Source organism: Pezoporus occidentalis, unplaced genomic scaffold (genome assembly GCF_034315485.1).
Source record: "Pezoporus occidentalis ecotype Australia unplaced genomic scaffold, CSIRO_AGI_Poc_V1 ctg102, whole genome shotgun sequence".
Lineage (NCBI taxonomy): Eukaryota > Metazoa > Chordata > Aves > Psittaciformes > Psittacidae > Pezoporus > Pezoporus occidentalis.
Window position 1 is genome coordinate 881,884 of NW_026912801.1, and position 52,407 is coordinate 934,290.

At 55.2% G+C, this 52,407-nt stretch overlaps 1 protein-coding gene across 5 annotated transcripts; it reads left to right on the forward strand.

The window, feature by feature from the left end:
- The first annotated feature begins 10,130 nt into the window (after positions 1–10,130).
- RPH3A (rabphilin 3A) lies at positions 10,131–39,470 on the forward strand. 5 transcript variants are annotated; one of them, XM_062615054.1, is made up of 21 exons: positions 10,131–10,146; positions 18,387–18,469; positions 19,002–19,016; positions 19,760–19,903; positions 27,531–27,660; positions 27,896–27,982; positions 28,447–28,612; positions 29,021–29,062; positions 31,266–31,418; positions 32,686–32,778; positions 32,933–32,992; positions 33,065–33,340; positions 33,962–34,041; positions 34,236–34,310; positions 35,461–35,570; positions 35,996–36,122; positions 36,613–36,669; positions 36,818–36,969; positions 38,195–38,276; positions 38,707–38,803; positions 39,145–39,470. In XM_062615054.1, the coding sequence occupies exons 2-21, from the start codon at positions 18,393–18,395 to the stop codon at positions 39,273–39,275; spliced, it is 2,154 nt and encodes a 717-aa protein (XP_062471038.1). In that variant the 5' UTR covers positions 10,131–10,146; positions 18,387–18,392; the 3' UTR covers positions 39,276–39,470. The 5 variants fall into 5 exon arrangements, with proteins under 5 accessions (XP_062471038.1, XP_062471056.1, XP_062471028.1 ...); XM_062615072.1 differs by lacking the exon at positions 19,002–19,016; XM_062615044.1 differs by lacking the exon at positions 10,131–10,146 and having other exon boundaries at positions 18,357–18,469.
- Positions 39,471–52,407: the final 12,937 nt, after the last annotated feature.

A 52,407-nucleotide genomic window follows, 5' to 3' on the forward strand; every position in this document is an offset into this window, starting at 1 on the left:
CTGGTGCCAAGATCCCCCCTGGTTCATTTGTGCTTCTCGGTCCTCCTTTGGTGCCGGATGCGCTCGGGGGCTCAGGGTGCGAAGCAGGAGTCATCACCAGGAATGATGCTGATGTCTGGCAGGAGCGATGGCTCCGATCCCATCCCTGCTTTCTGCTGAGTTCAGGAGTGGAGCAGAGTGTCCCTGTCATGGGGAAAGCCCTTGGGAGCAGCTCTAGTACTTCCCAGTACTGCCTGCCCTGCTGCCATCACGCTTTTGGCTCTACGCTTGCTAAGAGGCCCGGAGGAGCATCCTTCGGAGCTGCCCCCAGGGGAGATGTCCCAGCAGGGCCCTGCCACCCTCTCCATGGGAATGCCAGGGATGGGGAACCACGTGTGCCAGCACCTTCCACACAAGTCTTGCTGCACCCAGAGCCTGCTGTGTCATGGGCTGCATCCCACTGCAGATCTGGATGTGAGGAAGCCACCAAGGCACATGAGCAGCATCAGCCAGGGAGAGCCCTCTGGGAATGAGCAGAGAGAACAAATCCCAGGGAGAAAACCTGGGAGGAGGGGAGATGCTCTAAATCACTGGTGTTCACCCTGAGGCTGACAGAGCATTAGAGAGGAGCGGGCTGCACACAGGGAGGAGATGGGAGCTTCTATCTTCTCCATGTAATCTTCCTCCTTCACTCTCAAAGGGGGTGCCCAGTCTGGTGAGGGCAGGACTGGGTCTTGACATCGGGATGAAGCTGAGGAGCCCAGAAAAAAACCCTTTTTGGTTGAAATCTACAGCTTATTGGCATTGGGCAGATGGTCACCGTGCATCACCCTTGTCTGCTCCTCGGTGCGCAGGTTGGGAATGCTGCTGGGGAATGATGGCCAAAACATGTTGGCAATGGGCTGTGTCCCAGGGAGAGAGCTGGGTTGTGGTGGCATTGAAAAGCAGGGCTGGGAGTCCGTGGGATGCTCCTGGGATAGTGGGATGTGGGTGAGCCAGCACTGCTTGCCATGGATGTAGTCTCCAGCTCCACTCCCGCAAGCCAAACCGAGCCAGGATGAGCTGATACCTGGAAGCAGAAAGCGTGTCCCTTAGGGATTCCCTGTGGTCTGGCAGGGTTGGGGTTGGTTAACTTGAGCCATCAATGTCTGCAGCCCTGGTGTGGCATCACTATGGGAATAGCCCCTGGGATGCTTATCCCTAGTGAGCGTCAGCCCTGGGCACCTGCAGAGCATCTTCCCTGGGCCTGCTCTCAGGGCTGCTGTGACAGCCCCGCTGCCTTGGCCCCATCCTCCAGCATGGTGCAAACTACTGGGCCACTTGATAGAGCATCAAAGGTTTCAAAGGTGATTAAGCTCCTACAGGCTACAGATGAAGTTCCTTCCTTGCTTAAACAGCAAGAGATATCTGCTGGAGAGGGGTCAGGGTAGGTGCTCAGCCTTTATTAGGCACTAGAGAATCTACTCGGGACCCCCACAGTGGTCTCCCAGGGGAACCCCGAGTTTAGGAGGGCTGGGGGGGGGGCTCTGGCCTGTGTGGGAAGGAGGGACGTGAAGCAAAATGTGTATTTAATGCATTACAGCCAAGGGATGCTGAAAGGAGGAATGAATCCAGGCAGGAGGAGCGGGATGGGGATGGGAAAGGGCTGCTCTGCCCCTCGGGGTTAGAAATGTGCTGTTTCCAAAACCATCCCAAACTGTTGTGTTTGTTAATCTAGGACCGAGTCCGCAGCAGATAAATCCAGGGCAGGTTTGTTGGTGCTGCATTGCTGGCAGCCAACACACAAACACAACCTGAGCGGCTGCCAAACAGGGAGCAACAGGGAGAACAGCTCCATGTCAGGATTTACAGCCTGGAAAAGGCTTCGGCAGCCGGCTCCATCCCAGGGCAGAGTGGGAAGGGAGGAAGAGAAGCTGTTTTCAGGCTGCCTGCAGCACAGGGGGCTCCTGGAAAGGGATGTGGGCATCTTGGGGTCTCTGCGATGCTGCTGCTCAGTGAAAGCCAAGCATAGGAAGGTGAATGGGTCCTAAACGTGGTGGCTCCCGTCCCATCACTGCTGCTTCTGCCCGACTAAAACACATCCAGAGCCAGGGCTTCTTGTGCCTGGGAGCTGTTCTAAGGTCTCCCCTTAAGGAGCCTTCTCTTCTCCAGGCCTGACCTGCACCTCGGGAGCAGCCAGGGCACAGGACCAGGCGCTGGGGATGCTGTCGCCAAAGCCCCGAGGCTCTGTGAGCTGTGACTGTCCCCAAGTGGGTCACCTACTGCCCGCGGCCAGGGATGCTCCAGAGCCAGCGAGGGATGCGGAGGGGAATTTAGGCCACTCATCAGGATGCACCATCGGTGTCGGAGGTGTCCCTGAGCTGTCATTGGGACGCCGGGGCCACGGGTTTACAGCAGCTCTGTTTGGCTGAAGGCAGATGGTGGAGGATGTGTAACTCCCTTTGTGTCCTAAGCAGGGAAGAGGCCGCTCAGCTCTTGCTCCAGTGCTTGCAGGTAAGAGGTGGCTGCATCCAGCCCTCACCAGGAATCCCATTCTTCCTTCCAGGCTGCCTGTGGGGACAAGCAGAGGGGAGGAAGGGGCTGTAGGGCAGGGGGATGTGGCTCTGCAGACCCCAGCCACGTGGATGGGAGCCCAGGAAACAGTGACTAGAGCCTGTTCAATGGATGCAGGTGCATTTGGGCTGTCTTGGGAATGAGGTCACTTCAACTGCTCCTGGTTGAGGTCACTTCAACTTATCCCCAGTGGTGCTGAGGTTTGCAGCTGTGAGGGCACGTGGAGCAGGCAGAGGCAGCTCCTGGCTGGTGCCTGAGCGAGCTGCAGGTGTCAAAGGGCCATGGTTTGGGTGGGCTTTACAAAGGATGGGGCAGGTGATGGAGAGCTTTGCAACGTGCTCGTTTGCCTCTGCCAACGCGAGGAGAGACCAGTCCTGACTGCAGCTTCTCCAGCGCCAACATGGGAAGGAACCTTGGAAATCCTTCCTAGCTGTAGCAATGGCATCTTTTAGTGGTGCCAGCCTTTGGTGGCACTGAGGGTCTCAGTGGAAGTGCTGTGTGCTCAACCCCATCCTGCTCCTCAGGGCAGCAACTGCTCCTCCTTAGTTACCTCCTGATCCCACTGGAATGCGGTTATTATATCTTATGTTTCCCCAATGCAATGGGGAGTGGGATCGAGCGGGATCTGTCAAACCAAGCACTGAACTCATGCTGTTTGTGTCCCGCATTCACTCCCTGGCCCGTGTTAGCAGTGTTAGAACAGAAGCAGCCGCTCAGCTGAGAAGATGCTGCCCAGAGCCAGGGCAAAGCCTGGAAACCCCACACAAAGAGGTGGCTCTTGGGCAGCAACACAAAAGTGAATCGCTTGCTGTTGTGTCCGGAGGGGACATTGACTGAATGTGTCTGTCTGACCAGCGAGCACCCACCAATGCATTTTAATATGTGGCTTCTACACTGTACCCCTTTCCTGGGTCCTGAGTCCAGTAACAGCCTTTTCTGTTCAGCATGGAACCTCAGAGCCACAGATCTCAACCAACCGGCTGCAGCTCGCCCAGCGATGGGTAACTTGTATTGATGGGTCTGATCTGGGTGACTTGCTCTGACCTTCTGCACGTCTCTCCTGCAAGAGGAAGGGTACCAGCACCCTCCTGGGAGGATGCCCAGGTTGAACCTGGGGCGTTTCAGTAGGGCCTTCCTTATGCAGGTTAAGAGAACAGTGCGAATACACGTTAACTGCTAGGAAACACTTCTCAGCCTGCTGTTTGCTCTGAGTGTTTGTGTGTTCAGGAACATCAAAGCTCTCGGAGGTTGTTTTTCCTTTAAGCAGCAGCAATAACTCTCCACAGCACTCAGGATCAAAGCAGTAGTACTGACATATCTCAGGAACTCTTTTCTCCCTTCCCTGTGGATGAGATGCAGGTGTTGGTAAGAATATTCGTGCAGCGATGCTCTGGGTTTAACCCTTCCCAGGTGAGGGGGGATTTGCTAAGGAGCTGCTCATCCTCACCGGGTGAGTGGAGCATCTCAGCAGGCTCTTAGCATGGTTTTCTGCCTGTCTTATGCATGGATGAGGGATGTCTCCCCAAAGCAGGACCTGTGGGAGGTGCGGGCAGCTCCAGATGCACCATCCACACGTCCTGGGAGCTCCAAGCAGCCCGTTTTGAGCTCCCCAGTTAAAGCCTTGTGCTATGGGCTGAGCAACCTCCCTGCCTGCAGCCCCTTCTCTGCGCCATGTAAGCAGCTCAGCTGCTGCTGCTGCTTTAGTCATTCCCTGAAGGAGCAGCCTGAGCCGCGATCGATATCCTGCAGCTTTGCTGGGAAATGAACCGCGCTGGAAACCAGCCCCTCGTGCAAGGCGAAGGCCTTCGGTGGCTTCGGTCCCATGGGTGCGAGGGGATGCGGAGCTGCTGCTCCCCCACATCACAGCCCCTGGACCCTCTGCCTCCCCTGGGGCTCCTCATCTGGGCTGGGATTTGCCCCTGGGATCATTGCTCTGTGCAGTCATTGCTCGCGTTGGCGGTTGGGTAGGACTTGACGATGGTATCGATCTCTGAGCTTGTTAAACGAGCTCGCTGCTGGAAAAGGTCCCCTCGTGCTCAGTCCCATGGGAGCAGAGCCTGTGCTGAGTTAACCCCTCAAGCAGAACAGAGGGCTGGGGGTGTTCGGGCTTGTTAAGGCTTTTGAGTGGATTCACGTGGGGAAAGGAGCGTGGACAGCATGGAGATGGGCCCCACAAACCTGCTGTCCCACTGGGTGCCAGTGCTCGTAAGGGACAATCAAAGAGAAGAGAAACAGTAACAAATGAACCCAAAAGAAGCGTGCCCTGCCAGGGAGTCCTTGGATGGGATAATGACCAGTGGCCATGGTCACCACTACTTGAAAAGACCGAGAACTGATTTATTGCATTGATCCGGCTCGGGGATGGACGTGGTGTCTCGGTGAGCAGCGCCATCCCCATCGCCCCGGCAGCCCTTCTGCATCCCTCCTGCATGCGATTCTCCACCTGAAGAGGGATGTGGGGGCCGGCAGCTGGGATCTGCTGGTGTGTTTTGGCAGAATGGGAGGATATTCTTGGAATAGGGCCGGGAATCAGGCAGCCACCGGTGAGCCGCCTCTTGCTGCTGGGCTGGGCTTTCCTTTCCCAGTGTAAGACTTCCATTTGGAAGCTGCTGGGGAGCGAGATAAGAGCAGGGTGATGGTTCTCTGCTTCAAAGTGGAGCAGCCCACCTCTCCACGGGAGAGTGTTTCCAGGTTTCTGTGCATGGCTGGGAATGTGGCCACCTGCCTGGGCATTGCTATTTCCTGGAATTATTAAGGATAGAACAGAAATCACTGCTGGAGGCTGAGCTGGGGACTGGTATCCGTTATCTCCACATAAAGCCCAGCATGGCGTGGTTATCCTAGTCATCAGCTGGGCACAGAGGTGAGACCCTGAGCCACGGGGATGAGGGCAGCATCACCTCCAAGAGCGGGCCTGGGTACCACATCCCTCTGGTTCCTTTTCAGGCTCCCCTGCTTTGACGATGTCCCCATGGACGGGCACATCATGCTACACCCACCCCAAATGCCCTCGGAGCTGCTTATTCTGCAGGTGCAGCGTTGCCTCCCCGGTGTGGAGGAGTGAGAACGGGGCACACACAGACCCTGGGTTTGCAGCCACCCTCTCGCACCCCTTCCCCTTTGGCTGGCGGCTGTGACAGCCCCAGCATCCCAGCCTACGGCCGTGGGAAATGGGAAGTGGAGAGGCTCTATTTTAATGCACCGCTGTGGGTTGGTGACCTAGAAAAGCAGCTCGGAGAGCAAGAGTGTGAAGTCCAACCTCCCCCGCCGCAAGCGAGGCTGCTGAGCACAGGGTGACCTATATAAAGCAATGGAAGAGGTGCTGGGGGGGTGCCGGTCCCCCAGCCCCTGGGGATGGGGCTCAGGATCCTTCCATGGACACCCTGAGCATCATTGCCCTGGGCTTCAGGACAGTGAGAGATGGATGAATGAATAAACCCCGTTGTTTGGAGGGGATGCTGGCACACAGGGATGCAGCGGTGGGATGCAGGCAGCTCCTTCCTGAATGGAGCGGGTCCTTCCCGGTGCTGGAGGGTGCCACCAGCAGTGACAACTGGTGTGATTGAATACATATTAGTTAGGGTGTAGTACAGCCAATGCTCCTCATTCAGGGGTGGAAGGGGAAACAAAACCCCTTCCTCCCCTCTTTTTAATGCGCCCCATTGGGAATAATTTCAATCATTTCAAGCTTACAGGTGCATGCTCTTTGCAGCCTCTCAAGCGAAAGGAAGCCTGGTTGTTCTCAGCCCAAACCCGTGGGTTTCTGAAGCCCTGTATTCAGCTGAGGGGAAGACATGCCAATTAATTAGATCAGTAAATAAGTGACACTAATCCCATTAACAAAAGAGGAGCTGGAGATTGAATCTTTTTATGGCACTCACTGAAAAATTAATGCAGGCAGTCTTTTAGGAGATATATTCTTCCCCTCACCTCGCCAAGGATAATAGTGCAGTTATATAGGACAGAATGTTATCAGAAACGAGAAATGAATGTAAAACTAGCACATATCTTATTAAAAGAGTGTAATGAGCTGCCTACATGATTGAGCTGGGCCTGCTGAGCTTGGGGCTGTGCAGCACTGCTGGGACCAAGGGCCGAACCCTGGGGCTGGGCTGGGGAGCCTGGTCCTGTCTGTGCCACCATGGGGGATGTGGGGAGGGGAGATGGGGGTGCTGGGGAGGGATTTGGGGTCGCTGGGGGTGCCTCAGGATGTGATGGGGAGGGGGTGAGGTGGGAAGTGGGGTGGGGAGGGGGTGGGATGCTGAAGTCCCCTCTGACAGGGATGGGACCAGGATGGGGCTGGCGAGGACTGACACTATGGAAAGGGCTCTCCTTTTTAATGGCTTTATTGAGTCATTATTATTCCAGCATTTAATGGAGGGGATTAATCGAGGAATTCTTCTCCAGCTTGTGCCTTGCTTGGCATTTCCTGAGCCGGACAGAGGGTGGGCTGGGGGGGGACAAGGTGTTCATTAAATAGTGTGAATCCAACTGCATCCCACCCAGGTCCCAAGGCTGGGGGGGGTGGTGGTGGTGGTTTTCTCCCATCCTGGTGTTTCCTCCTCTTGCAAAAGGAGGTGCAGACTCTGTGGTGCCCAAAGCTCTGAGCACACCCCCCCTGGTTTCAGCTACCAGGGCTTGTCCTGCTGCTCAGGGAGCTCAGCTTGGTGCCCATCACCCCCTTCTCCATCCTCCTGTCCCTCTTTTCACTTCCACCTCTTTCCCCAAAGCTGATTTTACCAGTGAGGAGCTGGTTATGGGCAGTGGGAGCTTTCCCATCTCTCCCACGTCGCCAACACTAAGTCATCCCTAAAGCACTTGGGTTGAGCGATGAATGGAGAGCACATGAGGGTGAGCAGGCAGGAGTTGTGCTGGTGCATGTTTCCTTCTGTCACATCCCTGGAGCTCCTTGGAGCATCCTTTGGGATCTGTGGCCAGTTGGGCTTGGGAGGGGGGGAAGCAGCTTTTAGTGATTTATAGAAGCAAAAAATGCTCTTTTTGGGGCCTGAGCTGCCATCAACCATTTTAATTCAACTCATACAACTGCTTGGAGCTGTGGCTGCGAGGGGAGGGCTTGGTGTGCTCCTGGTTTACCTTCCCCTGTATCAGGGCCGCTGGCAGCTCTGTTATCCAGAGCTTTGGTGTGCTCAGGCTCCAGGAGTTTATAGATTTCCACTGGAACACTCCTAATTAAAGACATTGAAGGCAAAGCATTTTATAAAGCTCAGGTTCCATTGGACTGCCCCCGCTTTGCAGGCATCAGAGGAACAACCCCGGCCCGGCGCTGGCTCATTGCTCCCAATCTCCTGTCCAGCACTTCAATTAGATGCGACTAATTGAGCTATAAAACAGAGGGAGAAGTTTCCTCCGGGAGCATCGGAGCAAGGGTGGCAAGAGCTGAGTCAGCAGCACGGCACGTGCCGTGGTTTTGATGCTTTCAGCTGCCGTTTCCAGCACCCTGCTCCATCCCTATCTCCATCCCCAGCCCTGACTGATGCCAGGGATGGGAGATGCCTGCAGATGAAGCAGAACCTGCCTCTGCTGCCTCCAGGTCTGGTTGTGGTGCTGATTTAATGCCTGGGGCTGTCTGCAGTGACAAACTTGGGTTTATTCCTCATTTGTTCCTACAGAAATCAATGGGAATGGGCCAGGCTCTGTCCGAGCCTCCGGGCAGGATGGCTTTGGGGTTGAACTGAGCATTTTGCTGCGTGCCGAGCCTGATCGCAAGGGGAAATGTAAGAAATCCTTGAGAATTAGAGGGCTGGTGAATGTAAAAATAAACCTGGGAGGAAATAAATAACTGAGCCTCCCTTGCTTTGATCTGCTGCAGGAGATGCCAGACTGCCAACGTGTGTTTGTAATTCCACAAGAATCAAACCAGCTCTTTTCTCTCAGATGATGGGTTAAAAGAGGGCAGAGGGGAAGGGCCGGGTACCCAGCACAGGGAACTGCAGGGGTTGCTTTTTAACCATTCTGGGAAGCAAGTTTTAGATCTGCGTTTCAGATTCCTGCCTCTTGTTGTGAATCTCCAAGGAAGGTGTCAAGATTCCAGCTGGAAAGGACTGTGCTTGTCTCTGCAGCTACTTTGCATAAGCAAGGCATTCTTACACTAAGCAAAAACACATAGGTGGGCCTGGAAGAGGAGAAGATGCCCATCAGGCATCCGGAGGAATGCCAGTCAACATTCAAGCTGCAGCAGTGGGATGTTTTCCTTGCTGAAGGCAGGAACATGCTCCATTCTTCAGGGATTTCTGTCTCCTCAGGGATTTCTTCTTAAATCCAAAAAAAACCCAGCAGGATTTTCATGAAGGGTTTACTTGCAGCTGGTTAAAAAGCGTTTCTGTCAAAGTGGGGACATTCAGCTGTAGGAATGAGAAGCTTTGATCCCCCCCCCCCCTCCTCAGGCATCACATCATTGTGGTGGCTGAGTGTTGCTCAAAGCTTGGTGGTCTCCTGCTTGCAGAGCAGTTCAGATCACATCTCACCGCCCTCAGCATCACCTTGCACCATCCTTTATCAACTTCTGTTCACTTTATTAACTCAGCTGCTCCTGCTGAGGCGTCAGGCCAGCTCCATCCCATTCTTCTCACCTTGCTTCACCTGGTGAGAGATGGGGCTTGGAGCAAACTGCTGTAGTGGAAGGTGTCCTGCCCGTGGCAGGGGGTCAGAGCTGGAGGAGCTTTAAGGTCCTTTCAAGCCCAACCCACTCTGTGGCTCTTATGTGGGAGCAACTGGCACGAGAGCTTCTGGAAAGCTGTGGAAGCCCGAGGGTGCTGTGATTCCCCACTGGAATACCAAGAGCAGGTAAAATGAGGCTGCTGGAGCTCAGAGCCCCCTGGCTGGGAAGTGCAAGGTGGTGCCCGGGGTGGGTTCAGGCTGCTGCCCCTTTGGGGTTAGGAAGCCATGGGTGCTTCGGCTCGGGGACTGGGTCCCAATCGCCTGTTTTCCCTGTTCCTGCAGTAACCATCCTGCAGGCAGGATCAGTGTGCTCCTGGAGGGCTGAGCAGCGCTAAAGTCACCGTAGAGCTTGGCCAGCGCGCTCCCTGTTGAGTGTGGGGCTCAGGCTGGTCTAGACTTAATCTGGGCAAGGGTTGCCAGGTTGTGGGGGTCCCGTGTGCTGCTTAAACCCGAGTGCGGGTCCCCAGAGCCCAGCGGTGGGAGCCCGGCTGGGCTCTTGGCTTGTGCCGCAGGCAGTGCAAGGGGATGGACCGGCCCCGCTTCGAGCCCCGATGTAGAGGAGAGATGGGGGGGGGGAATGCAGGGCTGGGGAGATGCCCGAGGATGGGGAGGGATGGAACAGGGTGGGGAGGAGGGAGAACGGGAGGCATGGATGGATGGATGGATGGATGGATGGATGGAGGGTGGATGGATGGATGGATGGATGGATGGTGGATAAGCGAGAGGCGCTGCCCCCCCCGCAGCTCGCTGCAGGAGCCGGGGGGGGTCCCCCCGCCTCGCAAAGGGGCTGCTCCCGGGGCGGGCACGGAGCGGGGCCGCCCCGGCCGTGTTCCCTCCCCTCCTCTCCCCGCGCCGCTCCCGCTCCCGCTCCGCTCCGCAGTGCTGCCGGCGGAGCCGCGCTGCACCCGGGCAGAGCCCGGCGGGACCCCGGCCCAGGTAAAGGGGGAGCAGGAGGGGGTCGGAGATGGAGCCGGGGATGCGGGGATGCTCGGGCAGAGGCAGTTATCGGGGAGCCTGTGTGAGCTCCCCACGGCCGCGGGTGCTGCAGCTCGGGTCTGGGGCTGGCATCGCCCCTTCGGGCGCGTCCTTGCAGGCGGAGGGAGGATGTGGTCGCTGCTTTTGGACTTCGCTGTGTGCGGGCGACTTCAGAGCGTGTTGGACGTTTGGGGGTTTAAGCCCCTGATGCTCTTGTCCTTGTCGCTGGAGTGTGGGCAGTGCTGGGAGCTGAGCCCCTTCCCTCGGTACCTTGCAGGGATGGGATGCGGAGACCACCCCGGCCCGAGCTGTGAGGGCACGTTGGGTTTTCTCCTCCCTGTTTGGACTCTAAGAGAGCATCACCACCCCGCTCAGGGCCTTTAGCAGGTGCCTTCTCTGCTCCTTTCCCAGGGTGGACAAAGTGATGCAAACAGCATTAAAACCTACTTGGAATCGTAGCCTGAAACCTCCCAGAGGGAAACCCAGCCACCTTGGAAAATAGGCTGAGGCTGCTCACTGCTGACAGGTTGCTTCAGGGAGGGGACCCGGTTATCTCTTGCTGGTGTCTTTCTGTTCATTCTGGTTTCAGGTATAAAGTGGAGCAGCAATTTGTCTTTGAGCATTAACGCTCTTCATCTCGCTGCTAAAAGGCTTTGAGTGAGGTGGCTGCCTGAATGTGGCTCTGTTTTGGGCTTGGACCATGTTCCACCACTCCTGGGATCTAGAAAGTGTGTCTGGATCAGTCTGATCCTCCCCTTCCCTGGAGGCTGCAATAAAGAAAAGATAATACAGGGCTTCAAATCACGGACAGTTGGCTCCAGGGATGCAAAGATGATAACAGATGAACCATTTGCTTTAATTACTGGTATCAAAAGCCCAGGCTGCAGCTTAGCCTGAAAATAAATATTGTTAATGTTGTGATACTGGGCTTTATTTGATGATGCATCATTCATCTGGTAGGGATTTAGCGAGCTGCCTGCTTCTGCTGTAGGGGCTGACTCAGGAGATCCGTGTGCAGCCCTTCCATGGGGATCAGCCACATGGGGTACACGGAGCCAGGGGTCGGAGCCCCATTGCTGAACTGGGGGTTGCTGTAGCATCCTGTGGGCTCTTTGCTGGGCATCCCCCAGCAGAGCAGCATTGGTGGGTGATTCCGGTCCGTGATGCTGCTCCGCAGCAGCCCCGCAGGGCTCTGCCGTACCGGGCGATGCGGTGGGAGCCGTTTGCCATCGCCTGTGTGCCTGGTCCTGCGGGATGAGCTTCCAATGAAGCCCCTCTGCATCAGACCCGTTAAGAGCAACCCACCGGGGTGCAAAGAGCATCCCCTGTTTGGTGCTGGCTCCAGCCGGCTGGGCTGCTTTCTCCTCCTTGCCAGTCCTGCTTTTGCACTGGGGAGAGCCAAAAAAGCACGTTGAACACGGAAAAAGCATGGGGTTTGTGCGGACAACCCTTTGCAGCGAGGGTGAAACCCGGGAGCCTGTTGCGGGACTCCGCGGTGCCTCTGTGTGCGTGCTGGTGTTAAACGTTCCCCGGATTGGGAAAGGACAAGGGGAGGAGAACTGCCAAGAGGAGTAAGGACACTCACAGCTCCCGAGTCTCTTTTGGTGCTTAAGTTTCGAGGGACTTTCTATGGGACCCCGTCTATGGGATGGAGATGATCTGTGTCTGCTGCAGGCGCTGAGGGTTGTGCTGACAGCGGTGCCCCTCTGCCGGCTCCTGCCGCCTGCAGCCAAGTGCGGGTGTCACTGCAGTCATTGCCAATTAGCGCTGATAGGTAATGAATCACTCCGGATGTCCCAGCCGAGCACTGAGGGCTGGGCAGGGAGCAGTGCCCCCAGGGGCAGCCTGATTCATTCCCCCATCCCCGTTAAGCTGGAGGCTGGGACTAATGACCGTGATGGTTTATAGCGCTGGGAGATGCTCTGGCTCCATCCCTGTCTGTACCTGCATGTATCCGAGCAGCACCACTCCCCTCCAGCCCCAGGAGGTGGGTACGGGCTTTCCTGTTTGGGGCTGATATGTTGGTGATGGGGGGACAGGTCTGTGTGAAAGCAGGTGGGGAGGGAAAGGAGCTGCCTTTACCTGGAAGCTGGGAGCCCAGCATCACCCAGGGTGGTGCAGATGCTGTGCTGGGGTGGCTGCATGCTCCTCTCCGATGGTGGCTGGGCTCCTCCTGGCTCTCAGGATGCCGTGCTGGGAGCACATCCTCTGCTCAGACCTGGCTTGGGTGCCTGGCCTTGGTTGGCCACCCCTGTTACCCCCAGTGAGGGCAGGCTTGCAGCACTGGGCACCCTTTACCCGTGGTCTGGGGACAGCACACGTGCTCTTGTACGATGCCGTGGTCCTCAACCACTGCCTGGGGCATCCTACAGGCACTGTCACTGCCTTTGGGAACTGACCCTGCAGCGAGCAGGAGCTGCCACCTCTGAGCACGCTTTGCCTCTTCAGGCTGGCAGCTGCTTCCCAGCCTTCTCCCATCACCGAGCTTAACCCCTGCTGCTGCTGCTCCCATCGTGCGGGGGTCCCTGTGCCTGATGGGGCTGCTGCATCCCGGCGGCTCCTGCCACGCGCCCCATTCCTGGCAGTGCCCGAGTGGAGGGCGTTGTGCCGGAGCCGTGTAGGGATCTGTTGCTAAGCAGCCTTTGGAGCAGCTCTGCCGCGGCGAGAGGAGCGATGGCAGCACCATCACCGCGTTTCACAGCACTGGGGTGCACTTGGGCATCACCCGGATGGGGACCCCCAGCCCCAGGTAAGTCCCATAAACCCCAAAGTGATGTTTCCCCCTCCACCATTGTCTTTCCCACAATTAAACAGCTGGAGTAAATCCTCCTGACAGCATCATAACAGTGTTTGGTTTGGGAAGGAGCTGCTGGAGGAAACATCAACGTGCTGCTTAAATAAAACTGACTGTGCGCTCCTGCTCAGCTGCCTTGGGATGGAGCTTTGTCTGGAGGATGACAGGGAGCCGGGAATTAAGGGGGAGGGAACGAAAAAAGGCTTCTCTCAGCACCTTATGTGAATTTAAAGGCAGCGGAGGCATTGGCCAAACCGAAGGCGTTGGCATTTGGGAATGCTCCCAGCTCTGTTGCTGGATTTAGCTGGAGGATAGCGGAGGCAGGAGCATCCCTGTGGGCTCCAGTGTGGGTGAATGCACTGTGCCAGCAAGCAGCATGCCAGGTCCTGGTGGTCCCATCCTGGTGTGCCGTGGGGATGGGTGGCCGCGGGATCAGGACCAGGATGATGGCCAGGACTTGTGTTGCTTTGCATTTCTTGCCTGTGGATCACCCTCACCTATGGCCTGTGGCCATCACCGTCATTTACCTGCAGGGTCATGTTTAGCCTCCATTAACCAACTGGTGCCAAGCTGTGGGGCCTCTGCTCCCTGCGAGGCTCTGGTATGGGGCTGAAGGACACGGTGACCCCAGGTCTGCAGCCCTCTGCTGCTGGCTCTTTCCCAAAGGCTGGATTTCCAGGACCCCAGCCTTTGCTTTGCCGCAGTGCAGCCGGAGGGCTCCATTCCCTGGGATCTGATCCCACTTTATGCCGTCTTTCACCATGTGGTTGGGACTCATGGATCCTTATGGAAGCATGGGAAATGTACTGCCATGGCTGAGGGCCATGGGGTGCTTTACCTGCCATAGGGTGACTGTCCTGCTGTCCTGTGCCCTAGTCCCATACCTGTCCAGGTATTCCTTGTGGGATCCAGGCCAAGCAGCTTCAGTTCCCCCCTTACCCGTGTTTGCTGGGGTCTGCCTCTCCTCTTGCTCTCTTATAAAGCCTCAAATGCGTTTTCTGTTCCTGAAGCAACACCTGTAAAGGAGCTTCCCCAATTCCACCTGAACTTTCTAAACCAGCTTCCCTGGGGGATGAGGCAAAGTGTGGATGCTGGTTACCTGAGGGAATTCTGGTGCATGGGGCTGGGCTGCCCCTCTGCTCTGCCGATTACTTTGCAGCATTCCCTCTTTTGGGGCTGTTCACACCTTTTTTTCCCCCTTCCTCTGCATTTAAATCCATTCGTATCAAATCCTGCCTGACCCTGGAGGGGGCTGAGCAATGTGCTGTCTGCTCAGGCAGCTTTCTGTGGCCCCTATAGCCAGGCACCCGCTCCATAGGGAATGCTATGAGGTGTGTGTGGCTCCTGTGTTTTTCCTGGCAAAGGAAGAGCCCAGGCATTGAGAGATGCTCAGGGCAGAGCCAGGCACGGTGCAAGGTGTCCGTACCAGGTCTCCGGTGAGGACCTGGGGTCCCCTATGCTTTGCATGGCTCTTTGGGGTGCCAGGCACCAGCCCTGGTGCTGGGGCATTGGGGAGGGCAGGATCAGACCCTGACGGACCTGTGAGATGGTGGTGAATGGGAAAGAGCTCCAGCTAGGAAGGATGTTTGGGGATGCCTGTGCTGGGTGGCGGGGGGCACCGCTCCCATCCCAAGGCTCCTGGTGCACCCCGGCCTCTGCATCTGCTGGGGGGTTCCCACTGGGTCACCCTAAAATACCCCCCCCCTTCTGCCCCATAAGCAACCGCATGCTCATAGCCTGCTTTTCCCTCCCCGTTCAGCTGGGGTGCATAAACCAGCTCCTGTGCATCAGAGCTGGCATGCGAACCCCATCAGCCTCACAGAGGGTAGCGTTTGGATCCATTCGAGTTCCAAACCTCTTGTTTGGTGCTGACGCTGCTCCCCTTGGCACCCGAGCAGCAGTTTGGGTTGCTTGCTTGGGGGCTGCCTGCCGGTGTTGGATACCAAGCTGTCGGCAATGCCCTGCCTCGCGAGCGGGTTTGGGCCCCCTGAATGGACGGGCTCTAAACCTGCGCTTTCGAACCGGATTAATGGCATTAGGCTTTGTCAATGCACAAATTACCTCATCATTGGCACTGGCAGGTGGTGTGGAGCAGCAGACTTATTCAATATTTAAGAAAGCTGCATTGCAGAGCTGAGAAGGCTGGGGAAATAGGTTGCCTGTGTCAGTGTCTTTGCTGGTGGAGACGATCTCTGCAGGCACCAAGTGCGAGGTGTTGAGCTCACCATCCAAACCTGATGGTTGCACTGGGAGGCTTCACAACGAGGAGTGTTCTGGTTCCTACCCCGCTGTGTTATTTCCACATGGTTAAACCAGTGCGTTTGGGCAGGCTCTTTGCAGATGCCCGGCTGGTGAGGACACTATGAGTGGCTTCAGGTCTTGCCTAGGGTACCAGCAGCCCCGTGTTCCTCCTGGTGCCCATGGGGCAGGACGGGCTCGTGCCATGGGGCTCCCGCTGCTTTTCCGTGCCCACCCAGGGCGGCTGGGATGTGCTGGTTGATGATGCTGCGTCTGCTGGATTTTGGGTGCTGGGATGAGCCCGTGAATCGGCACCTCTTGGCTCGGAGCAAGCGGGATGACCTGTGGCTCAGTGAGAGGCAGAGATTCATGGGAGGTGTTCAACCCCTTTTTATTAAGGCATGATCAAACTCATGGGCTCCGTCATACAGAAGTAATGGAGCAGTGTGATTAGAGTCATGTGCCTCTTCCTTAAGGCCAGAAATTAAGATCCTGCTTCTATTCCTGGCTCTGCCGCCTCACTCCTCCCAACCTCCGCTGGGAATCGGGAATGAGAGGGCTCCTCACATCCCTGCTGATGGCAGACCTTGGTGGGGGGGAGCAGGTCCTAGGACCCTCTGGGGACAGCCCAACCCTGGAAGGTGCAGGTCTCCTTCTAGGATGGGGTGTTTTCATTGCGTTAACGAAACGCTGCTGCATCCCATCGATCACAGCTTGGATTGCCACAGCCTTTTGTCTGCGAGCAAGGGAGGCGGGGGGGGAAAGCCACCGTAAGCTGTTAGTTTGTTCTTTACGGTGCACTAAAAACGCAGAAGGAAGCATTAGGACAAGCAGGAGTAGTTGCTGGAAGTAATGCAAAGTAGAGCTTCAGAATCTATTATTTATAGGCGGAGGGAAAGGCTTGTGTATTCCTCCAGGAAGCATCCCCGGGCTCTCCTCCATGTGCAGCAAAGCGAAACACCCGCAGCCTCTCCGTTACAAGCAGAAAGTTCTAGCTGGGGAAGGAGTTTTCCTGCCCGCTGCCGGAGATGGCTCTCCCCTTTCTGCTAGGAAAACCAGGGATGTTCCCCTATTCCTTGCATCCTGCTCCACGTGACCTTGGGCAAGTGCTTTATCCACCTTCAACCTCCCCATAGATGGATGCTGGCGGCGCTGCCCTTCACCCCGGTGCACCCCGTTAAATCTGTGTCCAGCCCCATGGGACCCCTCAGCTCCTGGTGGTACCCAACAGGGGTTTGCTGCTGCAGGGCAGGTTGGGGAGGTGGTGGTGGGGGCTGAAATGAACAATTTGCTTATTTAACTGATCTTGTCCCTTGGAGCCTCCTGGTTTGGCACAGGAATAGTGGTGGGATGAGACCAGCAGAGCACCGGTCACCCCACGTGCTTCACTTCTATTCCTTTTTTTTGTGTATTTTTGGAAGCTATCAGTGAAGCAAAGGTGAGCTTTAGATCTCTGCTGTCTCTTCAGGGAGTGATGGAGAAACCCTGCACCATTGTGGAGCAGGAAGGGGAGGCTGGGAGTTATACCTTTCCCCTTTGTGGGAAAGTTACGCGTTATTCCCTGCCTTGGTGTTTGGGATTTCAGTGGGGCAGCTTTGCAAGAGCCCATGTAACACCTCCTCCTCGGGGCAACCTCCCCAGTGCCGCTGTTGGAGTTTTGCTGGGAGCTGCAGTCGCTTTGTGCCCTGGGAAGGTGCATTGCCTGCCTTTGGGCTGTGCTCTGGTCCTGCTGGGACCTGCTGGCAGCTCTGGGATGCTGCTTTGGTGCTGGGACATGGGCGGCTGAGCCAGGGGGGAATCTGGGGCAGCATCTTCCCAGGGCAGCAAGCTTGGGAGGATGAATGGCCCCTGGGCTCTGCAGAGGGGTTTGTGGGCTTGCTTCAGCTCTGCTGCAGGCAGGAGGAAGCAATTCAAATGCAGGTGCTGCGAGCAATGCAGGCGTGAGGCTGCTGCAGCAGGGGGATCCCAGCAGGAATCCCATCCCGGCTCTGTGGAGGTGATGGGAAGGGGGAAACCTGCAGGTGGGAAGCAGCTGAGCTTGTAGGAACATCCCCCATCATCAGGAGGCCCTAAGAGAGGGGTGGTTTGTGTCCTCCTCGGTGCCTTGTGCTCTAGTCAGCACTGCAGCAAAGCCAAGCCCTCCATGGAGGGGCTGCCTTTTCTCTCTTATTTCCACCTTAAAGGGAGGCTCAGCCGGAGCTTTTCCCTTTGCAAGTGATGTCTCATGGGTGATGCTGTCCATAGACCCACAAGATGCGCCCTCTGCTCTTGGGGACCATCCCAAGGTGGTCCAGGTGTAGCAATGGCCTGCAATGTGACGGCAGCATCCCCTGGTACCCCATGGGCTGTGCACTGGGAGGGACCTTGTCCTCCCCTTGGCTGGGGAACTGCTCTGCGTGCAGTGTTCACCACTGGAAAAGCACTGGTTATCCCTGAGATGGTGGGACACATGGATCTATCCCTGTGCCATGGGTGATGCTGGTCAGCATCCACTTGGGCTTTGCCATCCATTCCCCATCCCCACGTGGTGGGTGGAGGGGTAAAACACCCCCAGAAAATGGGAATAAACTGAATAAATGTGGGGTTTAACAAAAGCTGTCAGTTTTGCTGAAAGGAGAAGGGTTTGAAGAGGTCCCTCTCGTGATGAGTCTTTTGGAGATAAGTAGAATGCCACGTTCGGGTCCTGTTATCACACGATGGTTGCCACATCCTCCTTCAGCTCCTCTCCCAGCTTCATTTTGCAAAGCTGAAAAAGAGGAGTTTTGGTCCCGAGGGGGATGTGGTTTTGGGGGAGAAAGTTTTCTACTTCGTAGGTTTTCTTATTAAACAGAAGCAGCCTCTTCCCCCCCAGCTCTGAAGCCTCGTAATTAATGTGAGGTCGGGTATCTCATTAATTACATCCACATGGAGTGCGACTGCATCGCCCTCTTGGGAGGGCTCTGCCTGTAGGCTCCTGCATCCCGTGCACAGCATCCAGACAGTGACTGTAGCGACATTCCTGTTCCTCCCCCTGCTCCTCAATGCCAAAGCCCGGTGTGATTTGATGGGTTTTGGTTTGGTTCTGTCCCCCCCACTCCAGCCTGCCTGGCAGCAGCAGGACACCTCCATCGGCATCGCTGGTGTCTGAGCCCCGCGGTGCGGCACCGGTGCTCCTGCATCCCCGCGGCAGCCGGCGATGACCGACGCGGTGGTGGGAGGCAGCTCTGACCGGTGGATGTGCCCCAGCGACAGGACCATGTCTCTCAGGGCCAGGTAAGAGGAGGGACTGGGCGCTGCGGGATGCTGCTGGGGCAGGAGGGAGGGAGGAAGGGGAGTCCCCAGGGGTGGGATGTGTTGGGGGTGCGCCCACCTTGTTCTTCCTCTGGGAATATTGGGAATTGGGTTTGCATTCATTGGATGGGGACATTTTGCCATGTTGCCTCCTAAGCCACAGTGAAAGGTGGTGGGGACAGATCCACGGGCATGCAGCACCCCAGTGCCTCTGAGGAACCCTGTTTGTCTGTCCTCATGCCCTCCAATGGGGCCACCATGCAGGGTGATGCTGCATCCCGCTGCAGCAGACCCTTGTCCCCTATGGGTGGGTGCTGGTTTTGGGTGCCTGGGCAGTACAGGGGCTGGGAGATACTCGTGTTTGGATCTCACTGCTTCACATTGCTTTGACGGAGCAGCAGGGATCCATGGGGAGGGACGTGCTGATGGGCATCATCACCCTGAGGTGGGGAGCGCTGTCCTCATCCCTTCTCTCACCTAACCCTTGTTCCCTCTTTTCCCCCGTGCCTCCCAGCAGCGAGAAGGAGCAGTAAGTATCTCGCTTGCTTTATTTGTCCTATTGCTCTTTACCTGCTGCTCTGATGGTGTTGAGAGAAGAGGAAAAACCTTGCTCTGGATGCAAGGAAAAAGCAATTAATGTGGGGAAGCGTTGCACAGGGTTTTAATGAATCTAAGGCTTGAGACTGTGCCGGTCTGCTCAGCCCAGGGGGAAAACAGCCAGGGAAGGTCTTCCGAGGAGCAGAAAGATGAGGGGAGGAGAGGTGTTTGCTTTTGCAGCCTTGGTTAGCGTTTCCCCTCTGCCACTTGCTAATTTGCCAGGCTGAGTGGCAGACGGTCCCGTGCCCCCAGGTTAAAGCTGCCTGACACCCCGGCTGCACTCGCTCTGCTAAAGGATCTTTGGGATGATGTCAGGAGAGGGCAAACTCCCGTGTTTGACAAAATGTACCCAAACCAAGAGCCATTCCTGTGGCCATCACCCTGGCAGCGCGCTGGCAAACCTGCTGGGAGCAGGGGGCCAACTTAACTGTGTCAGTTGATGCTTAATGCGGAAACAAGGATATTTTTGCGAGGGAAGTTTGTTTTTCCATAGGAAATGAGTGTTTCCATATGAAACCCATCTCAGAATGGAAATAAGAGCTCCCATCATGGATGGGGCTATTTGCTAGATGAAAGCTTAGAGGATGGGGATGTAGTGCTTGGGAATCAGTGCCTGGCTATCGCCCGCCTACACGTGTGTGTGCACATGTATGATGCTTCCCCCTCTCTCTGCAGGGTCCCCGCTGGCTGGACCGCGCGGGGCGGCCAACCCGACCGGCAGCGCAAGAGCGTGGAGCTGACGGATGAGGAGAAGGAGATCATCAACCGAGTCATCGCCCGGGCCGAGAAGATGGAGGAGATGGAGCAGGAGCGCATCGGGTAAGGCCACGGCGGCACCGTGGTGCCGGCGGGATGGGAAGGACCACGAGCGGTGCTGGTGCTGGTGCTGGTGGGGGAGACAATCACTTGGCTGCTTTCCTGGCCAGCAGCTACTGCACTGCAGTGTTTCTCCTGCAAGGGATCTTTTGGAGCTGGCATTGGTCCTCGGCCAGGAGGAACCTGTAAACAGGGGAAGGAGCTGCTCCGTGTGCTGCCGTGCTCTGGACCAGGAACTCATCCATTTCTGTTTGGTCCAGAAGGGATCATTAATCGCATCTCCTTTTGAGGAGCTGTTTGTCCAGTTCTGAGCCCGAGCACCTGTGAGTGTGGGTGAAGCCAGAGCTCACCAAAATGTGTTTTGTCTTGATTTGGGAGCACTGATGGATCCATTGCCCTCTCCCAGCCACATGTCTCTGTGGTTAACCCCTCCTGCCACCCAGAAACAGGCTGAATGCAAAGCTGAATACGTCTGAGTGATGCCTCAGGGCTGGCCATGTGTTGGGACCAGGGGTGCTGGTGCTGCCCCAGCCGCATCCATAGCGAATCACCCAATATCAGCGGTGGGTGCTGGGGGCATCCATGGTGCTGGATGCACCCAGCATAGAGCAGAGGGCAAGTAGTGCCCGTGTTTGCTTTTACTGCATCTCTACCCCGCTTGGGCAAAGGTGCCGGGTGAAGCAATGCTGATAATCAGGTATTGGCTTGCTGTGCTGGGGATGGCTTCCGGAGGGGATCACGGTAATCCCGTTTGTCAGGCATCACGCCTCTCTTCATTACTGAACAGCGTTTTATTCTTGCTGAGCTTAAGCATTGACTGCTGAGTTTTTTCCTTGCAGAGAAAATGCTCGGGTCCAGGCAGGCACCGAGCTCTCTGCTGCCTCAGAGAGTGTCAAAGCCTCTCTTAGCTCGGGGATGGCTTCCCCCAGCCAACAGGAGCATCGCTCTGCAGGGCAGCTGCTTGGTGAAAGGACCGGGCTTTAACCTGTCAGAGGGGAGACTGAGATGAGCTCTGAGGCAGAAGCTCTTCCCTGTGAGGGTGCTGAGGCGCTGGCACAGGGTGCCCAGAGAAGCTGCGGCTGCCCCATCCCTGGCAGTGCTCAAGGCCAGGTTGGACACAGGGGTTGGGAGCAAGCTGCTCCAGTGGAAGGGGTCCCTGCCCGTGGCAGGGGTTGGAGCTGGAGGGGCTTTAAGGTCCCTTCAACCCAACCCAGGCTGGGATTCTATAACCTGCCTGCACTCAGAAAGCTTTCATCCATCACCCCAGCTGCTTGGTAACACTTCAACGTTGTGTGTTTGCGATGCAGTCCCGGGATGCTCCAGCTGCACCCACGGCCTCTGAAGTCCTGGGTTTATTTACTTGTCTCTAGAATTGCTTTGCTGGGAGCTGGTTTGTGAACAGCATAGGCAGATGCTGCCTTGACACTGCCTGGGCTCAGCGTGTGCCCCATGGATGTGCTGCTCCCTGGGCACAGGGCAGCACCCCAGCTTCACGTTACAACATTCCCTGCTTTCCCCTCCCGGCTTTCTAGTAGAAAGCAGGTGAAAGCAGCTATGAATGGTGGTGATTCATTCCCAGAAAGTGCTTACAACCAGCGTTTTCCCAGCTTTGCCCATTTACAAGATAAGAGTCACTCCCCAACGTGATGATGCTCTTTGGCTTATGCTTGCATCAACTTCAGCAGTGGGGGGGGAGAGAGCTGCTTCTGCATCGTGCACCGCTGCAGCTGCCTGCAGACGTGCAGGAACTCTCCCTTCTCCCCTCGTTATGCGAGCTGGAGGAGGTTCTCTCCTCCTCATTCATGAAAAAGCCGGTGGAGGACTTGGTGCCTGCTCGGAGTAGAGCAGGGGAGGGCTGGCGGATGTGCAGGCGCAGCTGATTCGCCTCCTGCGCGTAGGCGAAGCCGGAGCTGTGCCAGCTCCTTTGTGTTTGTTGGCTTGCACAACGGGAGCTGTCGGATGTGCAGCTACAGGAGCAGGGGACGGCGTCTGCATCAGTCTCGTACAGGGGCAGGAGCTGCTGGGGCATTATCCGGGATAGCTCCTTATAGTAGGGAGCAATCCGGGTTTGCCAGGGTGGCCTCCGGCAGGATGCAGGGGTTGAGCGTGTCCCTTGGTCAGGGAGGTGCTCCCAGAAAGCCTGGTTTTCTGGGATGTTCCATAGTGTGAGAGATAAAAGAAGGGAAGATCCATTAAAAACCTGCGTTTGGTTAATGTAAGGAATAGCTTACATGAAACGAACGTGCCTTCCAAAGGGGGGACATGCGGCAAACACTTGGAGTTGTCTTGTGAGTGGATGCGGTTTTGTGTGCATTTGAGCTTTATGTATAATACTTGAGCAATCACAAAGTCTCCAGCTGGCTGCAAATGAACCTCCTCATGCTTTGAAGTCCCCCCTGATTTAATGCCATCCATCTCCTGCCCCCTCATGTCCCTTCTCCTGTATCCGCCGTCCCATGAGTCCCTTACCTCCGCCAGCCAGGGCAGGGTGAGAACAAATCGATGCTGCTTGTTGAGAAGATGTTTGTGGAATTGGTCTTTGTGTCAAACCCAGCTCACATTAATCTAGCAAAAGAGTATTTTTAGCGCTGGGGATGGATGGAGGCCCGCGGGAGACGTGGGCTGGATGCTGATGAGGTCTGTAGGACAGGGACACTTTGGTGTGTGTTTTTATTTTGGCTGGGTCATTGTCTCGTAGCGCAGAGAAGGATAACAGGAGCTGAAATCACCTTAAACAGTGACAGAGTGCAAGCTGACGAAGGACTTTACAACTGTCTGGGGATTAGGATAATCCTTTGGGCTACTTCAGGAGCACAAGAGCTGAAAGTCGGCTAGCAGCAGGAGCAGAAGGCAAAGTGGACTTGGAGCAGGGATGGATCCGCTCCCTTCCCTTCTCCTGCCCTGCCTGGCCTGGGCTCTTGCTTGAGGTGGGGGGGTCTCTCTGTGCTGTCTCCTGCTGTGGTGGTGATGCTCCAGCTGTGGTCCATGAGGAGCCCATGCCTCCCAGCTGATACAGGAGCATATGCAGGCACTAATTGGCTCCCTTTTATGCCTATATCAGTAACCCACCGAGGCTGCTCTGCTGCCTAATGAGGCTCCATCGTGCTCTCGGCATCAAAGAAAATACCTTAAACCCCATCCAAAGTCAGAAATTGCCATTTCTGAGGAGCACCTCATGGCACGGAGCTGGTTCTCCCAGGGCTGATGCGACACATCGCTCCTGGACGTGGCCGTGCCCCTGCCTGGCCGCAGCAGCTCCCTTCCCTCCAGTTGCCTCTCAAAGGACAACGCTGTGACTGTTTCCCTGTGGGGCACAGCCTCTCCCCTTTCCTCCAAGAGCAGCAGCTACCAAGCAGGGTTGTGTTTTAATTTGGCTACCTATTGCAGGGGTGACACACGCATAACGCCGGAGCAGATGGCTGGAGTGCCAGGGGATTAAGTCATTAACCCCGGTGGCCTGCAGCAGGGATGCTCTCTGGGGACCACAGGCTGGTATCTTCTTCCTTGTGTTCAGACAACACAAAAATAAACCCAGGGGCTGGGAAGGGCAGGGGGGGTGCTGGAGGCAGACAGAAACGTCTCCTGAGATGCCAGCTTCTAGAAGAGATGAGGTTCATTCATGGCCAGCAGACAGCTCGCAAGCTGCTTGCATTTCTGTTTTGGTTTCCCCCTCACAAAACCTCTCCTCTCTTATTTCTCAGACTGAAATGAGTCCCCTTGTAACAGATCACAGGAGGCACAAGCCCCTGGGACGATGTGCTAGCCTGGGATACTTTGAAATGCATGAATCCTCTGACCTCCTTGGGCATCTTCCCTCCATAGGGCTCTCAGTGGAGGTCGAGCTTTGAAAGTGGAGCTGTAGAAGCCCAGCTGATGCTTTTACCTTTGGTTACCCGTGTGCCTGTCAGGGCAGAAAATTGCTTCTAATTTTTCATCCTGGTTTTAATTATGTTTTATTTAATCTGCAGCTTGGCTTCTTTTCGTGCCTCTTTTCTACCATTAAACTTAGCCTTAATTTAATATTCAGCCCTTTAAGGCACCCGATTTCCCCACGGAGGCAAGTCAGTGCTTCGTTCTGGAGGCACTCCCTGACCTCCTTTGTGTTTTACTTCAGCTCCTGTTTTGCCATGTAAGATGTGGGGCTCACCCAGCTCTTGATGCCCTGCATCGGGCCCTTCTCCACCCCTTGCAGCAGCTCTTTCTCTGCTGCATTAAATGTCCACCCTGACGCTATTTGAAAGCCATTAGGCACGTCTTTAGCCATTGGTTTCTGCAGAGTGGCAATGAATATTTCAACACAACAAAGTCCAACCGTGCCTGCCCTGCTGTGAAGTCTTGTTTCCCGAGATCATCAGGGACAATCCAGGTTGCTGGGAAAATGCCAGTGCTGTGGCCCTGGGGGTTTCTATCCTATTTAGGACTCACCCCAGCCTGAAGCGGTCCCTCAGCCTGCAGCAGCCCTGGCTGCATCCCTGCGAGACCCTCTCCTGCTGCAGGCAGGAGGTGATCTGATAGCAGGGGAGGTCTCCCACAGCCCTCGCCTTTCTCTTCCACCAAGCTGTATTTAGCTTTTTTTTCTTCCATGTTTTAACAATTTGAAGCGTTTTATCCTGCTCTTTGAAGTTAGAAAGGCCAGAGGGATGGGCACTTTGAAGTGCGTGTAATGGTAAGAAAGATGCTGCTTAGTGCTAGAGATGCGCAAGGGAGAGGGATGAACTGGATGGCTATTTATGTGCACTAAAAATGAGGGAGGGGAAATGATATTTAGGGGAGATAAAAGCCTTTGGGAGGATAGAAAGCTGGTTCCTGGCTGCTACCTGGGCAGGAACAGGGCTCCCCTTTGGTTAGCAGTGGGACAACAGCACGTGTGTGGGGCTCTGGCACGCATGTAGGGTGGTGTTGGATGGAGTCAACACCAAACCTGGGCTTTTTGCTCCCAGTTTTCACGTCAATCAGGAGGTTCCCAGCCCATGGGTCCCGGCGCAATCCCCCCTTTCCCAAGTCCTGCCCTCTTCTGCAGGCTGCACACCAGGGAAATCCTAACCTTTTATCCAGTGCTCTCCTGGTGGGTTTGAATGGGTTGGGGGGATAAAAAAGGCCATTTTCTCCAGTTGGAATGGGTGTTTGAACTAGGCAAACGTGCTTGGTTTGAACCTGGTGCCACAGGTGTGTGTACTGACTGCTCAAGCTCTTCCACTGGTTAAAAAAACCTCTTAAGGAGCTGCTTCTGCTAAATGAGAGACTGCAAAAGGATTTGCAGCTAAAAAATGAATCTCTTCAAATGCAAAAGCTCTCCCCCCCCCCCTTTGATTGTGCCATTTGTTCCAGTTTCTATAATAAGTTTGTTTGGGCTTGCAGATTTCCAGTTGGAAGCTGCTGCTCTTGGAGCAGAGCTCTTGCAGCGCAGTGGGAGTGGGGGGGTTGCAGAAGATATGGGGCTTGTGAATGCGCTTTGTGCTGGGAAATAAAAGGTTTTGCCCCCAAAGCGCGTCTCCTGTTGAGGTGGGAGCAATGCACAGGCCAGGAGCTGGATGCTGCCGTTGTTTCCTGTCGGGGGCTCTTTGTGGGGACCCTGCGTTGCATGTGGGATGTTGGCTTTGAGCTACCGTGCTATGATTCACGTCATTTAAATAAGAGCTGCTTGGGGAGCAGCCAGTTTCCAGGCTTTAATTGGAATACCGCTCCTTGCTGGCTGGGTGTCTGTGGGATGGGGTAGCTCTGGGTCTCCATGTTTGCAGCAGGGTGTATTGGCTGCAGAGTTTGGGAAGGCACCAAGGGCAGATGGGGGCTCTAGAACTGACTTATTCCATAGGAAGAAATCAGCTGTGAGCTTCAAGGTCCCTCCTAACCCAAACCTTCCTGTGATTCTGTGACCTGCAAAGCAGTGAGCAGATGCTGGAGGGCAGGAAGAGCGAGCTGCATCTCCCTGGAATAACACCGGGGCAGGGAGTTAGGCTGGCAGATCCCTTCCCCATTAAGGCCAATGTGGAAAGGCACTGAAGCACCTTGCTTCAATGGTCTGGGGATGTTATTTCTCAGCAGAAGGATGAGAACCAGAGATGCTCTATTCAGAGAGCCCGTGGTCATGGTGCTGCTGAAACTTCAGGCTGTGAAGACTGAAGGAACTTGCAAGCTCACCCATCTGCTGTCTGGTGACACCGTAGCTGTGAAAACAGTGATTCCTCCTGATGTCTGGCTCCGCTGGATGCCCAGCCCAGCTTTCCTGCCTCCTCACTGGGAATGGGCTGCAGGGTGGTTAAGAACTGTCAGGAGGCATCTCCTCATCATCGGCCCTTGAGCTTAGGGGGATCAGCCCCTGCATAGGGAGGAATGGGGAATTCTCCAGTGGGTTTTAGCATGGCAGATATCTTCCGCTTAATCGAGGCGCTGTAATAGGAGCACAGCTTTGGTCGGATAACGTATGCTAAATCACAGAGCTTGACTTGGTGGCTGATGAAGTGCTTCAAGATGCTCCTGTTGACTGCAGCGAGCTTCCAGCAAGGGGTTTGATGACCCGTAACAGGCTGCACGTTCCACGGTGCCTTATTTTTCCCTTCTTGCGGCTATTCCTTCATCAAGCACCCCTGTACATCACCACCATTGCTTTTCCACGTGCGGTCTATGGGATATTGGCTAGAGACCAACCGCAGCGGCACCTGCTCTATGGGCAGCTCATATATTGTTTATGAGCGACTCGGAGGCGCTGGCAGCTGAGCTGCCCTAAATCTGAAGCTGTCATCAGACACGTGGGGAAACGTCTTTTAAACACCGGGTGGTTTCTATGGCACGGAGCGTTAGAGCATGGGTCAGGCTGCCGAGGGCAAGGGGGGCTGATGCTCTCTATGGTGGGCCTGGGTCTCCTCCTCCTCCCGTTCTTCATTCCTTCTTTTCCTCACTGAATGCCATAAATAATGCATCACTTTCCCCTTCTGGAGCTATTTTTAGGGCCAGGATCCTGGGTTAACTGAGCACACAAGGCACCGCCAGCTCTCGGATGCTCCACGGGCAGCTCGCTCCTGCTCCGGCTGTGCAAACTGCTTTTGCCATGGCAATGAAGTTGTTTAACTGGGCTTTTCCTTCCCTTTGCAGGAGCCAGATGTGTTTTTATAGCCTGCTCTCCAGTGGGCTTTTGGCATCTCACTCAAAGGGCGAAGAGTTTCTGTCAAGTAAATTGCATGTAATATATTTACTTAGAAAATGAATTGATTCATCCAGTCCTCCTGCCAGAGCCCTTCCGAGATCTCCTCTCCCAGCTCCTCCACGGGCAGTTGCTGGGATTGGGTGGAAAAGCTTCCATTTGGGGAAAAAAGCTGTTTCACTGACACCAAACCTATGCAAAGGTGGATTTTACGCACGTGGGAGCTGGGTATCTGCTCTCTGCAGTGAGTACTCATGCTGTATGTGAAGCTATAGGGGACTCTAATACTTGAACATGTCCCCTGGGGTTTGTCTTTTCCCTTGGTTGCATTCCCGTAGCCGCTCCGCCGGACGCTGCCCCAGGAAAAGGAGCAGCAGGACCAAAGGCAGCGGGATCCTGCATCCCGGCTGCACGCTGCCTTCCCCCCAGCCCTGTCCTCCTGCATCCCGGCTGCACGCTGCCTTCCCCCCAGCCCTGTCCCCTGTCCTGCAGGCGCCTCATGACCCGGCTGGAGGACATGCGCCGGAGCGTGCTGGGGGACGGCGTGAACCGCTGCATCCTCTGCGGGGAGCAGCTGGGCCCACGGGGATCTGCCTGCGTGGTGTGCGAGGACTGCAAGAAGGTGAGAGCTCTCCCTGTGCCCCCGGACCCACACGGATAACCCCCACTGGGCACCTCGCTCTTTGGGTCCGTTGCCAGCATCCCACCGCTCACGGCACAAGGGGACATCCATCCGCAATCCCTGACTGGGGGAGCTGCTCTTAACCCGCCCTCATTAACCTGATGCTCCCGAGGGGTTGGTGCTGGTGTGCTGGCACCTTTCGATGGCATTCAGAAACCCTTTGGTTCCTCTGCAGAACGTCTGCACCAAGTGCGGGGTGGAGACCACCAACAGCCGGCCCCACGCTATCTGGCTCTGCAAGATCTGCTCCGAGCAGCGGGAGGTGAGTGCAGCATCCCTGGTGCTTCACCGTGGCCCCTGCCCTTGGTTTCATCCTGTGCATGGTCCCAACCCCAGGCCGCCGAGATGGGACCAGCTCCAGACTGGGGGATGCTCACAGAGACTTCCAGCCTCTCCCCCTGCACCACTAAGCCTTGCCCAGCTGCTTGAGCCTGGTTCTTATGGGATGAGCTTGTTTTCTGTATAAAATTCCACTATTTTTCTCTTGAAAACAAAGTCTTGGGGTTGAAGAGGCCGTTGTGGCCAGAGATCAGCTCCTTGCCTTCTACAGGGGGCACAAGATGAAGAGTTTATTCATTAGCAGGGTGGCTGCAGGCCAGGGGGATATGGGAGTGCATCTGCTCCCTGTTTCCTGCTGGAGGGGGACCCCGGTGATGCAGGGAATGAAGACTGTTTGCAAGCAGCATCCCCCCGAGACACGTTCCATCCCATTGCTTCCCCCTCCAGGTATGGAAGCGCTCCGGCGCCTGGTTCTTCAAGGGGTTGCCCAAGCAAATGCTGCCCCAGCCGATGCCCATCAGCAAGAACAAGGGACCCCAAGCCCCCAGCGAACCCAGCCCATCAGAGCCACCCAGCCAGGACCAGAAACCCCCGTCCCGTGCGCCCACCCGAGGTAGGTGGCAGCAGATGCTGACTCTCATTGCAAGGGGCAGGGGTGCTGGGTCTCCTCCCATCATTAGCAAGGACAAGCGCTAGCAAAAAGCATCCAGAGCAGCTGTGGAGCTGTTTTCTACAGGGTGCAGAAATGGCTCTGCTGCCCTCCCTGCCTTTTTATTTGGGCTGCTCAAGTCAGGATGGTCGGGTTTGCAGGGACATCCTTGAGCAAAGCAGCACTGGGTGGGTATGAGGAGCCTGGCTGGGGGCTCAGACAGTGCCTGGGTGTGAATGGTGATGCAGAAGCCTAGGGAAATAAGAATCAAAGAGGCAAGATGGGGAAAGAGCAGCAGCGGGTCCCGGGTTGGTGCTGGTGGGGCGGGCGGGCTGCAGCTTCACCACTTCTCGCTCTGTTTGTGCCCCCAAGGCCAGGCGGACGCCAGGCCCGCAGCCGAGCAGGACTCCGATGGTAAGCACCGGCATCCGCAGCCTCCCCTGTGCCGCTGCCTCGGTGCTGAACCCCCCTTTCTCCTTCCCTGCCGTCCCCGCGGTGTTTTCCCGCAGGGTTTCCCATGGGAGGCTGCAGCCGGGACCTCTCCTTGCTGCTGCCACCCATCGCCTGGGGACAGAGCTATTCTGGGGCTCCCCCACCTACTGCACACGCCTGGGCTGAAGCGCTGCGGTTGAAAGTGCTGAGCTGCATTGCCTCGTAGGTGGTGTTTCCTGCTGCTGATTGGAAGGTGTTTTGTGGTTATTTAATGGCAGTCCTCAGGAAACCTCCCCTGGAAACTTTAGGAAGCTTGCAAGGGGCTCCATGTTAGCCAGGGATGGAGCAGCAGAGATGGGGACGTTGGGTTTCTCCCCGCTGCAGCTCTCGATGCTGGTGCCCTGCGCCAAGGCTTGTGCCATGCATGAGCAGCAGAGCAAGGTGAGGACGCAGCAATGGGGTTTTGCTCTCTCCAGCATTTGCAGCCCCCCCAAGGGCACATCCAAGTGATGCTGACCGAGGGGGCTGTGTTAGGCAGCAGCAATCAGTGCCTGCTGCTTACCAGGGCAAAGCCATGCTCCTCATCTTTCTAACCTCTTGTGATGCTCCAGACCCGCATCCTGCAGACACTGCTGCCAGCACTGGCAGGAGCCGGGTGTAGGGATGCTCCCAGACAGGCTGTGTGGCTGGGAGTTCATTCGGAGGAAGCCCTCATTTCCAGTTTGGCATCAGAGTGCCGAGGTGATGAGATTGCCTGGTCCCCCTCCAGCACCGGCTGCTCCTGGCTGGGAATAGCTTAGTGACTGCAGTGCAAACCTTCCTCTCTCCTCCTTTCCTCCTTTGGCTGTGTGCAGGAGGCAGCGAGGGGCTGAGGACACAAACCCCTTCCAGAGCAGTCCCCTCCATCCCACCCTTCCTTTAGGCCAGGGTCACTTGTGACAGCAATACCCCCTGGCAGACGGCTGTGGGGCAGGGGAGGCTTTAGCGGCTGGCTCCCAGGGCCAGCTGCCTGCGGCTTGGCTGCAGGCAGGGCTGCGGGCAGAGCCTTGTGCTGATCCATGCTCCCTCCATCCTGCAGCACTGCTTGCAGCGAGGATGTACCCTACACACCTGGGGGGTGCTGGTGTCAGGGTGAGCCCATTGGAGGTACCCATGGCAGGGGGTACCCAGGCTTGGCCACAGCTCAGAGTGCTGGTGGTGAGCTCCAGCTGAGCCCAGCCTGGTTGTGCCAAGCAATGATCTTCATCTTCCCAGGCAGCAGCAGTTGGGGAAGCCACTTAATTAACACTATTTAATCACGATGGTAGCCGGTGCCCTTAAGCTTCCCTGCTCCACAAAAGGCTGATTTTATGAAGCCACCAGTTAGGGTGGGGGGGGTTTTGTCAGGTCTCTTCCATCAGCATGCTCGTGACAGACCCATGATTTTCCTAAAGCTCCCTTGGAAAATTACTTATGGCATCGCTATTTGTGCACCACGGGGCTCCTGGTGGTGGATGCTCGTTCCCTTCCTCCCTCCTCCTCAGCATCACAGCATCTCTACCCCTCTCCTCTCCCCCACCTCCAAGCTGTTGCGTTTTGCTTTCTCCTTGTGCCCACTGACCCTGAGAGCCCAGGCAAGGATAAACATCCCATTTATGTCACAGCAAAGATTTATACCTCCAGCCTCCGGCACAAGCCAGGTGAGCGCCGAGACCTTTCCCATCATATCTGTGGGTTGCAATTCATCACTGTGAAGTGGTCTCAGCACCCTGGAGTGTGTGGCTGGGATTTATCTGGTGGTGGATGGAAGTGAGGCAAAGGCAGCTGTCACCATGGTCTTGCTAACAAATGGAAGATGATCAGCAAAAACAGAATAGTCCCCTGTCCTGGGGACCTGGAGCTGTAATGCATTAGGGGTTTGATGTGCACTGAGGACCAGTTGATGGATGCTTCTGGGCTTTTTTCCTCTGTGCCTCATGGTTTCCCCATGGTTTGCTGCGTCCTTTCCCAAGCACCGTGCACAGGTTTGATGGTGCAGAGCCCTGCTGCTGCATAGGTGCCGGATGGTGCTCCGGGGGCGATGCTGCAGTGGCTGTACCCACCCTCCTCCTGACACCCCGGCTGGGCATCACCCAAGCTGGGGCTGGGGCTGGGTGGGTGGCTGGGACGTGAGCCTCACGGCGGCCTTCATCCCCTCTCCCTGCAGGCAGCGATGCGACAGCGGCTGCCAGGGGGAGCTACCCGGCGCCCGGCCGCAAGGCAGCCGAGGGCAGGCAGGGCCCGTGCGGCAGCGAGAGCACCGGTGGGGACACGGAGAGCCGCGACTACGCTGCCGAGAGCGGGGTCAACAGGAGCCCTGGTGAGAGCCGCTCTGCTGCGTGCTGCTGTGTGCTCGGGAGCAGAGGGCTGGGGAGCACCAAGCCAGCAGCCCAGCGCGCAGCACTAAGGGATGCTGAGGGTGCTGAACGCTGGTACCAAGGTTTTCCACTGCTCTGTGGAGTTTGGTGGTGGTGGTGAAGTCAGGAGTGTTGGCAGGACCAGGGGGATCCCTGTCCCAGGGAGCCTGCTGTGCTTTTCCCTGCAAAGGGGGCATCTTATGGCTCATGCAAAGACGTGGATTTGAAAAGCCGCATGCATGACGTGAGAGCTCTAAGTGAAGAGAGGAGTGGGCTCAGTGCTTACCAGGCTAATTTTAAGCAGAGATGAAATGCAGCTGAGTTGGGACGCTAAAGTAGAAGCATTTTGCATGCTGCGATGCCACCCTGTCACTGCTGGGGTGGGCACGTGTCCCCTGAGGAGCTGCTGAAGGAGCAGACATGTGCCTGTGGGAGCTTGTGCTTTGCTGGCGGGGGCCTGGATGGGGATGTCATGTCAGGAACATTTGATGTGCTCCAAGCTATTGTACATGGCTGTGATAGGAACGGGTGGCTGACAGGGCTCAGCAGTGCCCGCATCCTCTGCAGATGCCTCCAGAAAGGCAGAGGCACTTCCAGAGACCTCTTTTCATCTAGGAGCTGAGCTTGCACATTTAGCTGATGCAGCTAAAAATGGCTGGAAAATGTCCAAATCCTCTTTAATTCCCTGAGAAAGAAAGGGATATTCATGGCAGGAGAGTGGGATAATAGCTCCTGGGGGAGCTGGTGGTTTGATTCGTGTTGGGGCAAGTAACACTTGTGCACCCATGTGCTGTTTCTGTCTTGGGATGTCCATGCACCCTGGGGGATGTTGTGCAGGGGGTGGTCCTGAGGCACTGCTGCTGTTTGGAGGACAGGGTGTGATGGGCATTGCAGTGATGCTCATGGGTTTGTCACCCTCCAGCTCGGACCAGTGCCTGGCCGCAGCCATGTGCATCCTCCTTGTTATGCATCCACCTTCCTTGTTCCAGCTCTCCTGTGTCTCCCTCTTTTGCAGGCAGATCAGCACAGCATGGGGTCCCCTCATGAAATGCTCCCTGGTCCAGCCCAGGCTGCACCCACTCCCTGCAGCACTGACCCCAAAAGCACTTGGGGCTGAGCTGTTATCGCAGCCACCTCCAACACATCAGCCATACCCCTCTCTTCTCTGCTGCCTTTCCCTGGCCAGTTCCAGCTCTAACCCCCTCCTCAACACAGATCCTCTCCTTGCAGGCGTGAAGAGAACCAATTCCATGCAAGCCCCACGGCCACCCCCACCAGCCGCTGCCAGCCCCGCTCCCGGTCCTGGTCCAGCAGCGCCCTCAGGTAGGATGCGCTGGGGATGCAGCCAGGATGTTCATCCGCGGGATGGAGGGCATCCATGGGAAGGGTCCCCGCTACTTGGGGCAGTGCTGGTGCTGGGTTGGACAGGGATGGAGGGACAGAGGTGAGCGCCCTGATAACGCTGCATCTATCCCAGCCCCGCCGGCAGCAGGAAGACCCGGTCCCGGTGCGGCAGGCCGGTTCCCGGAGAGACAAGGTAAATGCAGCTGCCTGCAAGGGGCTGGGGGGGCACGGAGTGTGCCGGGGGCTAATGGGGTCCCTCCTGCAGCGAGCCCACCACTGGGACCCCCGGAGATGGCCCGGGCTGCAGCAAGAGAGGAGCGAGCAGGGGGCTACACCGTGCCCCCCGGCAGAGAGGAGAGGCCGGCCCGGCAGCCATCGGCCATCCCACCGGCATCCAGCATCCCACCGGCATCCAGCATCCCACAGGCATCCAGCATCCCACAGGCATCTGCCATCCAGCCGGTGTCCGCAGCCCCACAGCGGCAGCCGCCCCAGGAGGAAGAGGAGGAGGATGCCAACAGCTACGACTCTGATGAAGGCAGTATGTACCCAGAGGGGAGGGAGAGGATTTTGAGGTGGTTGCTGCAGGATTGTGGCTCACGCTGTAAGGCTGTGGGTCTCTGGCAGGGATTATCAATGGGGAATGCTGCTTGGAGCCAGGGTAGGATCTCACAGGCTGTCCCTATTCAGTTCAGTGCTGCTTGTGGGATCTTGAATAGGTTTTGCACCAAATCACTGAGCTGTGACACAGGGTGGTTTAGGCTCTGGTGAAGACAAGCATGAGCTGGTTTCCAACAAGTCAAATGGGGGCTAAACACCAAGCCCCAAGCCTTGGGAGGAGATGCTGGCCCCCAGGTCCTGGGGTGGCATTGCCCTGAGAAGGGTTTGATGGGTTACATCCTCCTTTGCCTGGGGAATACTGAAATCAAAAGCCCCAAACTGGGTTGTTCTACCACTGTAAAGCTCTGATGACCGGAGCTCTCTGGCCTGGCTGGATCTGTGTGTGGCAGTTTGGCTGATGCCAGCAGTCTCACGTGCGCTAAATGGCTTTTACATTTGAACCACAAATCCTTCTAATCGTTACTAATCAGGGCTGATTACACACAGTTGTTGGCTGGGGTTGTAACAAGGTCCTGTTTCCACCTCCTCCTCTGTCCATCAGCTACGCTGGGAGCGCTGGAGTTCAGCCTGCTCTATGACCAGGAGAACAGCTCCCTGCACTGCACCCTCATCAAGGCCAAAGTAAGTGCCTCTTTTCCCCCTTCTTTCACCAGTTTAAGCTCATCTGGGTCCCAGCTCCCAGTGCAATGAGATGGAAGCAGGGCGGCCGCTGACAGATGGTGCTCTTGGCTCAGTTGCTTCATGGGTGCTGCTTTCTATTCCCTGGCTGCTCTTAAGGAGGATTCCTGCACCATTCTCTCCTTATTATCTCTTAGGGCTTAAAACCAATGGACTCAAATGGCCTGGCGGATCCCTACGTCAAACTGCACCTCTTGCCTGGAGCCAGCAAGGTGAGGCTTTACCTGCTTTGGGGTGTTTTGGGCTGGGGATGGAGCAGAGCTTTCTCAAAGCCCCCTGATGTCCCTTCTCGCATCACTTTCTCCCCTTGTTTTCCTTGCATAGTCACTCACTAGTGCTGTTTTACCTGGGGAGTATCTCTGAAAAGCGATGCTTGCAGATGCTCTCCCATACCCAAGGAACAGCTCATCTTGCAGGCAGGGATCTGCTTTAGGGATGGAGGGGAGCTCCAGAGGAGGTGGCACTGTCAATGCATCACAAAACATCTGACGATAATTCTAGTTATTACCAGAGTTGGAACCATCCGTTTGCTTTGAAGCTGCAGCACGTTCTGGATAGAGCTGTGAAGAAATAACAGGGATTTGCTCAGAGGAACTAAATGTAAAAGAAGGGGGAAAACTGACAATAAAACCACAGAGAAGCTGTGGCTGCCCCATCCCTGGCAGTGTTCAAGGCCAGGTTGGACACAGGGGCTTGGAGCAAGCTGCTCCAGTGGAAGGGGTCCCTGCCCGTGGCAGGGGTTGGGACTGGATGAGTTTTAAGGTCCCTTCCAACCCAAACCAATCTGGCATTCTCTGACTCTTTGAATTGACATTTACAGGTTTACCTTATGCGTGGGGACTTTCTGTTCTTGTGCAGGGTAAAGCTTGGTGTCGTGACCTTGGGAGATGCTTTGATTTCCATTGCTCTCTTCTTTGGTGATCTATCTTGGTGCACAAGCAGCAGAGCTTCTCATTTCCCAAGCTGCCATCTCCTTTAGACCACAAGAGCCCTTATCCAAGCTCCGCACTGTTGCTCTGTGCAACTTTTCCTTGTACAAGTGTCCTTGAGGGGTTAGATCCCAGGCAGTGAATAAAGCCGGGTGATGAAGCCTGCCCTGGTCACTGCAGGTGGCTGAGGTGCTTTATTATGTGCTTGTATAAAGGTCTACCCTGTCAGGTCAGTGATGCTCACCTGGAGTTGATGGCTCACCGGCGCGACAGCCTCAGCAGGCAGCAGTGATGTCCTGCAGAGCCCAGTCAAACCATCTCTTGTGAGCCAGAAGTGATGGAGCATCTAATTTAATACTCTGCCAGGAGCTGAAGTTTAGGTGGGGAGAAGATGAGGGGGGTGATTATGCCCTGTTCTGTTTTGATGCTGTAGTCAAACAAGCTGAGGACGAAGACGCTGCGCAACACCCGCAACCCCGTGTGGAATGAGACCCTGGTGTACCATGGCATCACGGATGAGGACATGCAAAGGAAAACCCTCAGGCAAGCAGAGGAGCTGGGGTATCACACAGTGGGGTGGGATGGGGACCTATGAGGCTCCTTGCATGCAGCATCACAAGCCAGCCTTCCTCAGGAGGGCACTGGCAGCAAAATGCAGAGGTTTTGGTTAAAATCGCCATGCTTCGTGTGAACGCGCTGATTTTGATGGTCCTTCTAAAGAGAAAGCCATTTCAACCCTGTCATTTGATATTATTAGCATTACTATTATTTTTGTTACCATAGAGATTTGTATAGTGCATGTATGTATATATGCACATATTAAAAAGTGGAGTTTTCTGACTGCTTTTGGTCAGGGGAGAGCCAGGTGGATGGCGGCTTTGAGCACTGCCAAGGCAGGAGTGCGTTTGTGCTCTGGAGCCAGGCACTGCTCCAGCCCGGTTGATGTTCACCTTTCCCATTCCCATCAGGATCTCCGTGTGTGATGAAGACAAATTTGGCCACAATGAGTTCATTGGAGAGACTCGAGTTTCCTTGAAGAAAATCAAAGCCAATCAGAAAAAGAACTTCAACATCTGCCTGGAGAGAGTAATACCAGTGAGTTCCTGTGAGATCCCTTGCTGCTCCCAGTGATGTTGAGGTTGATAACAAATGGCATGTGAGGGAGTTAGTGATGAGCTTGGAGCTGGAGCTAGCCCAGAGCTGTAGGTGCCTGACTTCATTGGCAGCTTCAGGACCTGGATTCTCACCCATGTGTGGGCTGATGTGATACACGAAGGCTGGGAGATAAGAGTGTGGTGGGAAGTGATTCTGGGACCTCTCTGGTCGCAGATCTGCTGATGCTGTTGGCCAGTGCTGGTATACGTCAAACTGGAGGAGAGAGCTGGTTGCTGTGTCCATAAGCCTCCAGTCCCCAGTGCTGAGTCTTCTGGAGGCTGATGGAGCAGATGAGCACATCTGAGCCCCTTCCACTCCTGCGTCCAGTGGAAGAGCTGGGCCGGGCTCCTGGGGTTGGTTTTGCCATAGCATGGTGCCTCTCCACGTGCATTCCCTCATTGCAGTCTCTTCTTTCCCTTCCCCATCCAAGATGAAGCGTACTGGAACGACCGGCTCATCCCGTGGGATGGCACTGTACGAAGAGGAGGTAAGAGTCCTTGGAGAGCAACACGCTCATCCATCATCTCATGGGGGTACAAGGTTCCCTTCTATCCCTCTCATCTCACCTCCTCTGCAGTTGGCAGTCTTCCTCGCTCAGCCCCCATGTCCCCACCTCTGGCTGCTTCCTCTTGCAGGTAGATCGTGGTGGGGATATAGAGGAGCGTGGCAAGATCCTCGTGTCCCTCATGTACAGCACCCAGCAGGGCGGTTTGATTGTCGGCATCGTCCGCTGCGTGCACCTGGCTGCCATGGATGCCAACGGATACTCAGACCCCTTCGTTAAGCTGTAAGCGGGAGCTGGGGATGGCTTCAGTGTGGTGACGGGCGGGCATGGGGCCCCCCAAGTGTCCTTGGGGAGTAGCTGGCGGGCTGAGACCTCCTTCCAAAGCCACTGGAGACAGGAGAGCGTTTCCCAAGCACCTCGAGACCTCACGCAGGAGTGATGCTGTGCAAGGTGGTAATGCCCCACCGTGGCTGAAGCTAAGTGAGGCTGACCCAGCCCTTGGCTCCATCCACTCCCCATAGGTTCCTTAATGCCCAGACCCAGCAGCCATTGCAGAGCTGGAGGACAAGAGGACCCTTTCCCCAGCTGTAACCCACCATGGCTGCAGGGCAGGGGTGGTTTGACGTCCCTCCACGCGCGACAAGGAGCCTGTGCCTCACTTGCAGCCCTATAAGCTCACACAGTGGTTGTAGGTGGGAGCCCAGGATTGCCCTGCTGTGCCTGTCCCTGTCCTGTGCCATGTCCCCGCTGCAAGCAGGTCACCCTAATGAACACAGGCAGCAGTACCCGCGTGGTTCATGCTGGTGCTGCCTTGCCGTGGCACGGAGCAGGTCTCCTCGAGCAGTGGTGCTTGTCGGGTGCCTCCTGTGAACATGGGCAAACCAGATTGTTCTACCTGAAACCTCATAAGGTGTGACACGGAGAGGACCCTGCAGCCATTCCTGGTTGCGGGTTTCATTGCTGTTTTCTCTGTGCCTTCAGAACAAACCTCTGTTCTCCCTAAAACTCACTCAATAACCCTCATGCTGAACATTCTGCACATCCCTCTGCAGCGCAGTGGAACCGAGCCGGTCTCCTTCTCAGTCTCCCTCTGGTTTTCTTTACCTTTCCCATTCCCACAAGCGGAAGATGGTGCTTTCCTGTGGTAAAACCAGCTTCCAACATAGATCTAATTAATACCAAGCCTGCAACGTAGTTCTGGGGCTGCAGCCAGGCTGCAAAGCCCCTCGTTCTTCCTACATTCTGTAGGTGAGCCTGCCCCAGCTGAGCACACCAGTCTGCCTGCTATTGCTAATGGGCTGTTTTTTCCATTTCTCTCCCCATTTCATGTTCTTGGCTGGGTTTTCCATTTTCCATTGGTTTTAGATGATATGAGAAGGCTCCGGAGCCAGACTGGCCAATACCTTCGCTAATACCTTCAGCTGCTTTTCCTAGCCCCAAACCTCTGGGGTTTTTAGCTTCCACTGTTGTTGCGCTTGAGTTTTGAGCTGTTTTCTGTTGCCCCCAGTTGGCTGAAACCTGACATGGGCAAAAAGGCCAAGCACAAGACACAGATTAAGAAGAAAACGTTGAATCCCGAGTTTAATGAGGTAAGGAGGGGTCTATTTATTTATGTGATTAAATCAACTTAGCTAATTGCTACGTTGTGTGGAGGTGGAAGACGAACTCCCTGAGGCTTGGTTCTTCTGAGGCTTCCCCCTTCTGCAGCCAGGAATAGGCTAGGAATGGCTTTACCATGGGAGACGTCACCAGTTCGGTGCTGGGCAGCACTGGGCACACTGAGGCCTTCCTGCTCCCAGCTCCATGTCACCGTGGCCAGGGGGTTGGTGGGATGAGCATCCCTATGTTGTGGTCGGTGCTGCTTTCATAGGACAGCAGCAAAGTGCTCGCTCAGATACAAGGGGTGAGCTCATCTTAGGGGCTTGTGACCCTGGCAGGAGAGGTGCCAGAGGGAAGGAGGGTTTTCTGGGTGTCCTTTCCTGGGATGCTTGGTGTGATGTGGATGTTCCTCTTCCGCAGGAGTTCTTCTATGATATCAAACACAGCGACCTGGCCAAGAAATCACTGGACATTTCTGTCTGGGATTACGACATTGGAAAATCAAATGACTACATCGGTGAGCTGAAGTCTCTGTGCTCCGGGGTATGGTCCTGACACCCTGTACCGGAGGGATGCGTAGGGCACCTGCCATGTGAGGAGCCTTGAGGTGGGACCGTGCAAGTTGGTTGGGTGCTTGTATGAGGCTGTCACATAGAGTACACCCACTGTGCTCCCCATCCGCAGCATCCCATGGGGGCTTCTGCTCAGGTAGAGAATCTCTGCTTGTTTCCATGAGAGTTTAAATCCAGGAGGTGGAAAGAAACACTGCAAATACAGGATCTGCCCCTCTGGAAGTGACTTTTGGGCCATCAGCACCATCTCTGAATACGATTATCTCCTCTTCTCCCTTCCTTCCAGGCGGCTGTCAGCTCGGCATCACGGCTAAGGGGGAGCGCTTGAAACACTGGTATGAATGCTTGAAGAACAAGGACAAGAAGATTGAGCGCTGGCACACCCTCCAGAACGAGAACCACGTTGCCAGTGATTAAAGGCAGCTGCTGCCCAAGCCTCCCCAAGTGGCCCATCCTCTGCCAAGCCCCTGTAGATCTCTGATGTCCGTCTTCCAGCGCAGTCATGCCTTGCTACACACCTCCGATCCCGGGGCAGCGCTGCTCTTCTGCCCCCTCGGAGCATCCCCTGTGCCCTGTCCTCACTCCCACCTGAAAACTAACCCAGATCTTTTATATATTCTATTCCTCCTTTATTTTTGGGGGGTGATGGGGGGGTGCCACTGAAATACCCCGTTGTGTAACTTTGTCAAGCAATAGTTACCCTCTGACTGTTCCTCTTCCTCACTAGTCTCACGCACGTGGTAGCATCCCTGGTGTGTGTGTGTGTGTGTGTGTGTGTGTGATGCTCCGTGCTCCTCCAGCCCATCACCTCTGGCTCGTGGCTCCTTCATCTCCCAGTGGTGGGGTTGAGCACTGGTGTGGGAGCATCAGCCCATTCTGCTTGTGTGATATCGATACCTCAGTTGCAATAATGAAAAAGCTGTTTGGCTTTGGTGTGGGTCGTAACCGTAGCCTGGTATCTGTGTTGTCGTGACTAGGCTAAAGCCTGCATCACTGATGTAATCCTGTGAGTCCTGCTTGAGCTTTAGTTCTGATTTGGCACACTTGAGCAATATCGTGGTACATCCTTTGCTGAGAAGATCCACTAATAATAATGAGAAATAGGGAGCCACTCTGTGCTCGCAGGGAAACAGAGATTTGGGCTGGTTTGTGTTCATTTCCAACCACCACGCATGGCTCCATCGCTACAGGAGCCCACCCCTCTTTTGAGCTTGTGACTACCTCCTCTTCACATCCTAGCACATAGTACTGAGCCCCTGGGCCCTCCTTGGACCACCCTCTCTGCTGCCCACTGTTTGCCCTACCAGATGCAGGAGGGAAGCCGAGGGAGATGATACTTCCCACCAAGCAGCTGATGTGCGCAGGGATGCTTGCTTTGAAGTACCACAGATACTGAAGTTGGCTGGAACAGGGAGAGGTCTCCCAAACTTTGGGGTTTGGTTTTACTTTGCTTGCTTACTTTCCTTTCCCATCTGCACAAGCACCATTGTCTTCAACAGCCAGCCTTCAGTCTGTCATGATCTGAAACCTGCTTTCATGATCCCCTGCAGGTGTTTGATTGGTTCTCCATAGCAGGAGCATCGGGGCGTGTTCAGACTGATGCTGGTCAGGTTTGGTGTCACTTGCTGTCTCTGGACAGCCTCAAGCCTAGCCATGTTGATGGTAGCACAATAAGCACTATTGGGACATAGTGTTGGTCAGCTCCACGCTGTGCATGTTGTATGGAACCCGAGCCCCAGCGCCTTGGTTCATGCTCCTCTCCCATGACTTCCATTGCAGCCTCTGCTGTAGGCTGCTGGCATGTGGCCTGTTCTCAGTTCAGCTGTGCTGCAGAGCTGTTTCTTTTCAATCAGATGAGTTATTTTCCTATTCTTGATGTTATTTTCCCCCCCTAACTTTCCCCCAGCAGAGCTTGCTGAGTGCTGACCTACAGTGAGCCTCTCTGCAGGGCTGGGATGCTGCAGCTGGTGGGGCTATGGACTGAGCGATGCCAACGTCACTGCCTGATGCTAACACCTGCATGCAAAGCATTGCTGCAGAGTAGCCCTACCCCAGCCTAGCTCCAGCCTTGCTCCTCCAAGGAAGTCTGCATCCTCCCTAGCCCCAGCTCTCCACCCTCGGACCACGCATGGGGAGAACAAACCTCAACCAGCATGTGCATCCTCTGCTCCGTTCAGACTGAGCTGGGATAAGCTCTTCCATCACCCTGGGCTCCATCCTGTGGCTGCTTGGGGCACGATGCACAGAGAATTGCAATGGGAGAGGACACTGAGACTATTCCTGTTCCTGTTGGGCAGCTCTCCACCCCGCACCAATAAGTGCAATGTTCCCTGAGCCATGCTGGCCTCCGTGCAGGCTCTGTGGAGGACAAAGATGGAAACAACCCTGTTCTTTTGGATCGTTTCCCTCTGTGTCCCATGCAGCTGTGCCTGGACCCTTGCTCCCGTGGGAAGTGATGGTTTAGCTGCAGGATGCTGCTGTTGTACCCTTCAGAATGGCCAAAACCCGCCTGTGGCACTCAGAGCAGCAGCTGGGCTCAGAGCTGTGCTGGGGCCACGTGGGCTTAGGGCTGAAATTACCTTCCAAAAGGGGAAAAAGCCAAAATCCAAGCAATTCCTTGATTTATTGCAGACCTGGAGCGGCCCAGCCTCCTTTGTGTGTGTGGAGCATTTAAGTTAAGGTTGCCTTTACCCATGTCCTGCATTGCCATTCTCACTCGGCCTGTTTTCCCTTCAGACCAATGACACTCAAAGCATCTCTTTGCACCCACACAAATCAAGTGCATCTTGCCAGTTCCCCCATTGGTACTGAGCAAACCCCAGTCCTCTGTCTCTGCCACCCTCTTCTCCGTTTTTCCGATGGGAATTCCTGCCCTGAATGAGTTCTTTTTGTTGTAAATAAAGCATGCACCTAGGGATTGGGAATGGTGGAAACCAGAGCAAAAAGCCTCTTCTGCTGTTTGCATTCAAACTTGCATGCAGTGATTTTACAGCAAACTCTCAGTTTACAACTATTAAGAGAAGAAGAAGATGTTACACAGGAACTAGAACTGCTCCAGTCTTCCGCTGCATGCAGCACATCCTCTCTTGATGTGGTATCTAATAAAGTGAGACTATTGGAAAAGGAAAAAACCAAACCAGCCCATGATGGTTTCTGTCTTCTTTCACTCCCTGGGGGAATTATGAGCTCCATGGGCTGGGAGAGGTGGGCAAACATCCTGGCTGTGGGAGTTGATGGTGGGCTTGGGGGTGCTGGAAAGCTGGGTTGGGTTCAGGATGGTGAAGGAGGAGGTTGGGGTGGTAGAGAAGGTTCCCAGCTCTGACTCTCCTGCACCCCTGGGGGCAATGGGGATGGGTTTGCATTCGGGGGGCATCGATCCTTCGTGTGCAACCAAGACCTTTGTGCCTTGTCGGGTGCCAGTGTGATGGGCACACGCTGCCGGGAAGACCATAGCGCACGGTGGTGGCTGCTGCTTCGCTCAGATGCTTTCTTCGCTTCAAGATCTAAACCCATCCCTTGAGTAACACAACCTCCTTGTTGCTCTTCTTCACACCCCAGGCCCTCCTTCTCCTCGGTTTGGGAGAGAAAGAGACATTCCCTTGCGTAGCTGCAGCTCCTGTTGTAGTGACATACCCCTTCACGCATTGCACCACCCAAGCAATGTTTCTCTGATTTTTCTTGTTGTTTTCTATTATTATTATTAATAATAATAATAATAATTTTCTTATTTTTTATTATTATTGTTTAATTTTTGCAGGTTTAGGTCCTGCTTCCAGCCGATCACCAGGGGCTGGCCCAAGGGAAGGGCTCACCGGGATGGTGGGAGCGCCCGGAGGGGTTCAGGGAGGTGATGCCCCACGGGGACACCACCTCGCCCGGTCACCATCGCCCTCCGGTACCCGGGGCCGGAGCCGATCCACGGCGGGTCCGGCTGCGATACCCAGAGCCGCCAGCAGATGGCACTGATGCTCCGGGTTTGGCACGGGAAGGAGGGAGGGCAGGAGGTGCCGGAAGGATGCTCCATGGATGCGGGAGGGAGCAGCTCTGCTCCGGAGCCAGGCTGGGAGAGCTGGGCTGGGGCAGCCTGGAGAAGAGAAGGCTCCTGAAGGGGAGACCTGAGAGCAGCTCCAGTGCCTGAAGGGGCTGCAGGAAACCTGGAGAGGGGCTTGGGACAAGGGATGGAGGGACAGGCCAAGGGGAATGGCTTGAACCTGCCAGAGGGGAGACTGAGATGAGCTCTTAGGCAGAAGCTCTTCCCTGCGCAGGACCAAGTGCATCTCCCTTTTTCTGCTGCTAAAGCTTGTTCTCTTCCAGACCTTTAGTAGCAAGAAATAGTCGGGTCTTTGTCCTCCTGAAAGCAACCATTCCCAGGGATGTCTGGCAGTCTTAAACTTGAGCTTTAACTTCCTTTCATTAGTGTTTTGCAGCAGAAGATTCTTTCCTGGAGTTGGTGTGGCCAGTGACCAGCAGGGATCCCAATGGAGAGTCCAACCAGCTCCATCCCCATATCCCCTGTGATTAAGACGCTGCCTTGTTTGACTGGGGATGAGGCAGCACCAGCTGTGGTTGGCTGTGAACTTCTAAATGGGAAGCGCTTCCAAAGAGAGAAAGAGGCATTTTGAGACCTTATCCCCTCTTATCCAAGGGGATAAGAGAGGCTCCTTTGTTCCCCCCATTGATATTTCTGCTCCCATTTTCTCCTCAGCCTCTCTGTAAAGGAAGCCCTCGGACTGCAAACTGCGCTTGATCAGGGCAGTTATTTGCATGCTCTGTTCTTGTAGGTGGCTTTCCAGTTTTAATTACAGCTCAGAACATCTGAATCCTTCTGCTGTTCCAAGCCGTTTCCTTGCGTGCTGATTAGATTTAGACCTTCAGTGCAATCAATAGATTCTCACCTCGGCGCTGGCCAAGCCAGCCATGACCGGTAATTTACAGCTCGAGTTGTTCTGAAATCAATACAGATTTGCTCTTCATTGAGAGGGCTGTAAAACACAACGGCCACGCTAAGCAGTTGACCTGGAAGCAGGTCCCTTGCTGGGAGAGCGGCCGGTGTAATAAGAGGCAAAGCAATAGGACCAGTGAGTGGAGCAGACCTCTCCTGGGCTGAAGGTGTTGATGAAGTTGGGCTCTTGCTCCTCTCATTGCAACCTATGGCCAAACGGCCCCTCTTATAGATGTATCGTGCTCCAGAAGGTCATGGCAGCACCAAGGACCCAACTCATGTGAGCATCCTGTAGCACTCTCTTCTAACCTTTGTTCTTGGGGTCTGATTCATGTTACAGAGCCCTCATAGCACGCCCTGCGTGAGAGAGCACTGGGCAGCAGAGACACCTTCCGCAGGTTTCCATCTTCTGGAGGGACACAAAAAGCCCATAAATAAAAGCCAACTTTCCCAATTTAACATTTCACTTCAAAACCAGAGAAGCTCAACTAAAAAAAATCCTTTTTCTATCCACTTTCAAGCCTGGCTTTTCAAAAAGCCTGCAGCGAGAACTGTCTTTATCTGGTAGGGCACAGATAACAATGTAATTATGAGCTCAGATCAATGGCTTTCATCTTGTCGGTGCTCAGGCTAAAAATAAACTGTTATTCTTACTCTCAGATGCACAGAGCTGGGGTGAGCATCTCCTCTTCCTACCGGCCATGGCAGAACCATTTACAGGCAGCCATGGGGCTGGAGACAGGTTTTGGTGGGTCTGGAGAGTCCCCAAAGCCTTTCCCTGGGAGAGACTGAGGTTTAGGGGTTGTACCTGGAGGGTGATGTTGGGTCCTGAGCAGAGAGGATGCCCAGGTGATGCGCACCTCCTTCTGATCACCTTATGGAGCATCCTCGTCCCTGACGGCTGTGGTGATGCTGCCTGTGAAATACAGAGCCACGTTTTAGTGGTTGTGTGAGGTTTGGTGACTTCCTTGGGAAGGAAAATAGCCCAAGAATAAATATCAGCCTCTTTTACTGCGTGCTGCATAACAGGAATGTAACTTATTGCCATTGGAGAGCGGAGTGGTTGGCAGCTCCCATAAATCCCCAATTCCAATAGACTCTGCTCCCACTTAGAAGTAACAACGGAGAGTTGACAACAGTGAGTATAACTGGAATGGGGAATGGAGGCTTTTGATTAATCACGGCTTGAATACTAACTATGCATAATGCTGCTTTGCTTGCATAGGCTGAAGCTGCCAGGTTTGGAATCAGGGATGTGCTAAATGCTGTGGGATTTCCGCTGGTCCGGGACGGGGTGGTCTGGCACAGCATCTGCATCTCCAGCGCATTGGAAGTGGATGGATGCCAGGCTCATAAAGCTGTGTACCTGTGTGCCAGCCTGGCCAAGATCACTCAGCTGGGAGGGGAAAGGGATATTTAATAGAAACACTCATCGAGGTCTGACTTTTGCTGTATTCCCATGGTTAAATTTCCATGGCTTTGCTCTTTTCCAACCAACACCATTCAACCAGGGCTTGGTTGTTGCATTGAGCTCCTCTCAGCTACTGGGAGACAGTTTTTCCTTGGAGACTGTGTTTCCAATGGGCAGCACTTTCTGTGTGCTCGCATGGGTGTTTGGCATGGATCCCCTTCAGGTGGGAGGGATGGGTTGGAGGTGCTGGGTACCCATGTTAGGCTGTGGCATCCCCTGGGGTGATGCTGGAGATGAGGACGGTGCTTTCAGCTCCTCTTCCCTTAAAGCAACACTCTGCAAAGGCTGAGGTGGGCTGTCCTTACCTGGTCTTCGCCTTGGTGACACCTCCATCAGTCAATCCAGATTGATGACATTACAGCTCATCTTCAAAGGCCCTCCAAACCGGGACCAGATTTGGATTGAAATGCATGGTTGGGAGTGGGCCTGGCTTGGCAGAAAGCAGGGGAAATTCTGGCTGAAAACCTCCTGCAAGACTGAAATTGATGCCCACGGACCCCAAGGGGGTGGGAAGGGGCTCAGCCAACCCGCTGGTCCCTGCTATGCTGACTCAGAGGGGGGAAACTGCATCTTGCTGTTATCCAGGTGGAGTTAATATTAGGTGGGAACAGCTTATTGCAGAACGTGGGCCTGGCAGGGGGAGTGATGGGAGCTGGGAAGCAGCGGGATGTGATGGAGGCTTTGTCAGTGCTGCAGAGGGTGATGCAAACCCGGTTTTGCATCCTCACCCTCCCAACGGTGGCAGCGCACGGAGGGAACCCTTTGGGGATGCTAGGAAATGAATCAGAGCCCCTCACTGAGGGTTATGGGCAGAGCCATGGCTCCTTCTCTGCTGGCAGGGAACAGATCAGGCAGTGAGAGCCCAGCGCCTTCCTTCAGAGCTGAATTAAGTAGCTGTAGTCAGATGGAAACTGCACTTATCTGCTGTTAGAGAGCTGAGCGGGTCCTCTGAACCCATTAGCGCCGCAGAGATAACTGATTCCTCAGGTTTTCCGGCGGCAGGGTTTAAAAAGCCCTCAACAAACCAGCTCCTTCCAAAGCCCGTCAAAAAAGGCTCATTCCATGAGGCCAAAACTGGAAAAGCAAAGCTTTAGTGTTGGGTCAAAAGGGAATTGCCATTGAGAAGCTTCCAAGGTGTTTGTAAACAGAATGGGCTCAGTTGGGGAGAGAAGGCGGCCAAGAGCTCCATGGGTGTATCCATCACACCTCTTTGTTCGCAGGATGAGGGTCAGCTTTGTTCATGAAGGGCTGATAGGCGGAGCCGAAGAGCCGATCGTTATCACCCTGATAAGAGCCCCGCCATGGAAACCCTGAGGGCTGCAGCCAAGGTCCTCAGCAGAGCAGAGGCTCATTCAGCCCGCTAACAAAGGGCATTTTCCTTTCAAAAGCCGGCTCCTTCAGCGGTGCCGGACTGCTGCTCGGTTGTGAAGGGCGGGTGGGATCTCCAGGGGCTGAATTCAGCTCTGTGCCTTATCGCCAAAGCCCTGCCCATCCCCAGGGACAAGGCGGTCATGAACGCCGAGCTCTGCCCTCCCCTTGCTGGAGCCGATGCGCTGGTATTGCCTTCATCCCCAGGCGTGCCCTGCTCTCGGGTGTGTTTAACGGGCTGGCAGTGTGAAGATGCTGTGATGCTAAGTGAAAGCTGTTCTGCCAGTCCAGAGGTAAGTAAAGCAGAACATGCTCTCTGTGTACTATATCGTACATAATACTCGTATGTGAGCTTCTAGGAGGAAGGGGGTCCTCTCCTTTCACAGTGGGGAGAAGCTGGGACCCCCGGATTATGCCTTCCCTTGCCAGGAAACCTCCCCATAGCTCGATTCTTAGCCTTGTTCTTCCCAAAGAGCAGGATTTTGCTCCAGGTTTGGCCTGTAGACAGGCTCTAAACGATTCTAGGTTGGATGGGGCTTGGAGCAAGCTGCTCTAGTGAAAGATGAACCTGCCCATGGCAGGGGGTTGGAACTGGATGAGCTTTAAGGTCCCTCCTAACCCAAAGAGTCTGGGATTCCTCTCCTGTTCCCTTTGAGCTGCTTGGATGTGGGAACAGGAACACCAAGCCCCAGCTTGCTCTTTAGTGAAGGGCTTGAGCAGAACCATCTGGAACAATGCCTGGGAAATAAAGGGATGACGTTTCCCATAACAGCAGCTTTTTAATGGTAGCGAAGAGCGAGCCAAGTGTGAATAATGCAGGGAGAGAGACATGAGCTCAGTTTTCACATGCACTGGACCAAACCGTCCGGGGTTTATGGCTGTCTTTGCTCAGGGCAGCAAGAGGGTGCAATGAGAACCTCCAAACACCCAATGGGCTCCCCATCCTTAATCATCTTGCCCCATAGACTGCTCTGGGCTGCACCCAGCATAGCTGCAGCCTTCACTAGCCACCAGAAGGGCAAAGCAAAGCACATTAGCTGTCCCCTAAATGAGAAGGGAAAGCAAAGGGGAAAATAAACCCAACAAGGTCCCCAGCAAAGCGAAGGGGTGCTGAGCTGTCAGGCACAGGTAGAATGTCTCAGCGCACACGAGGATCATCCTGTGCCAGAGCAGCTCTCCTGGAGCTATGTTATTGATTGCTTTTGTTTTACAAGCAGCGTTGATGTGATGATATTTGGCAGCAACATTAACGCTGAAACATGAGCGGCACTTGGCCCTTTCTATATGTAATTGTCTGAAAAACGGCAGGGGGTTGGCATTTGTGCCCTGGCAATGTGCATACCTGCCCCATGGTGCTGCTGGTGGTGTGGGGAGATGCTGGGCACCTGCATGGTGCCAGGGGAGCAGCATGAGCAACCCCACACCCTCCTGGTCCCCAGCATCTCATGGTCCTACAGCAACCATGGGGTGACCAAAGGTCCCCGTGCTGGTGGAAGTGGGGCTTTGGCTGCTGTCCCTGGGGTAGAACCATGATGGGCGCTGCATGGGGACGCGGGAAGAGGGTGCATCAGGGCCACTCATCCCTAGGAACAGTCGCCAGCGTTGGTGTTGAAACCTTTGTTCCTCCCACTTAATCTGCCGTGTCTTCTTGTCCTAATTGACTCGAAACACTTGTTAGCATCCTACGCGTGGAGCTGGGGGAAAGGCAGCGTGGAGGGAGGTGGAGTGAGCTGCCTTCAGTTCAGACAAGGATTTAAGCTGAAACAGTTAAAACCCACTGTTCTGGTGCCAGTCAGCTGCAGTCAAGAGCATGGGAGAGCTGCAGGGGGGGGGATGCTGGTCTGTCCTTGGGGTGTGAGGGGAAGTTTGCCCTGGGGGTATGGTACCTCCAGCCTTTAGAAGGGCATCTGGAAGCCTGTTCAGATAGGGATGAGGGAGTGGAGTCCGGCATTGCCATTGTGATAGGGTCAAGCCAAAAGCTTAATAAGAAGCCTCACTTGTGTCTCCAGCTCGGGGGGGGCTCTTCAATGGAGCATACCCAGGGGCTCGTGCTGTCCTGCACTTGGCAGTGCACCAGCGTGGGGCTGGCCATGGGCCAGTGCCTCTTGGTACCCAGCAGGACAGGGCTTTGATGGCTGCTGGCAGCAGGTCTGTTTAATCATCAAATTGCAGGGGAGAGGAGACATGGCAGGTCACCTTGGCCATTCAGCGCCTGTCACACATCCGGAGCGGTCCATCTTGTGCCATCACTGCTTCGATGGGATTTGGGAGCAACCAGGGTGCCAGGGGTACTCCTACCCTGGTGGGTGCTGCTGGCAGATGGGGCTGGGCTCGGCCACTGCCATCCCTTCCCTTCCCAGGCACTTTAATTGCATTAGTCTGATCAAATGGCTTTGAAAGCTGCTCTTCCCCTCTGCAGCATTTCCATCGGGCTGGAATGACATGACGTGTGCCCGGCACTAAAGCAATCGGGTGAAGCAGCGGCTCAGGCCGGATGCTGGCAGATGCTGGGATTGATTTTCAGCCCTTTTGTGCCGCCCATTATGGATAGGTCCCAGTAAACCCCAGAGCACAGCTGAGGGTGTTTCTAGCAGCACTGGGGCTCGGTGACCCGGTAGATGCCACCAAGGCCACCTTGAGTGTTGTGGATGCCACTTGAAACGTCACAGCGGTGGCAGGGAGCCAGTGCTGGTCCCTCTCCTCTGGATGCTGCAATCCTGGGTTGGTGATGCTGCTGTTGGAAGCGCTGGTGACAGACCCACACCTTGTCCGGGGGGTGGCACCTCTTCTAGACAAGGGCAGAGGTTTTGTGGAGACCAAGGGGCAATGGAGGGGGAAACCATTGCTCTGGTTTAGCTCATGGAAAGGCCACTCCTTGCTTGGTTGGGAATGTGGTGACCTAAAACTGTACCTCTTTAAATGCTGATGGACCTATGAAAGGAGGGCAGGCACTTTTAAACGCAGCAATTTATGTCTTTTATTTCTTCAGCATTAAAGGGACGTTTTTAACCATACCTGGGTACTTTCAACCATAGATGGACACCTCAGGGCAAGGTGAGGCTGGTGCCCTGGGTCTATGGCTGCTGAGATCATGACAGCAGCACCCAGCCAGCAGACCTTGGGGTTTCTCCCGTGTCGTGCCGATGCCATGGACCAGCTCCGAGGCCAGGGATGGGGATGCATGGATGTGTGCCAGCCCCACGTGGCACCGGCACGCAGGGCACTGCCCAAGGAGCGGCTTCCTGACCCAGGCGAGCGCTCAGCCCCGAGGCCTCGCTTGCTCCATCAGCAAACGGACCCTGCTTGAGCTGAATAATTCAGGCTCTGCAGTGCTCGTGGGTCCCACCGGGCGCTCAGCACCGCCGCAGAATGCCAATGAGGCCGATGCTGCAGAGCAGCAGCAGCAGCAGCAGCCGCGTTGGGGCCCCGAAAGTGGGATTCTTCCTGTTCCCTGGAGCCAAGCGGCGCAGTCCGGGATGCGGAGCTGGCACAGAGAGGCTGCTCCTGGCTGCCTGCTGGGAGATGGGACACGAGGGATGGCACGAGGACAAGGAGCACCCGGAGGGCTGGTGGGCAAATAGACTCTGTCCCCTTGGCTTGAATGGAGACCCAGGACCTCAGGCTGCCTGCAGCCCTGGTGCTGACCCCACCATCTGCTTTCCATCCCCACTGATGGCTCTGTGTTGAATCACTGTCAGGGCTGGTTTTGGGAGCAGCCAACACCAGCGGTTCCCATCTTACCCCGACACGAGATGAGGAGCTGGGGATGACCAGCTCCATGGGGAGCTGGGGAGGAACAGGATGGTTCCCCTCTGTTTAAAGCACAGCTGGAACCTGGAGTGAGAGCTGTGGCGTTGGGACCCCCCAGTGCATTGGATACTACAAGGAATCCAAACCGCTTCACACTGGGAATCAGTAGGAAGCTCTGGGAGGAATATTCCCATTTATGCACTGAAGCTGTTGCCAGAGAAGCAGGTTTTGACAAGAAGCTCTGAAGAGGCAGAGGAAAGAGAAATGCCACTGACTTTCATCTCTGTGCCTTCCTGCGATTTTTATGGCTGAATGGGAATTAACTTTGGAGCTGGAAACGCACTAACCGCTGATAATTAAGCCCAAAATGCATCAGTCTCAACGTTAGGTGTTACCCACACACCCCCCTCCAGTCCCAGGCCCTATTACTCTGCATTGATGCAATTATTCACCTTGCAGAGTAATATACTTTTTGTTCTCTGGTGCCCACTAGACCTTAAAGCAGAACAACTGCTTTAATAACACCGAGCCGGTGCTTTCCTGGAAGCCTGAGCACCGGGTTGTGAAGAACAGGAGCAGATTTGGGAATCTTCCATCAATTACTGCCCCATATTTCTTTCCTGCTTCCTATTTGTATGCTTAGGAGGGGTTTGCTGTTCACTGATTAAAATGGTTTATTTCTCAGGTAGGTTTAGCACCGTCTGCCTCGTGGTTCTGAAATAACTGTTTGATTAATAAGCCTGAATTTACATTTCCATTAAGCACCCCAATCCTCCTGTACCAATTAGCCACGCCGTAACGTGCAGATCTGGGACTTTAGAATGACAATTTTAGCCCATTAAGTAATCACTGTTATATTGATTGGTGATAACGGAGCAGAGGCAGTAAATCCACATTCGGCTGAGCTGCAGCATCCCAGCGGGGTGATGCTGGGGGGGGGACGATGGCTGCAGCCCAGCAGCACCCGCTGCTCCAGCTCCCTTTAGCTGCCAGTTGGTGATTAAGGGGCTTTAGTTGATTCTTTCCATTTAGGAATGTCGGATTTTGCCACCACGGTGCAGTTTTGGTTGATGGCTCCAGCCGGGATGGGTGATCCGGATGTGGTGTGCCAGGAGGAGAGTGCAGCCCCTGGAGCTGCTGCTCCCAACCATATCAGGCTCTCAGTTAGTAGTTGGTAATGATGGTGAAATGAACACTTCCCTTTCCGTGGCAATGAGCTGCGCCTTGTGGGATGAGGATGGGATGGGAATGTGGAGCGGATGGGATGGGTTAGGATGGGGATGGCATGGAGGTGGGGAGGGGGAAAGGGGTAAGGAAGGGGATGGAATGGGTTGGGATAGGGATGAGATGGGATGGAATAGAATGGGAGGAAAACAAGAACAGAACAAATGGGGATGGGATGGGATGGGTTAGGATAGGGATGGGGAAGTGGAGGGGGTTGGGGAATGGGATGGGGGCAAGGCCAGGAGAATAAATGGGGATGGGGACAGGAAGGGGCCAAGGGACCAAGAAGGGGACACAGCCAAGGAGACCACTTGGCTGCTGACCATGAAGGATACCAAACAACTGCTTGGCTGTGTCAGACAGAGCCAGGAACACACATGGAGATGTTTCCTGACTGGAGAGGAGGAGAAGGTGAGGGTCAAACAAACCGTTTCCCTCTTTCAGGGACACGGCAGCCTGCGAGGATGTGACCCTGGTGTGGCTCCACAGCTCATAACACTCCAGAGCAGCAGTGTGACAGCGAGCTTCTATATTTGCTCTCACCACAACCCTGCCTTTTCTGGCTCTTTTTAATGCTGGGTTCTGCTCTCAAAAACTAGGACATGGCCATTACACGTGTCTGCTCTGAGCTACTGTAATCTCCTGCTGCCGGCCGGCGCTGGGATGCTGCGTGCCGGCAGCCCTCCGGCCTCGGAGCACTGAGTGTGGGGTAACCAGGCACCTGAGCGCTCCATGGGATCCGGATGCAGCGCTGCCACAGCAACGGGAGGCTGGAGGGGATGGCCACCCCGAGG

Coding starts and splice junctions, on each gene's coding strand:
- RPH3A (XM_062615054.1), top strand. CDS start 18,393: ATGACCGACGCGGTGGTGGGAGGCAGCTCTGACCGGTGGATGTGCCCC. Junction 29,063..31,265: donor AGCCGAGCAGGACTCCGATG/GTAAGCACCGGC, acceptor CTCTCCCTGCAG/GCAGCGATGCGACAGCGGCT. Junction 36,670..36,817: donor TGGCACTGTACGAAGAGGAG/GTAAGAGTCCTT, acceptor TTCCTCTTGCAG/GTAGATCGTGGTGGGGATAT.